Raw genomic sequence first — 72,089 nt, 5'->3', positions numbered from 1 at the left:
TTTCGTTTTGTTGCTTTCTTTGACTGCATTACTAGATAAATGAAACCTCACGTCATGAGAATATGATTGTGTGCGGCCAACTTGTAGGCTTGTTGTACTAAAGTTTAACAGTTATTTCAGCCTGTGCACCGCGGCCGGCCCTTAGGGTTGTAGGCGACTTGCTGTGTCTTTAATACCGACTTGCTTTTTAACATTGATGCGCCTCCGTACAAGCTTGAAGTGTGATCACTGCCGGCCTGCGGTTGTCAGGTTGTAGGCAATTGGCTGTGTACATTCTCCTTGTCACCAATAAAGGTTTTTTCAAAAAAAAAAAAAACCCTACGTTTTCTCACGGGAAAACAACATTTTCATTTTATTTTGGGAAACCGCAAGCCATACATCCGTGCTTGACTTGCATTTGAATTTCAACCAAAGGATATATTGCGCACACATACAGTTTCTGTTTCACCCACCAAGGCTGTTCTCCTTCCACCCATTCTTGCTTCATCCTTCACCCAGCCATGCATCATATTCCTTCCCAGCCACCTCGGGCACCAATCAAACACGTATCATTCTTCTTTGTCAGTCATCATTACTATTAACTTGCTCGTCCTTCCACACTTATTTACACCCTTCTTTCGCTTTTCATTCATCCCATCCATCAAGTTCATCTCAGATCTGATTTGGATTTTCAAAAAAAATTCACCGCTGAGTTGAAGTACATTTAGAGGAGGCTACTACCTGGTTGATAAAAACTTTGTTCTAAATTTGTCTTCTTAACAGTATAGTAACTTAACTGTACAACATATATACTACACCCGTGCAGAGAGCATACTCTGCAGTCTGCAATCTCAATAAGTAAGGAATAGAAGAGCTTACCACTGCCCGCCACTACCGTGGCAACACTCACAGCAGTTTCCTTCGGTACTTGCACCACCTCCTCCCCAGAAGTGTCCTCCTCCACCTCCTCGCTGGCCCCGGCACCAGATGTTCCACCTACAAAGTACATTTAAGAATGTTAGATGTCATAGACATACACCACTCACTAGTATTTTGTCTAGGAATGAAGGAATGTGAATACAGAAACCAATCTAATAATTTGTGACTGTCTACTCTAAAGTAAAAATGTTCTTTTTCCAGGGAAGGGTGTTGTGTTGCTGCACTTTTTGGCACAACTGATAAATGCTTGCTTTTTAACACGCACCGTTTTTCTCATAACAGACAGAAGCTTCACTTCTAAGAACAAGAGCAAGATCAGATCATCATCACTAGGACGGAGTGACCAACGATTCAGCACCAAAAAGAAAAATTAAAGTTCAAACCAGGTGAGGGCTCGGCTCGCCCACAATAAATGTGTGAAATAAATCACTAAGCACTTTTCCATTTTTAATCAACCGTTTATGTTTTATGACAAACTTGATTTTTAATAAATGTTTTTACTTTTAATAAAGCTTTAAAACTTAAATAGACTCTGTCGTTTTTGGTCAAGAGTGACTGAGCAAAAGGTTTTGCAATTTGCAAGCATGAGTCCGTGCCTCTGACACTTCTGGACTCTGACTCCGTACTCTTGTCCTGCGTTGGATAATCATCATTGGGGATCAATCATCGATGAATTCGGGAGCTAAATGACTCTGCCACACTATCTAGTCAGTAAGGAGATTGGGGGTTCTTCAAAGTCTGTTATCACTGAGGTATGTGGAAAGTCTACCTGCGCCTATTATAATTGATAAACAATGCACTATTTAGTGTCCATAGTTCTGTTTGTGCAGATTTGTCCCTGCAACAGTAGTAGTATGGATTGTCCTCCTATCCAAACCAAAAGTAAAGGAGAATCTTATTCTTTCTTGGTGGTCATTCGCATTTTATTGTTGGGAATTGTCAAAGCATAAACATTTTGAAGACTTGAAAAGACATTATGGACAATCCCAGAGGACTGCACTCAGTTCATAGAGCTATTGATGACTAGATTGGGAGGTTCGTTTGACACCTTTTGCCAACTGTGCAATCTTAGTTAGCTACACAGACAGACTAATAAGAATAATCTAGTAATGCCACAGGGAGTCATTGCAGAGGCAGGATAAAAATTTAGATACAGTCTACAAGAAGATCAAAGACGATTTAGAAAAAATCGAATGAGGAACGCTAGGAAAAAATAGGTACTCTTTATTAAAATGAAAACTTACTGAGGCCAGCAAAGGAGCCCTCGCCTGACCGATCCTGGCCTTCTACAGCAGCAGCAGCAACCACCTCCTCCTCTGTCCTCTTGCCCCTGGGGGGGCTGATGTACAACATGAAAGAAAGAAAGACCCATAAACATGGATGATTGTTGTCAACCAAATCAAACATTTCAAAAGAACAATAACAAAATATTTTGGCGAAATAGCAAATAGACAACTATTCCACGGTAATATAGTGACCTATCTCATGTGGTCTACTACGATATTAGTATTGCTTGATTTGCGGACCGTCGACTTGGAAAGTTATGTAACTCACTAAACAAAGTACTAAAAAGGTTTGCCTAGGACTGGCAGGCAGCAGTCCGCAGCACACGAAGTGACATACAAACTCCATCGTGATTGCAGATCAGTGACAACACTAAAAAGTTTCCTACTACATTAACCAGTCATTAAAATACTCAAACTATCAATCCACCACCACTATTTCTTCTTATTGCCAGGTGTACAAAGGAAGGACTGGACTTGAGTCTGTAGGGGCAGATTTACAAGCCCCTTCCGGCTCTTTTGCTCCGTTGTTGCGTGACTTTTGTGACGCAGCGGCAGAACAAAAGAGGCTCCATGGTGCGGCGTATATTAACAACGTGACGCATATGGGAGATGCATCACGTTGTAAAGCCCTGCGCCATCAGGGGGCGTTCCGGCGCAAGGGAGGGCGATCCTGTGCAGGAACGCATCCTAAAAGTGGCTGAGGCAAATCTACAAGATTTCAATCAGTCACTTTTAGAACAATGATGCGTCACTCAAACCCTGCGCCTGCTTGAAGCAGACGTACGGCTTGACGCAGCATTGGGGAGATAGGGCACCCCAGAGCATTGCTGGAGCTGCGCCATCATTGCGACGCAACTCCAGCAATGCGCTGCCTTTATGGCACAGATGCGTAACGCTTCGGTGACGTTTTGGGCCCATGGTGCGCCGCATTGTACATACGGCGCACCATGGGTGGTGGTGGCGTGGTGCACAATTACTGGCGCATCCCTGCTACTTTGCAGGGATGCGCCGGTAATTGCAAATCTGCCCCTTAGTGTCTAGCATTACGCAGTTCTGTAAACTACACTCATACATAATTTCTTAGGCCAATGAAATGAACACAAAATTTGAAAACAAATAAGCATAGTAGCAATGCTACTGAGAAGGAGAGCAGTGCACCTGAAATGCACAGAAGATTTTGAAATATAAATTACCTACAATGTAATCGGCAGCATTATTGCTCTTGATAAAAAACAAAATAATAACACAGAGCAGGAGAAAACAGAGTAGTGATGAAATAGCTACTACTACTCACCAAGCCCGGGGATCTCGACGCCGAGCAGGTCGAGCAAGTCATGTTCCCGGTCCAGGAGATCCGTCCAACGGTGGGTGGCCTGGTTGTAGGTGCGCCGGAGCCAAGAGTGTTTATACATGGCCCGGCACACCTTCTCCCACCGCTTCCGGCGCTCCCGGAGCCCGTAGCCGCTTGCGATCTTGCCACCTGCCGCGATGGTCCTGGGGAGGCGGCGCTGTACAAAGTACACCAGTGCGGCCACCTCCTCTGCACTAAAGATCTCCCGTGGCATCACTAGCTCCCCCATCAAACGCCCGCACGGGAGCCGGGCACGGGGTGCGGGACCCTTCCTCTTCGCGGGCTGCTTTCCGGCTCCCTTTACCATGGTCTGGGCAGAAAGGAAGGTAAATAAGAAATAAGAAATAGAATAGGGAAGAAGAAAAAAAAAGATTTAAAAAAGTAGTTTAAAATTAACCAAAAGTAGCAGAAAACACAAAAATATAGAGCTAGAAAAATAGAGAGATAGATAATAAGTAAAATAGATTAAAAAAAACTTCAAACAAGCAAAGGATGGCAGAGATTGAGAGAGGATACAGAAAGGATGCCCAGAACCATAGCAATGAATGAAAAACAAGATGGCCGTGCCCGTTCACGGCCGCGTGGGTAAGTTCGCACGAGATTTCTCCCGCGATCACACGCGAACTTGTACTAGCGAGCCGCACACTTTGCGAGATTACACATAGCGCCCAGAAACGGAAATACGTCACGCAAACAAGATGGCCGCGCCCATGTACCACCGCTAGCGTAACTTTGCTTTGTTGTGCTACAAGCGGCTCGCGAAAACGCAAAAAACCACGGGAACTAACACGCCACAAAAAACAAATTGCATATTTGCACGAATTCGCGGCTTGCGAATTCGATCTCGCACAAATTTGCGCCCCGCGAATCGCGCGAAATTGCAGAAAAACGATTTTTGCAAACTGAAAGCACTCAGCAGGTGCAAAAGTTCAAGCTCATCATTAGTAACCATTCCCTGTAGTGCTTCCTGAGGGGCCCCTCCAGAGTTCAGTTGCCTACTTGCAACTATTCTATGACCCTGCTCTGACCCTCACAGCAGGCTCAGAGAATAGCTACAAGTATGCCACAAAGGTCCTGTTAAAAAAAATTACACTGCAACAGAAAGCAATTACAGATAAGGAAGCAGGTGCCAGACTGGAAGTTCAAATTCAGTGACACATTAATCAGCCCCTAATTCATTCATGTCAGTTGAGGCAGGGCAGGTGTGCTAACGAATTTTGCAAAACTGAAAGCACTTAGCAGGTGCAAAAGTTCAAGCTCATCATTAATCAGGAAGCACTTACAGCTAAGGAAGAATGTGCCAGCTCAAATTCAGTGACACATTAATCAGCCCCAAATTAATTCATGTCAGTTGAGGCAGGGCAGGTGTGCTTTTCCCCCATAATCTACAGTGATGAATCAGAGGGTGGCAGTGATGAACCAGAGGTGGCATGGGTGAACCAGAGGGTGGCAGTGGTGAAACAGAGGGTGCTGTGATGAACCAGATGTAGAAACAACATGGTCGCGACCGTTGCGACCCGACAAGTAAGTTCGCGTTTGCAAACTGGTAAAAAACCCTCGCGAACTGGCAGAAACCTTTGCGAACACAAAAAAATACGCAAATACGCAAATTCATGAATTGCGAATTCGCAAAATTCGCCCATACTTAGTCCTGGGGCCCGCTGACTCTATGCTCCGGGCACAATGGGCTGCCATTCTGGCTTTTAGGGGTTCTTCTGTGTCTTCTGTGTCTTCTGTCTCCCCTTTGGTGGCTCCCCTCTAGCGGAGTTTTTTGATTCTGCGGCTTGTCTCTCACTCTCCTGTGCCGGCCTGGGATCTTTCCCTGGTTCTCCAGGCCTTGACGGGGGCCCCCTTTTGAGCCTCTGCCCTTGGTGAACCTTAAGTTCCTTTCTGCTAAGGTTCTGTTTCTGGTTGCCATTACTTCTGGGCGGCGGATTGGTGAGCTTCGTGTTCTGATGGCCCCCCCCCTTTTTGCATTTCTGCTCTGACAAGGTCATTCTTCGTCCTAATCAGTTTTTTCTGCCCAAGGTTTTGCCTTCTTTCCACTGTCAGGAGGATATTGTCCTCCCTGTCTTTTTTTCGGACTCCTCCTCCCCGGAGAAGGTGGTTCTCCATTCTTTGGATGTGCTGAGGGCTCTCCACATCTGTTTGGAATGGACCAGTGGTTTTCGGACGGTTGATTCCTTGTTTGTCACCTACAGCCTCTCTGGGAGGGGTCTACGGCCTTCCTTGTCCACCTTGTCTCGTTGGGTTAAGGGTGCTGTTGTGTCAGCTTACGAGTCTGCTCGCTGTCCTCCCCCTTCTTCGGTCCAGGGTAAGTCCACCCGGGGTGTCTCCTCCTCTTGGGCGTTGTTCAGGGGTGCCTCCTTGCGTGACATTTGGAAATGCTGCCACGTGGGCTTTTCCTCGTACTTTTGTTTCTCATTATCGTCTTCAGTTGGGGATGGGGGCCTCGGTTACTTTTGGCGCTCATGTTTTGACTGATGTACATGGTTTATGATTTGTACTGCTTTCTTTTGATCAAAGTGACCTGTTTGCGGCATTCTCTGGTCTTTTTTTGTTGCAATCACTGTGTGCTTGGGTATGGGCTCAGTGTTCAGGAATGGGACGGGAAGACAGGACGAGGAGGTAATGCCTGGTTACTCACCGGTAATATTCATTACTCCGAGTCCTGGTCTTCCCATCCCATTCCTGAGCCCTTCCCTCCCTCCTGGGGTTTGTTTGAGGTGATTGTTTTTTGGTTTCTGGGTTTCTTTGGCATTCTCAGGATGTGGTATGTCGCACTTCCCCTTAAATCCTCACCTGATTAGTGGCACCATGTTGGGGTAAGTGCTGAAAGCTCTGCTAGGTATTAGGTTTATTGGGAGCAGACTAGCTGCTCACTGTTCAGGAATGGGACGGGAAGACCAGGACTCAGAGTAATGAACATTACCATGAGTAACCGGGCATTCCTAGTGACAGATAAAACTGAAGAGATATTTAAGTATTAGGATTACTAACGAAGTAGCCCATTACATATGCTATGTTTTATATTATCGTTGGATAATCAGAAGCTACTAATATCCTGAAATACCTCTCCTTTCAGTTTGATGTCCAAGTTAATTTACTAGAAGTAATGTTGCTTCTCAATCCACATTGTTATCCTAAATTCTATCTTCTTTTCTGAAATTATTTTTAATCATCAACAATTGCAAACCGGAATTTTAAAAAAGGTCGGTCACAGAGGAAGGATTGGTAATTTATTCCATTGGCTTTTTCCGGGGCAGGGACGGGGGGGTGCTGGAGACACTGAAGGTCAGTTTTGAATGTCTACGGACAGTCGCTGTCTCTGTATTCAGCTCCTCGGGGATTATGACTGCAGACACCGCAGGTAATAAGAAGGTAAGAGACAAGAAGGAAGCAGGGGCTGGTTTGAAAATTTTAATGAAGACTAGTTTTGAGAATCCTTCTGTGGCAAGAGTTTGCCGTTCCAGATTATCTAATGGTGGTGGAAAATGAGTTGAATCCAATGTCACGTTGTAGGGCCAGATTTTGTCCTGGGGACAATTAAATCAGTTTGTGATTTACACCCAGAGTTTGAGCTACCCTTTCCGAGAGGTTTTGACAAAATATTTTTGCAATTGAAGAATTTGATCTCTAAGAAAAAGGGAGATGGGACATATTCCAGAAAACGTTAGATTTTCTATCACATTGGGAAACAATAGGTTTGCTCTTCTTTTTAAATTTTTGCGCACCCCTTCTTACACTGATTTCAATGAAATCGTAAATAAGTGACAAAGTCAGGCATTACAACAACTGTGGAAATTGTCAGGTTATGTGAAGGTAGTACTGTACACCACCCAGTAATTTCAACATACGTTTCAGACAGATAAAGTTTGCCAAAATGAAGATACGGAAATGAGCAACAGTAATAAGTTACTGTTGGTTATTCCCTAGAAGAAATGGACCCTGTCTAAATATGGTGAAAATACCAGGAAAGCTTCCAGACTGTAGACCTTGCTGCCAAATTTATCAGCCAAATTCATATCAAAGCCATCGGTCGATACAACAACTTGACACCAGCATTTGCAGGCATCTCAATCGCAAGCTCTGAAATATCCTGTGAAGTGACATGTAGTTTACAAAACACATCTTAGCGAGTGTTAAATAACATAACTACAAAACAGTTGTTGGCACAGATAAAAAGTGTAAGGGGAAGGGACTTTTGAGCTGCTTAGAAATATGGGGAGTGAAGATTGGCCCTAAGCCTTGAAAGGAAGTGGCAGGAGAGGAGGTGAAGAACATTGATAAACAGATTAAAAACCTTGTGGAGTACAACCATTTTGAATATGACAATTCTGCCTGCCATGGACAGAGGGGGCTTAATCCATGCAGGCATGCATGGAGGGCCTTGCCATAGTTTTCTACGATGTCAAAAACACAACTGACCCAAACTCTCTGGTATGTCCCCACCCCCTGAATTCACTTCAATGGAAACTATAGTCGAAATTCCCCAGTAGCAGAGGTTGAATGAAAAATCCCACATTTAGTCCAGTTCACGGTGATGCCAGTCAATCTGCGGAACCTTATAAACCTGCTAATCAAAGGGGGGTTCATTGTTCTCTGTACCCCAAAGGTACAGAATGGTGTCATCTGCATATTGCCACACCACCAGCCGCCTTGCCCTGTAATGTAGTCCACTCTCACAGTGATGGTAGAGGAGTCACATTGGCTCATGGCAATCGCAAACAGGAGAGAAGATGAAGGCAGCCCTGTCTTGTACCCCTGCCTATTTGAACTAAAGGTGAGACCTCACCATTAATGCGCACCCTTGCCACAGTCTGCTAGTATGAAAGTTTAAATCCATTGAAAGAACTGCTTACCGATACCTGTACGCTCCAGAAGCTGGAACATATACTGCCACTACAAAGAGTCAAAAGCCTTGGTGGCATCTAGCAGGACAGCCGCAGCCTTTAACAGAGGGTTCAGAGACTGTGAAAGTGCAAACAGTGTTTGGAGGTTGTGGGCAGTGGAGCGCCCCAATATGGAAATGATAGGGAGCAAGGTGAGAAGTCTATTAGCATTGAGTTTGGCCAGTATTTTATTGGCAATATTTATCATTGACAAGCGCTGATATGAGTCACAGTACTTATAAGTTTCGCCGAGTTTTAAAACAGTGACTAGCAGGGGCTCAGAGAGTGAGGGTGGGAGGACCTGCTGGCCAGATAAAGATCCGTTTTCGGGTGTGGGTGGGGCGACTTCCAGGAGGACTGGGGCATGATCAGAGAGGGTTCACGGCAGGTGGTCCACAGACACTGTTCAGGCTGCAACATCTCTGATGACCAGCCAGTATTCTATCCAAGACCAGGTGTTGTAAGTGGCCGTAATGCATGTCTCATAGGCGCCGACATGTTGCTCTCTCCAGATATCAGCTAGCTTAATTTCGGCCACGAGTGTGCTTAGTAGGCAGGCTTACTGCGGATGAGATCTACTGCAGGGTTTAGATCTATCCAGAGTGGGGTCTAACATCATATTAAAGTTGACCCCCCCCCCCATAGAACCATCATAGAGTTGAGCAAGGTTGCCTTTTCCATATTTCGAGGAGGAAGTCAGGGCAATCAATATTGGAACCATAAACATACAATAACAGTGGGGAGAAGTTACCCTGGACCAAGACTTATCTATTCTCCTTGTCACAGATCATTTTTACTATGTGCCATGGGGTGCCCTTTTCAATCACTACAGCAACTCCTTTAGCATTTGAGGAGGATGTGGACACATGGATTTCTGTAATCCAGGTCGCCCACACTTTTTGCTTCCTTACATCAGTGAGGTGGAATTCTTGAAATATGCCAGTATCTATTCTATTCAAATACTTCACACTTAATTAGGCCTTGTGTGCTCATTGAGGCCACGGATGTCTCAGGATAGATGTTTAAGTGTTACAGTGTGGCCAAAGTCTTAGTCAGTTACAATTGGGATAGCTAGGCTACAAGAAGGGGTCATCCTATTATTGCTACAGCCAAAGGAGTTAAAATGGGTAGCCTGGGGAGAAAAATGCAGAGTGTGCATCTCAGAAACACAAATTGTAGCCCTCATGAAACAATCCCACCTGCCACACACTCCAATGACCCCAACTTTTCAGAAAATCGGAGTACCCCAACCCATTCCCATAATTAGCCAATAGGGCAAAAACAAAAATGTGAAATGTAAAAGGGATTATAGCATTGGAGGACAGACAGCCAAGATTACAGCCCTTCTCCTCTAAGAAAGGGGTGGCTGTTATAATATACCAATGAAAGTACACATATCAATTAAATTAACAGACAATCACAGTTTGTTAGTGCTAAGTTGCAATTCCAGGTGCAAACTGGCAGCCAGACAAACATGAATGTTGTATTGAGTGCTGATTGATTTTATTGGGAAAGCTGCCCCCAATGGGAGAGACTAGATGAACTGGAATATGCATTTATCTCCTAGTCATCTGCTTATCAATCATTCTTGCACCTGCCGCTCCTCATCGTTCTCGCTGAGGGCTTCTATAACCACCCTCATCTTCCCACCTGCATTCCCCCCTTCACTGTTTTGTATACTTATTGTGTCGACCTAAGTCGGACAGGTATGCCCAGATGTGGGTCCGTGCACACTGTGACACTGGAACCAAGCTGATAAGCCCATAACTTGGGCTAAACCAGTCATTCGTTACTTGTGTTCCAATTCAGGGAGGGCCTGCCTTGGCAGTTGGGGCTGTACCTTTTCTATTAGAGCAGGGTCAAGACTGATTTGCACAAAGCTGGTTCCAAACTGAGGTGGCATGGTGTTCAAAATTACGATGGACTGGTGTGTGGCCCAAGTGACTACCAGTGGCTGAGATTAATTAAAGCATTCCATTCATCACTGTTTTTTACACTTATTGTGTCACCCTAAGCGGGATGGGTATGCCCAAATGTGGGCACATCCACACTGTGCCACTTGAACCAAGCTGTACCAACTTGATGAGCCCATAACTGGGGCAAACCCCGGCCTGGGTTGCGTGGGTTCCGATTCAGGGAGGGTCTGGCTTGGCAGTTTGGGCTGACCTGTTCCTACTGGAGCTGGGTCAAGATTGAATTGCATATAGCTGGGTCCAAACTGAGGTGGCATGGTGGCAAAAATAATGATGGATTAGGGTGCAGCCCAAGTGATTACCAATGCCTGAGATTAATTCAAGCTTTCCATCCATCACTGTTTTATATACTTATAGTGTTGTCCTAAGTGGGACAGACCTGCCTAGACATGAGTCCGGTGCACACTGTGTTACGGGAGCCAAAATGTAGACAGCTGATAAGCCCATAACTAGGGCAAAACCGGTCCTGGGTTGCTTGGTTTTCGATTCAAGAAGAGCCTGGCTTGGCAGTGTGGGCCGGACTGTTCCTATTGAAGAAGGATCAGGACTGATTTGCATATAGCTAGGTTTAAACTGATGTGGCATGGTGTGCAAAATAGTGATGTATTGTGATGCGGCCTGGGTGACTACCAGTGGCTGAGATTAATTTGAGCATTCTATCCATCACTGTTTTGTATACATATTGTGTTGCCGTAAGGGGGACCGGTATGCCCAGACGTGGTTTCCGTACATACTGTCAGTAGAGCCAAGCTGTACCTAGCTGAAAAGCCTATAACTAGGGCAAAACCAGTCCTGGGTTGCTTGTGATCCAGTTCAGGCGATGGCCTGGCTTGGCAGTACAGGTTGGGCTGCTCCTATTGGAACAGGGTCAGGACTGATTTGCATTAGCTGGGTCCAAACTGAGGTAGCACCGTCAGCCAAATAACAATGGATGGGGATGCGGCTCCGAGTGATTACCAGTGTCTGAGATTGATTCAAGATTTCCATCCATCACTGTTTTGTATACTTATTGTGCCGCCCTATGGGGGATGGGTATGCCCAGATGTGGATCCTGTGCACACTGTGTCACTAGAACCAAGCTATACCCGGCTGATGAGCACATAAATAGGGCATAAGCTGGGTTGATTGTGTTCTAATTCAGGGACGTCCTGGTTTGGCAGTTCAGGCTGGTACTGTTCTGATTGGAGCAGGATCAAGAGTGACTTGCATATAGCTGGGTCCAAACTGAGGTGGCATGATGTGCAGAATTACGACGGATTGTGATGCGAACCCAAGTGACTACCAGTGGCTGAGATTAAATCAAGCATTCCATTCATCACTGTTTTGTATACTCACCTTCTCACCTAGCAGCATGAACATGCCTGTGGCAGAACTGGTGCCTAACTTTATGTTTATGCTGTTCACACAGCTCAGGTATCATAATTATCTGGCAATTTATCGCACGCAATACAAAAACCTGCATTCAAGAACATAAGCGGAGATGGGCACTTAGATTTAGGGCTTATTGTAGATTTCTATAACGGCCAACACCCTCAGGTGGCCATCTTGCACGGTATTAACCTAGAGATGTATCACGTACCTCAGAATGAGGCCCACAGTCCTTCTGCTGCCATATTCATTTGTACTATTCTGCCAAAGCTCAGTAGATAGCACTTCTCATTCCAGTCTCTATAAATAAGCAACTGATTTCAAAGCATATTTTCCTTACGCCATTACAATATAGACCAGGATATTATAAACCAAACGATATAATAGAGGAAACAACAAACTTAGGGATTCCCTTCTGCAACTGTAATCTGCCTTGCAAAAGGATCATGTCCTTTTCCAGTAACTTCTATAGACTAATGAGCTTGATGTAGAAAACTATGTTGTAGTCACAAAATGTGCTATTGAAAAAACCACAGGGTTTGAAATTGCAAAGGTGTGCCAACAAGAACAAACATTACTCTCTTTGCAAGTTGGAAAAGTATTTCTGACTCATAAAGTAACTTCTGCGAACTCTTCCAAATCCCAAATAGTAGGGGGCATTAAGGTGATGTGCTCTTCCTATTTGCAGTTTGGAATGCTATGTCTCAATGGTTTGCAACCACTGAAGTCTCAAAGCATTGACCAATTGCCGTCCCCTGAGTCCCCTGTGGTAACTGTTTCGAGAAGGGAAAGTTGAAAATGTTGAATAGCTTCCCCTTTAAGCAGTGCATAATTTGTAAAATAATGAGTGCTGTTGCTCGAAGCTATGCTCAGAAGACTGCATCTGACACTATTAAATGTTAATGTGCCGAACACGAAGGCTGCACAGACTTCAATACCCCTCATGCCTCTTTAATCAACTACCAGACACCTCATTCCCTTGTATCTTACTCTTGCAGATTCCACGGGCCTCATTTATGAAAAGTGACGCATCGCTGCGTGAAAACAGCGATGCGTCACTTTTCATTGCGCCCTCCTTGCGACATACAGGATGCGTCATATTTACAGTATGACACATCATGTCGCAAGGAGTTAAAGATACGTCAGTATTTCTGACGTATCTGTAGGCGCAAAAATGACGCTTTGCTGAAGTGTGTCACAAAAGTGACGCAACCCCAGCAATGTGTCCTTTCACATGGGGCAAGCCCCATGTGAAAGGCCTGCGTCAGTCTTACGCCTGCTGCGAGGTAGGCGTAAGATATTAACGCAATGGAGTCCTAGAAGTGACGCAGTGACTTTTAGGACGAGGCTTACTTGCGTGGGAACGCCCCCCTGCATACATTATGCCTGACGCAGGTATAATGTAGCGCAGGGGTTTACAAAGTGACGCATCTGCTTCGATGCGTCACTTTGTTTATTTATTTTTTATTTTTTATTTTAAAGGTTTTATATAGCACTGGCTAGACCCGGAGGTATCAGAACCCTTTACATGAGTATCAGACCATAATTGCAGGTTACATCGTTCCAAAGGTTACACAGTTATTAGAGCCTGGCAACATAGTTACAAGTAAGGTCGAGACAAACAAAAAGGACATATACGTAACAGAAAAAGCAGGCAAAGGGAGAGTTTCCGAGGAGGGGGGTAAGAGCAGGGAAAGTAGACAGAGAATGGAGGCGGGAAAGAGGAGGGGAGGGTGAGAGACACAGCATGGAAAGAGTAGGGGAAGGGTGACGGGAACACAAACCGATAGACGAGTCAAAGCTGCGTCCAAAGTCCAGTAAGCTGTGATCCCAGGGGAAGTGGTATCATATCCCCATCGCTGTTGCAAGAGGCTCCCTATATGCAGTGGACTCTCTCAGAGGGGTCTCTGAGACTCCAAGGCCTACATACTGGATCCTTCCCCAAAAAGGGGAGAGGGAGTGCTTTGGCAAGGGGTGCCATACCATACCTCAACTGTGAGTGGCTTCCTTGGCGCTGTGGACTCTCTCAGCGGGTTCGCTGAGAGTATATAAATGGGATCTTTCCCCAACAAAGGGAGAAGGAGTGCTTAGTCAAAGGGCACAAAAGGACAGGGGGTTAGGCGGTGTAGCAGCCAAGGGGAAAGAAGCAAATGAAGTAGACAAGAAAGAAAGAGTGCTAAATGGGAACAGATAGATAGATAGGAGACCAGGAAAAAGCAGAGTTACAGAAATACGATGAGGGAGGGTGGGTGAGACAGGGATACGGGTAGAAAAACTGTGCCCAAAGTCTAGCTGGGTAGGTGATAGTCAGGGGATGAACCCAAGGCCGATCTCCTCAATAACTAAACAGAGCCGCTCCAGCGGGCGTCCGAGATAGTGCTCAGACTCCGCTGTCAGGATGGAGATCAGGAGTACTCAGAGAATTGTCAGATTTGTGTGTGGGGGGGAGAAACCATGGTCCGAATGAATTCCAGACGCCATCTTGAGGTCAGGCACAGTCCTGGTAGGATTATGTAAGAAAGAGTTCAGCTGGGGGAAACAAAAGTCACAACTGGTGGCCATGTTAGGGTCAGGCACCCATCACCTCAGCTTCGAGTAAATGGTGGCCCAGGGACACATCTCCAGGTGGGTCCGGGGACCGGGATGAGCTCAGCCACGACGTCGAGCCCGACAGAGGGCTCCAAAGCAGGTCCGTTCCGCCCCCTCACACTCCCGGACTAATGTCTCACGAGGGGGGGGTGCCAAACCGTCAGGGGTAACAGTGTAGCCATACCTGCAGCTACGGCTGTCTTCAAATCGGGCCATCCATCCTAACGTATCGGAGAACCCTCCGAGTTCTCGTTCCGTGTCCCGGCAAAGGTCGCTGTTCCAGCAGCAGGCTTTGAACACCTCAAGTGCTCGATCTGGGAGGAGAACGACGAGAAGAGGAGGCAGAGAAAGGCGAAGGCACACCAGGACTCCAGATGATCGTTCCAGCAGGTGAATAAACCTGGTAATCCGAAGCCTTGAAGGGGGTGTCGGCACATCAGATCTACTACGGTCCAAGGAGGCGCTTAAGGGTCTGCGTCTATTCCACCCAATAGGAAATAGGGCTGCCATTTTGTGCAGTTTTTCGGCGGAATTCATACAAAACACACACTTCTTAATATATGGGGGCAAATGCTGATGAACATATGGAAGTCAAGCGCGGTAGAACACAGTGTAGCCAAGATGTGGTGAGAGGCATTCTGAATTTATTTTATAACAGATTTTGAATCTGCTTTCAGTGAGCAGGACACTACAATGAATCCAGCAAATCGCAAATCACATTCCAGGGTTTCCCGCTGTACCTCTCGAACCTGCTGATGAAAGAGGTGTCCTAGCTCTTTGTATCCAAGTGCATGAACGCTGGCCCCCTCACGCAAAATCTCAGTGTGAACGAGGTTGTAGTTGTCTGGACATTGAGAAAACATTTTCTGAAGTTTTTCTGGGGCTCCTTTCACAGCTGCAATGCAGCAAAGATCAGTGGAACCCATCTTCTCATAGGAAGCCAGGACAGACATTCGCTTCAGTGCACTTTCAAAATGGAAACGCTGGTGAATTTTGAGTCCTTGAGTTTTAATGCTTCTGGGGAACACCTTTTCGTCTTTAGTCAAAGACCAACTTGTGGCAGTTAGCACTGCTTTCTCCAAAGGATCGCCGATCAAAGTCCCGTCATCCATCTGCACGAGCGAGTGACAGGTCACTATAACTCGGTGTGTTTCTAGAGGAATGTCCGTCACTGGTGTTACATCTTTCCCATCTTTGATGCCAGCTACTCCTCTGACCACTAGACTTTCACTTGTTAAGGTGCCCGTTTTATCAAAGCAACAGATCTGAATGCTCCCTGCAAAGGGAATCCTGAATGGCTCTGAACAGTACACATACTGTTTTGCCAGGGCAATGAGAGAGGTGTTGACAGCCAAAGACAACCCAATTGGAAGTTCAGGTGGAACAACCGAAGTCAAGATAAGGGTACACTTCAGAAACAACTTGTAACGATTCCGACTGAGGTCCTTGGTGCCTTCAATCCATACATAGGCTGCAGCTGCAATTGCAAACACTAGCAGGAAAAGGATAAATATGAAGGTTTCCAAATTATTAGCTGTAACTCTCTTCACACCGAACAGGATAGTGCGCAGTAGTTTACCCTGAGAAGTATTGAAGCCAGTCCTCAAGATATAGCCCACACACCCATTTTCAAAAGGTTTCAGGCCTGAGCTCGCTATCTGGGGTGGAGTATGCTGCACCACTTTGGTGCCACCAAATATCAAATGCAATTGTAAATAGAACGTGTTAGACCTGTCAGCCCTAGGGTGGTCTTTCCCTATTTTTTTCGCCCTTGCCTCATTTTTCCCACCTTCTTTTTGTTGGCCCTTAGGCCTTTGGGCACCTTTTCATGGCTAATCCATGTTAGGGTGCAGGTGCTCTCTACTCCAAACATGGCTGCCACTGGCCCCTGCTACTGCAGAGTGGTCTTTTAGTGTAGCACCCTAGTTGCCAGGAGCTGGCTGGGTCCCCATACAATGTTGCAATGCCAGCCTCCCATCCCCTGTCCATAGGTAGAGTGGTAAGCTCCTGGAACCTTCCAGAAGAAATGCGGAACTGATTTTTGCCGCCTTAGAGAGTGGTCACCTGACCTGGGCATACTTAAGCAAGGGAGGGAACTTTTTCTAGTCAGTTGGGGCATCACTGACCTGGGGAACCCACGCAGGAGATTTAGGCGGGAGGGCCTAGTCAGGAACTTATGCCACTGGGAGTTAAAGGATTTAGGTGCTGCCTCTTAAGCTGAGTGAGGTATCCTAGACAAGCCCCCTGATCTGGCCCAGCGGTAGGGAACCCCAGGGTCCATCTGCAGTGACTGAGGAAAACTCATCCAGCCTCCAACTCAACCCCCCCCTCAACTTCAAGAAACCAACACCTAAGGGCGCAGAACCATCCAAGCGCCAAGAAGACTATTTGCCTTAGCCAGAGACTGCTGGGGGATTGACCAGGTACTGGACTGTGCTGCCCTGCGCACTCCCTGCCTTCATCTGGGCCCATCTTACCCTACCTGTCTCCCCCTGACTGACTTGCTCTGCTTTCCCTCCTGCCTGCATTATTTGCTGACTGACTTGCCAAGCGCTGTACCCTGTTCCCCTGCCCAGCGCTGTGTCAGAAACTACTGAAATTGCCTCCCTGGCCCTGCCGGCGACCAGCGCTGTGAAGCACCTTCCAAGCGCTGGATTGCCCCTTCAAGCGCTCATCTGCCTCGGCGCCAAGCGCTGTACCTTGCCCCCTGAGGTGCCTGAGGAGACCCCTTCGCCATCGCGGCATCGGCGCCGAACACCAGACACCCCCAAGGCGCTTCTGGCCTGTCACGAGGCTGCCTGCCTGTGCGCTGTGTCCCGCGCCGTCATTCAACCCCCCTCGGCGGCCCCCGTATGCCAGGAGAGGGACGCCGCATCGAGTCCGCCAGGCAGCACTAGGCCTGAAGCCTTCCAGGGCCTGTGTCACGTGACGGGGGAGCGCCACCGCGTCATCGGCCGCGCCCCCCGCCCAAGCCGCGCAGCCATTGGCTGCCGGGAACAAGCCCCTGCTTTGAGGCCCGGCACCCGGGGAAGTTCCGTTTCACCGCGGAGGGGGTGGAGGACCACAGGAGCACCCCTCCGCTTCGCCCGCACATTGCGCCTGACCCTCTGCGGGCGTCCAAGAACCACAAATGCCCCGTGGCCGCCGCGGGCCGAGTGAGACCCCCGGGAGGGTCGGAAACCCTCCCGCCTACTCCAAGACCAGCGCAAGGGCCCGAGGAGGGGCCGAAGCTACCAGGTAATCCCAGGGGAGGAGGGCGGACGGCCGGGAAAGGCCCAGAGTTCGCCCCTTCCCCAGGAAAGGCCTCATTGAGCCCCGGGAGACCATGTGACCGGGCTGGAGCATCATACTGGGGCTGAATGACTGAGCAGGCCCGGGGGAACAGTCTTAGAAGGGATTAATTGGCCCTACCCAGTAGGCCGCTTGGGGTTGGATTAACTCCTCGTTCCACTTGACTGTGCAGGCCTTAACCCCACTTTATGCTACATTAACTGCTCATGCCTGCTTACTTGTTTCAAGCCTGCTGATGAAGTGGTAATATTTCCCTGTACTGAATTTCTTGCAGGGGCGGGCTTCTATGAATCCTGATGGGGTCGTGTTATTATACTGATTGATTTACTCCAGTACTATTTTGATGACAGGATTTCTGGTATTGAACTGTTGATATTTACAAGAGGAAATGTTCATAACTGCTTCTTGAAATGTTAGCCCTTGGTTTATAAAAGTACCCCCTTAGCCTGCTGAAGAGAATAATGCGACAGGCTGTGTTGTTTGATGTTTTACTGCTCTAATTAAATGCTTTACTAAAACTGCTTGAATGAAATGCTTTACCACTTTAAAGGAAATGCATAATGAAATGCTTCCATGAAATGCTTTAAGAAATGCTGAGGAATGAATTGCCCTGACTTTTATCTTATATAAAAGCTTCTGATTTTCAATCACAAATACTGGTTTGGTCTCCATTATTGCGCCCACTTATCGTCTCAGTGGATGAGTGTGTTGAGTAGCTGCTTTACACGTATGCCCATGGTTGCCTTCCTGCTCGAGCCAAACTACCCCCCGGAGAACTGGCGGTCCCAGTTCTTACATTGTTGGCGAGCGGTGGGTTCCAGGACCTGTAGTTACCTAACACCCTCCGGTGGGACAGAGTGCGCTGCAATTAATTGGACACCTGTGGTGCCTACAAGCTAACTCAATTGCCCACCACTGTCTAGCCTGCAAAGTGTGTAGGGACCTGTGTTGACCCAGCATTGTTGCCTACGTCCTAGTATCTTTCTTCCAAGTTACCTGGGTCCCCACCTGACAAAATGGAGTTCCAGCTGGCTGACCTTGATAGGTACACGGTAGTGCAGTTAAGGGAGTTTTGTCAGGGGATGGGGGTGCCGGTGGGGCAGAGAGCTGTGAAAGAAGAGCTCCGCACCGCCTTGAGGGCATGGGTAAGGGCCCACCCAGGGGAGAGAGAGGATGAGGAACAGGAAGAACAGGACACACAAGGGGAGGCGGACACTCAAGAAGACCCAGGCCTGCTCAACATTGATATGTCTGACAATTTAATACCTGGAAGACGTTCCGGGGCAGGGAGTAGTGTGTCTAGGGGGAGTGTGTCGCCGCAGGAGTACAAGGACAGGAGGGAGGAGAGGCGATTGAAGTGGGAGCTGGTCAAGTTAGAGCACCAGAGGGAGAGAGAAAGGGAAGATAAGCAGTTTGCTATGGAGGAAAGGAAGTTGGCGCACGAGCTCCAGCTCAAGGAAATGGAGCTGAGAGCATTACAGTTGGGTGCGCCAGGAAGTCCGAATGGTGGCAGCGTACCAGAGGCTCAGCAGGAGCCCAGATTCTGGTTACCTAAGGAGGTGATAGCGAGCTACACCAAGGAGGATGACATTGCCAGGTCGTTGGAGGCGTATGAAGTGGCCTTGACTGCCCATGGGGTGCCCAAGAAACATTGGGGAGGTGGTTTGTACCGGTATATACCTCCTGACGTCAGGGACACCCTCCTGTATTTAGATAAGGCAGACCAGTTTAGGTATTCCACCATGAAGGAGGCGCTCATTAAACATTTTGGCCTCAACCCCGAAAGGTATCGCCAGAGGTTCCGTGGCAGCCATAAGCTGTCCACGCAGAATTGGGTGGATTTTTTTGAGTATGCCCGTAAGGCTCTGGATGGTTAGGTGCGTGGCAGCGAGGTGCGTGATTTTGAGGGCCTGTACAATCTTTTTTTGAGAGAGCACCTCTTGGATAAGTGTTTTCCGGAGCTGCGCCAACATCTGGTGTACCGCAAGCTTACTGATCCCCGTGAGCTTGCGGAGGAGGCGGATACTTGGGTCAGCACCCGGGTGTCACACAAGGGCCCCTGGGGAGATGGCCCGAAAGGCGGGCAGGGCGCCCCCCAGAAGAAAGAGGGTGGAGATAAAAGAACGGAGTTCTCACGAGGCCCACAAACTAGACAGTTTGGGAAAGGAGTAGGTACCCCACCTCAGAACCGTTCCCCGAAACCCACTTACCCTGACAAGAGTCAGCAGCCAAAAGTGGTCCGATGCTATGAGTGCGGAGAGGTCAGACACTACAAGGGAAATGCCCAGTGTCGCAAACGACCCCCAGCCCCCACTGGTGGCAAGGGTCCCGGGGTGGCTAGTGTAGCACTTGGGATGGAGCTGCCCCTAGATAGGGAAGGGGAGTGGACAGGCCTGACCCTGGTTTTACTTGGGGATAGAGAGATGGTCCTAGTGACGCCCTTACCATCGAATACTGCTAAGTACCAGCAGAGGGTGAAGGTCATTGGGGAGGAGGTGGACGCTCTGAGGGACACAGGAGCCAGCATGACCACCGTAATGAGGCGGCTAGTGTCCCCTGAGCAGGTAGTACCTGATGTGTTCCATCCGGCCGTGTTGGCTGACGGCCGTATGAGCTACTATCCCGTGGCTCAAGTTCTCTTTGAGTGGGGAGGAGTGTCAGGCCCGTTGAGAGTTGCGATCAGCCCTGCCTTGCCTGTGGACTGTCTGCTCGGTAATGACCTAGAACATACCGCCTGGAAGGAAGTGGAGTTTAAGGCCCACACTGAGATGCTGGGATTACTAGGGTGGACTTGCGTAGTCACACGGTCCATGGCTGCCGGGCAAGAAGCTCAACCCGGGTTGGAGCCTGAGACAACGGCCCAACCCAGTGCCGGTCCAAAGGAGAGTGTTGTGGAGGACACGCCCGTGTGATGGATGGGGAGCCCCCGGACGTAACCCCGGAGTCCGTGGAGGTGGATGTCGTTCCCGTGGGGGACTTGCTGACCCTTGCCGAGTGGCATGTGGAAGGAGGGCCTACCCGGGAGGAATTCTGTCGGGCACAGAAGGAGTGCCCCACGCTTGAAGGCATGCGGCGACAGGCCGAAGCCCATCGGCTAATTGAGAGACTGCCAGTTATCCCGTGTATTGGGAGGATGGCCTCCTGTACAGTGAGCCGAAGGTTCCGGTGCATGGATCCTCGAGGGCCTTAGTGGTCCCCCAGTGCTACCGGGCCTTTTTGTTGGATTTGGCGCATGAGATACCATTGGCTGGACACCTGGGCCAGGACAAGACCGTTGCGAGGCTAGTCCCACATTTCTATTGGCCCAGGATGAGAATTGCCTCTGACACCTACTGCAAGACCTGCAAGACTTGCCAGGCAAGTGGCAAGACGGGGACCAAAGTGAAGGCCCCATTGGAACCACTCCCGGTGGTCGGGACCCCTTTCGAGCGGGTCGGCATGGACATCGTTGGGCCATTGGACCCTCCGACCTCTGCGGGATGCCGGTTCATCTTGGTGTTGGTGGACCACGCCACTCGGTACCCGGAGGCCATCCCTCTGAGGACCGTTACTGCACCTGTGGTTGCGCGGACCCTGATGGGGATATTTACCCGAGTGGGATTCCCCAAGGTCGTGGTGTCGGACAGGGGCACAAATTTCATGTTGGCCTACATGCAGGCCATGTGGAAGGAGTGCGGAGTGACCTATCGGTTCTCCACTCCTTACCACCCCCAGACTAACGGGCTCGTAGAGCGCTTCAACAAGACCTTGAAGGGGATGATCCGGAGCCTGCCAGAAGACTTGAGGCGGAAATGGGACATCCTACTCCCTTGCTTGCTGTTCTCGTACCGCGAGGTACCACAGAAGGGAATCGGGTTCAGCCCCTTCAAATTTCTCTATGGCCATCCCGTTAGGGGACCCCTCAGTCTTGTCAAAGAGGGGTGGGAGAAGACTTCGAAGAAGCTCCCCCATGATGTTGTCAGCTACATGCTGGCATTCCGCAGCCAGATGGCCAAGCTGTGGAAGGAAGCCTCAGACAACTTAGAGGCTAGCCAAGCCATCATGAAGGAGTGGTATGACCGCAACGCTCGGACGGTGGAGTTGGACGCTGGACAGAAGGTGTGGGTCATGGAGCCTGGGGAGATTAGTGCCCTCCAGGACCGGTGGACTGGTCCGTACGAGATTGTGGAGCATTGCGGCCAGACCACCGACGTCGTTGACTTGAAGACCCCCCGTCAGCCCCATCGGGTGCTCCACGTCAATCGCCTGAAGCCTCACCATGAGCGATCGGAGCTTGCTCTCCTCATGGTGACGGATGGGAGCGAGGAGGAGGAGAGTGGGCCTCTTCTAGACCTTCTAGCGGCTCAGTAAAAGGATGGTTCAGTGGAGGGAGTTGTCCTCTCCCCATCCTTGACCCCAGGGCAACAGACGGACTGCCGCCAGGTATTGGCGCAGCACGCCTCGTTGTTCTCCCTCACGCCTGGAATTACACATCTGTGTACCCATGATGTGGACACAGGGGACATTCCGCCAGTGAAAACCAAGTCTTACCGGCTGTCCGAGAAAGTGAAGAACAGCATCCAGGGTGAGGTGACCAAAATGCTGGAGCTGGGAGTGATCGACCCCTCCAGCAGCCCGTGGGCTAGTCCGGTCGTGCTGGTGCCGAAAGCGGCCCCACCGGGCACCACACCAGAACTTCGGTTCTGTGTGGACTATCGGGGATTGAACTCTGTCACCAAGACAGATGCTCACCCGATACCACGGGCAGACAAGCTGATTGACCGGCTGGGAGCAGCCAAGTACCTCAGCACCATCGACTTGACATGAGGGTACTGGCAGATCGCCATGGCCGATGGAGCGAAGGAGAAGACAGCGTTCTCCACCCCGAGGGCCACTTCCAATTTCGAGTGATGCCCTTCGGGCTCAAGAATGCTCCGGCCACCTTCCAGCGGTTGGTGAACCAGGTGCTATCTGGCCTGGAGTCCTTCTCAGCGGCGTACCTGGATGACATAGCTGTCTTCAGTAGCACCTGGGAGGACCATCTGCAGCATCTCCAGGAGGTGCTGCGCGCTTTGCAACGTGCTGGCCTCACCATCAAGGCTAGCAAGTGCCAGATTGGACAGGGATATGTTGTGTACCTGGGACACCTGGTGGGCGGGGGTAAGGTTCAACCCCTCCAGGCCAAAATTGAGACCATCATGGCCTGGGAACCCCCAAGACGCAGACTGAGGTCCGAGCTTTCCTCGGCCTCACTGGCTACTACCGCAGATTCATCATGGGACATGGCACCATCGTGCCCCCCTTGACCGAGTTGACGTCCAAAAAGCAGCCACGCAAGGTCATCTGTACGGCTGCTTGCCAGGAGGCATTTGAAACACTGAAGCCCGCGATGTGCACCGCTCCGATGCTGGCCACTCCGGACTTCCAAAAAGAATTCATCGTGCAGACAGACTCCTCAGAACACGGCGTAGGCGCCGTGCTGTCCCAACTCAACGATGATGGCTAAGACCAACCTGTGGCCTTCATCTCCCAAAGACTCCTCCCTCGGGAACAGCGATGGAGTACCATCGAGCGAGCAGCCTTCGCTGTGGTCTGGGCCTTGAAGAAGCTGAGGCCATACCTTTTTGGCTCTCACTTCCTAGTTCAAACCAACCACCGACCCCTTCGCTGGCTCATGCAGATGAGAGGCGAAAATCCCAAGTTGCTAAGGTGGTCCATTTCCCTACAGGGGATGGACTTTAGGGTGGAACATCGGCCTGGAGCTGACCACGCCAATGCTGACGGTCTCTCAAGGTTTTTCCGCATTAGCGACGAGAACTCCCTAGAGGTTGGGTAGTTCTCCCCTCTTTCGGCTGGGGGGGACGCATGTTAGACCTGTCAGCCCTAGGGTGGTCTTTCCCTATTTTTTTCGCCCTTGCCTCATTTTTTCCACCTTCTTTTTGTTGGCCCTTAGGTCTTCGGGCACCTTTTCATGGCTAATCCATGTTAGGGTGCAGGTGCTCTCTACTCCAAACATGGCTGCCACTGGCCCCTGCTACTGCAGAATGGTCTTTTAGTGTAGCACCCTAGTTTGCCAGGAGCTGGCTGGGTCCCCATACAATGTTGCAATGCCAGCCTCCCATCCCCTGTCCATAGGTAGAGTGGGGAAGCTCCTGGAACCTTCCAGAAGAAAGGCGGAACTGATTTTTGTCGCCTTAGAGAGTCGTCACCTGACCTGGGCATACTTAAGCAAGGGATGGAACTTTTTCTAGTCAGTTGGGGCATCACTGACCTGGGGAACCCACGCAGGAGATTTAGGCGGGAGGGCCTAGTCAGGAACTTATGCCACTGGGAGTGACAGGATTTAGGTGCTGCCTCTTAAGCTGAGTGAGGTATCCTAGACAAGCCCCCTGATCTGGCCCAGCGGTAGGGAACCCCAGGGTCCATCTGCAGTGACTGAGGAAAACTCATCCAGCCTCCAACACAACCCCCCCTCAACTTCAAGAAACCAACACCTAAGGGCGCAGAACCATCCAAGCGCCAAGAAGACTATTTGCCTTAGCCAGAGACTGCTGGGGGATCGACCAGGTACTGGACTGTGCTGCCCTGCGCACTCCCTGCCTTCATCGGGGCCCATCTTGCCCTACCTGTCTCCCCCTGACTGACTTGCTCTGCTTTCCCTCCTGCCTGCATTATTTGCTGACTGACTTGCCAAGCGCTGTACCCTGTTCCCCTGCCCAGCGCTGTGTCAGAAACTACTGAAATTGCCTCCCTGGCCCTGCCGGCGACCAGCGCTGTGAAGCACCTCCCAAGCGCTGGATTGCCCCTTCAAGCGCTCATCTGCCTCGGCAGCAAGCGCTGTACCTTGCCCCCTGAGGCACCTGAGGAGACCCCTTCGCCATCGCGGCATCGGCGCCGCACACGTGACACCCACGAGGCGCTTCCGGCCTGTCACGAGGCTGCCTGCCTGTGCGCTGTGTCCCGCGCCGTCATTCAACCCCCCTCGGCGGCCCCCGTATGCCAGGAGAGGGCCGCCGCATTGAGTCCGCCAGGCCGCACTAGGCCTGAATCTTTCCTGTGCCTGTGTCACGTGACGGTAGAGCGCCGCCGCGTCATCGGCCGCGCCCCCCGCCTAAGCCGCGCAGCCATTGGCTGCCGGGAACAAGCCCCTGCCTCGAGGCCCGGCACCCGGGGAAGATCCGTTTCACCGCGGAGGGGGTGGAGGACCACGGGAGCCCCCCTCCGCTTCGCCCGCACATCGCGCCTGACCCTCTGCGGGAGTCCAAGAACCACAACTGCCCGGTGGCCGCCGCGGGCCGAGTGAGACCCCCGGGAGGGTCGGAAACCCTCCCACCTACTCCAAGACCAGCGCAAGGGCCCGAGGAGGGGCCGAAGCTACCAGGTAATCCCAGGGGAGGAGGGCGGAAGGCCGGGAAAGGCCTCGAGTTTGCCTCTCCCCCGGGAAAGGCCCCATTGAGCCCCAAGAGACCGTGTGACCGGGCTGGAGCATCATACTGGGGCTGAATGACTGAGCAGGCCCGGGAGAACAGTCTTAGAAGGGATTAATTGGCCCTGCCCAGTAGGCAGCTTGGGGTTGGATTAACTCCTCGTTCCACTTGACTGTGCAGGCCTTAACCCCACCTTATGCTACATTAACTGCTCATGCCTGCTTACCTGTTTCAAGCCTGCTAATGAAGTGGTAATATTTCCCTGTACTGAATTTCTTGCAGGGGCGGGCTTCTACGAATCCTGATGGGGTTGTGTTATTATACTGATTGATTTACTTCAGTACTATTTTGATGACAGCATTTCTGGTATTGAACTGTTGATATTTACAAGAGGAAATGTTCATAACTGCTTCTTGAAATGTTAGCCCTTGGTTTATAAAAGTACCCCCTTAGCCTGCTGAAGAGAATAATGCGACAGGCTGTGTTGTTTGATGTTTTACTGCTTTAATGAAATGCTTTACTGAAACTGCTTGAATGAAATGCTTTACCACTTTAAAGGAAATGCATAATGAAATGCTTCCATGAAATGCTTTAAGAAATGCTGAGGAATTAATTGCCCTGACTTTAATCTTATATAAAAGCTTCTGATTTTCAATCACAAATACTGGTTTGGTCTCCATTATTGCGCCCACTTATCGTCTCAGTGGATGAGTGTGTTGAGTAGCTGCTTTACACGTATGCCCATGGTTGCCTTCCTGCTTGAGCCAAGCTACCCCCCGGAGAACTGGCGGCCACAGTTCTTACATTGTTGGCAAGCGGTGGGATCCAGGACCTGTAGCTACCTAACACCCTCCAGTGGGACAGAGTGCGCTGCAATTAATTGGACACCTGTGGTGCCTACAAGCTAACTCAATTGCCCACCACTGTCTAGCCTGCAAAGTGTGTAGGGACCTGTGTTGACCCAGCATTGTTGCCTACGTCCTAGTATCTTTCTTCCAAGTTACCTGGGTCCCCACCTGACAAAATGGAGTTCCAGCTGGGTGACCTTGATAGGTACACGGTAGTGCAGTTAAGGGAGTTTTGTCAGGGGATGAGGGTGCCGGTGGGGCAGAGAGCTGTAAAAGAAGAGCTCCGCACTGCCTTGAGGGCATGGGTAAGGGCCCATCCAGGGGAGATAGAGAGGATGAGGAACAGGAGGAACAGGACACACAAGGGGAGGCGGACACTCAAGAAGACCCAGGCCTGCTCAACATTGATAAGTCTGACAATGTATTGCCAGGAAGACGTTCCGGGGCAGGGAGTAGTGTGTCTAGGGGGAGTGTGTCGCCTCAGGAGTACAAGGACAGGAGGGAGGAGAGGCGATTGAAGTGGGAGCTGGCCAAGTTAGAGCACCAGAGGGAGAGAGAAAGGGAAGATAAGCAGTTTGCTATGGAGGAAAGGAAGTTGGCGCACGAGCTCCAGCTCAAGGTAATGGAGTTGAGAGCATTACAGTTGGGTGCGCCAGGAAGTCCGAATGGTGGCAGCGTACCAGAGGCTCAGCAGGAGCCCAGATTCTGGTTACCTAAGGAGGTGATAACGAGCTACACCAAGGGGGATGACATTGCCAGGTGGTTGGAGGCGTATGAAGTGGCCTTGACTGCCCATGGGGTGCCCGAGAAACCTTGGGGAGGTGGTTTGTACCGGTATATACCTCCTGACGTCAGGGACACCCTCATGTATTTAGATAAGGCAGACCAGTTTAGGTATTCCCCCATGAAGGAGGCGCTCATTAAACATTTTGGCCTCAACCCCGAAAGGTATCGCCAGAGGTTCCGTGGCAGCCATAGGCTGTCCACGCAGAATTGGGTGGATTTTTTGGAGTATGCCCGTAAGGCTCTGGATGGTTGGGTGCGTGGCAGCGAGGTGCGTGATTATGAGGGCCTGTAAAATCTTTTTTTGAGAGAGCACCTCTTGGATAAGTGTTTTCCGGAGCTGCGCCAACATCTGGTGGACCGCAAGCTTACTGATCCCCGTGAGCTTGCGGAGGAGGCAGATACTTGGGTCAGCACCCGGGTGTCACACAAGGGCCCCGGGGGAGACGGCCCGAAAGGCGGACAGGCTGCCCCCCAGAAGAAAGAGGGTGGAGATAAAAGAACGGAGTTCTCACGAGGCCCACAAACTAGACAGTTTGGGAAAGGAGTAGGTACCCCACCTCAGAACCGTTCCCCGAAACCCACTTACCCTGACAAGAGTCAGCAGCCAAAAGTGGTCCGGTGCTCTGAGTGCGGAGTGGTCAGACACTACAAGGGAGATGCCCAGTCTCGCAAATGACCCCCAGCCCCCCCTGGTGGCAAGAGTCCCGGGGTGGCTAGAGTAGCACTTGGGATGGAGCTGCCCCTAGATAGGGAAGGGGAGTGGACAGGCCTGACCCTGGTTTCACTTGGGGATAGAGAGATGGTCCCAGTGACGCCCTTACTGCTAAGTACCAGCAGAGGGTGAAGGTCAATGGGGAGGAGGTGGACGCTCTGAGGGACACAGGAGCCAGCATGACCACCATAGTGAGGCGGCTGGTGTCCCCTGAGCAGGTAGTACCTGATGTGTTCCATCCGGCCGTGTTGGCTGACGGCTGTATGAGCTACTATCCCGTGGCTCAAGTTCCCTTTGAGTGGGGAGGAGTGTCAGGCCCATTGAGAGTTGCGATCAGCCCTGCCTTGCCTGTGGACTGTCTGCTCGGTAATGACCTAGAACATACCGCCTGGAAGGAAGTGGAGTTTAAGGCCCACACTGAGATGCTGGAGTTACCAGGGTGGACTTGCGTAGTCACGCGGTCCATGGCTGCCCGGCAAGAAGCTCAACCCGGGTTGGAGCCTGAGACAACGGCCCAACCCAGTGCCGGTCCAAAGGAGAGTGTTGTGGAGGACACCCCCGTGTGATGGATGGGGAGCCCGTGGAGGTAACCCCGGAGTCCGTGGAGGTGGATGTCGTTCCCGTGGGGGACTTGCCGACCCTTGCCGAGTGGCATGTGGAAGGAGGGCCTACCCGGGAGGAATTCTGTCGGGCACAGAAGGAGTGCCCCACGCTTGAAGGCATGCGGCGACAGGCCGAAGCCCAAGCGGCTAATCGAGAGACTGGCAGTTATCACGTGTATTGGGAGGATGGCCTCCTGTACAGTGAGCCGAAGGTTCCGTTGCATGGATTCTCGAGGGCCTTAGTGGTCCCCCAGTGCTACCAGGCCTTTTTCTTGGAATTGGCGCATGAGATACCATTGGCTGGACACCTGGGCCAGGACAAGACCTTTGCGAGGCTAGTCCCACATTTCTATTGGCCCAGGATGAGAATTGCCTCTGACACCTACTGCAAGACCTGCAAGACTTGCCAGGCAAGTGGCAAGACGGGGACCAAAGTGAAGGCCCCATTGGAACCACTCCCGGTGGTCGGGACCCCTTTCGAGCGGGTCGGCATGGACATCGTTGGGCCGTTGGACCCTCCGACCTCTGCGGGACACCGGTTCATCTTGGTGTTGGTGGACCACGCCACTCGGTACCCGGAGGCCATCCCTCTGAGGACCGTTACTGCACCTGTGGTGGCGCGGACCCTGATGGGGATATTTACCCGAGTGGGATTCCCCAAGGTCGTGGTGTCGGACAGGGGCACAAATTTCATGTCGGCCTACATGCAGGCCATGTGGAAGGAGTGCGGAGTGACCTATCGGTTCTCCACTCCTTACCACCCCAGACTAACGGGCTCGTAGAGCGCTTCAACAAGACCTTGAAGGGGATGATCCGGAGCCTGCAAGAAGACTGGAGGCGGAAATGGGACATCCTCCTCCCTTGCTTGCTGTTCTCGTACCGAAGGTACCACAGAAGGGAGTCGGGTTGAGCTCCTTCGAATTGCTCTATGGCCATCCCGTTAGGGGACCCCTCAGTCTTGTCAAAGAGGGGTGGGAGAAGACTTCGAAGAAGCTTCCCCGTGATGTTGTCAGCTACATTCTGCATTCCGCAGCCAGATGGCCAAGCTGTGGAAGGAAGCCTCAGACAACTTAGAGGCTAGCCAAGCCGTCATGAAGGAGTGGTATGACCGCAACGCTCGGACGGTGGAGTTGGACGCTGGACAGAAGGTGTGAGTCATGGAGCCTGGGGAGCTTAGTTCCCTCCAGGACCGGTGGACTGGTCCGTACGAGATTGTGGAGCATCGAGGCCAGACCACCTACGTCGTTGACTTGGAGACCCCCCGTCAGCCCCATCGGGTGCTCCACGTCAACCGCCTGAAGCCTCACCATGAGCGATTGGAGCTTGCTCTCCTCATGGTGACAGATGGGAGCGAGGAGGAGGAGAGTGAGCCTCTTCCAGACCTTCTAGCGGCTCAGGAAAAGGATGGTTCAGTGGAGGGAGTTGTCCTCTCCCCATCCTTGACCCCAGGGCAACAGAGGGACTGCCACCAGGTATTGGCGCAGCACGCCTCGTTGTTCTCCCTCACGCCTGGAATTACACATCTGTGTACCCATGATGTGGACACAGGGGACAGTCCGCCAGTGAAGACCAAGTCTTACCGGATATCAGAGAAAGTGAAGAACAGCATCCAGAGTGAGGTGACCAAAATGCTGGAGCTGGGAGTGATCGAACCCTCCAGCAGCCCGTGGGCTAGTCCGGTCGTGCTGGTGTCGAAAGCGGCCCCACCGGGCACCACACCAGAACTTCGGTTCTGTGTGGACTATCGGGGATTGAACTCTGTTACCAAGACAGATACTCACCCGATACCACGGGCAGACGAGCTGATTGACCGGCTGGGAGCAGCCAAGTACCTCAGCACCATCGACTTGACATCAGGGTACTGGCAGATCGCCATGGCCGATGGAGCGAAGGAGAAGACAGCATTCTCCACCCCCGAGGGCCACTTCCAATTTCGAGTGATGCCCTTCGGGCTCAAGAATGCTCCGGCCACCTTCCAGCGGTTGATGAACCAGGTGCTATCTGGCCTGGAGTCCTTCTAAGCGGCGTACCTGGATGACATAGCTGTCTTCAGTAGCACCTGGGAGGACCATCTGTAGCATCTCCAGGAGGTGCTGCGGGCTTTGCAACGTGCTGGCCTCACCATCAAGGCTAGCAAGTGCTAGATTGGACAAAGATCTGTCGTGTACCTGGGACACCTGGTGGGCGGGGGTAAGGTGCAACCCCTCCAGGCCAAAATTGAGACCATCATGGCCTGGGAGCCCCCCCAAGACGCAGACTGAGGTCCGAGTTTTCCTCTGCCTCACTGGCTACTACCGCAGATTCGTAATGGGATATGGCACCATCGTGGCCCCCTTGACCGAGTTGACGTCCAAAAAGCAGCCACGCAAGGTCATCTGGACGGCTGCTTGCCAGGAGGCATTTGAAACACTGAAGCGCGCGATGTGCACCGCTCTGGTGCTGGCCACTCCGGACTTCCAAAAAGAATTCATCGTGCAGACAGATGCCTCAGAGCACGGCGTAGGCACCGTGCTGTCACAACTCAACGATGATGGCTAAGACCAACCTGTGGCCATCATCTCCCGAAGACTCCTCCCTCGGGAACAGCGATGGAGTACCATCGAGCGAGAAGCCTTCGCTGTGGTCTGGGTCTTGAAGAAGCTGAGGCCATACCTTTTTGGCTCTCACTTCCTAGTTCAAACCGACCACCGACCCCTTCGCTGGCTCATGCAGATAAGAGGCGAAAATCCCAAGTTGCTAGGGTGGTCCATTTCCCTACAGGGGATGGACTTTAGGTTGGAACATCGGCCCAGAGCTGACCACGCCAATGCTGACGGTCTCTCAAGGTTTTTCCGCCTTAGCGACGAGAACTCCCTAGAGGTTGGGTAGTTCTCCCCTCTTTCGGCTGGGGGGGACGCATGTTAGACCTGTCAGCCCTAGGGTGGTCTTTCCCTATTTTTTTCGCCCTTGCCTCATTTTTCCCACCTTCTTTTTGTTGGCCCTTAGGTCTTCGGGCACCTTTTCATGGCTAATCCATCTTAGGGTGCAGGTGCTCTCTACTCCAAACATGGCTGCCACTGGCCCCTGCTACTGCAGCGTGGTCTTTTAGTGTAGAACCCTAGTTGCCAGGAGCTGGCTCCCCATACAATGTTGCAATGCCAGCCTCCCATCCCCTGTCCATAGGTAGAGTGGGGAAGCTCCTGGAACCTTCCAGAAGAAAGGCGGAACTGATTTTTGCCGCCTTAGAGAGTGGTCACCTGACCTGGGCATACTTAAGCAAGGGAGGGAACTTTTTCTAGTCAGTTGGGGCATCACTGACCTGGGGAACCCACGCAGGAGATTTAGGCGGGAGGGCCTAGCCAGGAACTTATGCCACTGGGAGTTACAGGATTTAGGCGCTGCCTCTTAAGCTGAGTGAGGTATCCTAGACAAGCCCCCTGATCTGACACAGCGGTAAGGAACCCCAGGGTCCATCTGCCTCCAACTCAACCCCCCCTCAACTTCAAGAAACCAACACCTAAGGGCGCAGAACCATCCAAGCGCCAAGAAGACTATTTGCCTTAGACAGAGACTGCTGGGGGATCGACCAGGTACTGGACTGTGCTGCCCTGCGCACTCCCTGCCTTCATCTGGGCCCATCTTGCCCTACCTGTCTCCCCCTGACTGACTTGCTCTGCTTTCCCTCCTGCCTGCATTATTTGCTGACTGACTTGCCAAGCGCTGTACCCTGTTCCCCTGCCCAGCGCTGTGTCAGAAACTACTGAAATTGCCTCCCTGGCCCTGCCGGCAACCAGCGCTGTGAAGCACCTCCCAAGAGCTGGATTGCCCCTTCAAGCGCTCATCTGCCTCGGCGCCAAGCGCTGTACCTTGCCCCCTGGGGCGCCTGAGGAGACCCCTTCGCCATTGCAGCATCGGCGCCGCACACGCGACACCCCCGAGGCGCTTCCGGCCTGTCACGAGGCTGCCTGCCTGTGCGCTGTGTCCCGCACCGTCATTCAACCTCCCTCGGCGGCCCCCGTATGCCAGGAGAGGGCCGCCGCATCGAGTCCGCCAGGCCGCATTAGGCCTGAAGCCTTCCTGGGCCGGTGTCACGTGACGAGGGAGCGCCGCCGCGTCATCGGCCGCGCCCCCCCCCTAAGCCGCGCAGCCATTGGCTACCGGGAACAAGCCCCTGCCTCGAGGCCCGGCACCCGGGGAAGTTCCGTTTCACCGCGGAGGGGGTGGAGGACCACGGGAGCCCCCCTCTGCTTCGCCCGCACATCGCGCCTGACCCTCTGCGGGCATCCAAGAACCACAACTGCCCCGTGGCTGCCGCGGGCCAAGTGAGACCCCCGGGAGGGTCGGAAACCCTCCCGCCTACTCCAAGACCAGCGCAAGGGCCCGAGGCGGGGCCGAAGCTACCAGGTAATCCCAGGGGAGGAGGGCGAAAGGCCGGGAAAGGCCCGGAGTTCGCCCCTCCCCCGGGAAAGGTCCCATTGAGCCCCGAGAGACCGTGTGACCGGGCTGGAGCATCATACTGGGGCTGAATGACTGAGCAGGCCCGGGGAACAGTCTTAGAAGGGATTAATTGGCCATGCCCAGTAGGCCGCTTGGGGTTGGATTAACTCCTTGTTCCACTTGACTGTGCAGGCCTTAACCCCACCTTATGCTACATTAACTACTCATGCCTGCTTACCTGTTTCAAGCCTGCTAATGAAGTGGTAATATTTCCCTGTACTGAATTTCTTGCAGGGCAGGCTTCTACGAATCCTGATGGGGTTGTGTTATTATACTGATTGATTTACTCCAGTACTATTTTGATGACAGGATTTCTGGTATTGAACTGTTGATATTTACAAGAGGAAATGTTCATAACTGCTTCTTGAAATGTTAGCCCTTGGTTTATAAAAGTACCCCCATAGCCTGCTGAAGAGAATAATGCGACAGGCTGTGTTGTTTGATGTTTTACTGCTTTAATGAAATGCTTCACTGAAACTGCTTGAATGAAATGCTTTACCTCTTTAAAGGAAATGCATAATGAAATGCTTCCATGAAATGCTTTAAGAAATGCTGAGGAATTAATTGCCCTGACTTTAATCTTATATAAAAGCTTCTGATTTTCAATCACAAATACTGGTGTGGTCTCCATTATTGCGCCCACTTATTGTCTCAGTGGATGAGTGTGTTGAGTAGCTGCTTTACACGTATGCCCATGGTTGCCTTCCTGCTCGAGCCAATCTACCCCCCGGAGAACTGGCGGTCCCAGTTCTTACAGAACGTAACAGGAGGCATGTCTTACGCTGCCGTAGCATTACAAAAAGTGACGCAGCGCAAAACCGACGCATGAACTCATAAGTAAGGCCCCACGCATTTTTTCTGAATTTCTCTTCCTCTTCTTTTACTCTCTGTGAGTTTTCCCGGTCTTGCTTTTGTGAAATGTCTGATCAGGAAAAAAAAGTGCTGGTTCCCAAAACTGTGCCATTAGCCCCACCGGCAACCACTGGCTCAAATTAACCACTGCCTTTAAGAAACATATTGGATGCTTGCTACCCCAATGTCTTCCCGCTGTACATCAGACCCAGTATATCCACAACTGTAGGACTTATGTATACTTGAAGTTCCTCGATGGTCTTAGACTGAGGCCCTGATTTATATTTTGGCTGACGAGTTAACTCTGTCAGGGCAATGGAGTAAATTGCTCCGATCCCCTGGGAGAATCCCGCCTCCAAATTTAGAAATGTCCACCAAGCAGGCAAAATTTTTTAAAGCATTGGCGGGAACTGTCACAGCTGTTCCTGTCAATGCGATTTAAAATTGATGCACGAGTCTGTAATCACAGAGGTGCTGTCCATCAAACTAATATTTTTTTAATTTTTAAAAAGAATATCTTGAAGCAGAAGCAAAGCTTCTCATGGCGAGGGGTAAAATTACATGTTTTTCCTGCACCTTGCTTGTAGGGTTTTCCTGGCCGTGGCAAGAAGTATAAAACAGCTATATATCAGCCCATCTAAATAAGGAGGGTGAACATATAGTCATATTCTCCAACGGCCCTTACTCTGTCTGGCCATCTGAGAAGTTTCGCCACAGTAGAGACAGAGTAGTAGTCTCCATCGTTCAAACTACGGTCTGCCCACTTTTAAATTTGGCAAGTAGACCAATATGCGGTAAGGATACTCTGTTGACGTTGCAATGGAATATCCTTACTGCCAACTTATAAATCAGGTCCAAAGTCCATTTGTATTAGCACAAACCCTTGAGGCAATTTTTGACATACTTAACATATACATAATATGCGTACATTATTATTTATTATACAAAAGGACAATGGTATGATGGTTCTAAGACAGCCGATGGGTGTTTTGATGGACATCAGGACAAGTTTTGCAGTTGAAACACAGGGCACGCCTGTTAATATCCCTGGCACTACTGTTGCTACTCTGATATGAGTGATAATAAGGCAGTCAAAGAACATAAACTAAAGGGGGTGCTCTATGTCTGATCTCTGTATGCTCAGCTTCTTGATCTTACAGCGACCTTACAGCAAGTAGGAAAGCTGTTGAGGGGCCTTGGGTGAGTCAAAGAGAAAACCAGATGATGTAATTAGGGGTCAAAGGTTGCATGATCACTTCCCATGCCCCTGCGGATATGTTGAGTCGATGTGGAGCTTGCCTGGCAACAAGATGGCCGCCTTCTGAGGAGGCTCTGCTGGCTGGAACGACTATCTGATAATTATCTGAGGCTGGAGGAGATATCAGAGCAAATACAATGCAGCATTGCTTTCTAGATGTTTTGCTGATCACATCGCTGCCACTCGGGGGTGGTTTTATGCAGGGGAAAACGAGTTACGGCTTCTGTCATGTTGCTGCCAGCACCCTGTCAAGGCGGCTGGTGGCCGCCGTTGGAGATGCTGGTGCTGTGAAGTGGTGGCCAATTACTCCGCCTCGGCCTGTGAACCCCTTGAGGAGGAAATGACTGCTGTGCTGAGCTAAGGATCTGGTGATGAGTTAACCTGTGCAGCCCATTGGTCCCCACCAAGCTGCGCATGGTGGTCTGGAAGGGAGGGCTCTCTTCTGCTGCGGCGATCTTTCTTAAAACCATATCTGGTCCGCTGTGTGTGTCGAGGCACTCCAACCTGCTATTCCCCTGTGTGGCCAGACTTTGTCTCTCTCTGCTTGCCCCCCTTAATTTCTCTGGGGCCCCTTGGAGTCAGCAGGGCCACCACAGGGCTTGTGACTTGGCCGTGTAGAGGGCCGGGTGAGTGGTGGCTGGGCCTGCCTTCCCCTGCCCTCTCTGGACTTCCCAGCTCCATTTCCTGGGCCAGGGCTGTGCAAAGTGTGGTGGTTCTGCCTGAAACTCCTGCTATCAGAGCCCAGAGCTGCTGCAGGCCTGCTCGTGCCTCCTGGGGTCTGAAGGGGCACGCTGTGCCTGCCTTACATTGGATTTAGGGACCCTCCGGATGCTCTGTCCCCCTTGGACAGGGCTGCTAGAATTGTTGGATGACCTTTTGCTGTAGCCACGTTACAGTCCAAGAACCCTTGCTGGTGGATGCGATGCTGTGGAGTTGTGGGCTTGATATAGTGGGAGACCACTGGGGGTGTGGACCCTTTACACTATACAGGCAAAGCCCAGCAGACTGTGTATTATTCTGGTGTGTTGTATTGCTCCTCATCTAAGCTCAGGGCCTTTTGGGCTGCCCCTGGTCTGCTCATACTCCCCGTACTCGGCTCCCCAGGATGAGGTGGGAGCCTCCAGTGACTACGCTGTGAGACTGAGCCCTACCGATCTAGGCAAGTAGCTTCAGCCCTCTTTACCCAGTTCATCTGAGAATTGCTGCAGACAGAAACACACTGCTTACACTTATCTTTCATGTAGTTTCCCCCGTGAGTTCTAACTGTGCCCACATCTGGGATTGCCCGGCTGTGCAATTGCCCAATAGAGGAGGAGGACTGTCTGCTACGCCTCGTATCTCCTGCTCTGGCCATACACCCTCACACATCCCTGGAGAGGACAGCAAAACTACTAGTGATATGGGGAAGGCTAACAATAAGCAACCCCTGATGCTTTTTGAGCTGTGCAGGACGACGTGCACTGGGGAGTCCTGTCAGGAGAAGCCTAGGTTATGCTCCCAGACTGAGGGAGGCTCGGCCTCAGAATCAGAAGTTCCCTCTGTGTTTCTGGATCTCAAGCAAAGCCTGCATACTATTGATTTCAAGAATGACATGCTGGCAGACTGTTAAGACCGTCTGAAAGAAAAAGTGGTCCGAAACGAAGAGCAGTTAGACCAACTTGAACAGCGCAACTCTGAGGTTGGGGATTCACACTCCTCGACAAGGTAACGCCTGCTCCAGATGGAAAACGTTTTTTAAGTAATTCAGAATAAGAATGATGATTTGGAGGCATGGTGGGGGTGCAACAACTTGAGCATTCTTGGCATTCCTGAGTCGACCACCATGGGTTGCATGGAGGATTTCATAGAAAACATACTACGCTCCCTTTTTGGCAAATCCGTAACCCCCCACGGTGATCATTGAGAGGGTACACCGATCACTGGGACCGTTTCCTCCCCCTGGAACACCTGACTGCCCAATATTAGCGTGACTCCTGAACTATCAGGATAGAGACACTACCCCTCGCCTTGCATGAGAATACCGGGCACTCCATTTCCAAGACAGTGAGATCTCTTTTTTCCCAGATTTCATTATGGCTGTCCAGACCGCCAGACAAGCCTTTATTCCTGTGCAACAAATTCTCCCAAAAATGGATGCTAAATGCTCCCTGCTTTATCCTGCCCAACTCCACCTACTCCACTCTGGCAAAACTCAATTTTTTCACTGATCCGAAAGCGCCTGCCAAGTTTGCCAGAGAACTGCAGTTGGCAGAGGCCCCTCCACCACCTTCACTTGAGGCCTCGAGCCACGGTCAGCTCAGCGACAATGACTACGAGTATCAGATCCAACTGGCCCAAGAGATGAGACTCTGGTACTAACCAGGCCCAGATGGCTTTCTCGTGGATTACGCGGGCAACATGGAACTTATGCTCTACAGTTCTATACATGAGGACGCAAAGAGAATAACTGTTATCTCTGCTTTAATATGCTCGCCTCTGGCTCCCTTCTTATGGCCACCCGGTGCTTTCTGTGCTGGGAGAGTGCTAGGTCTTGCTGCAGCATTTTAGGCTAGTTGTAGTCGACTCATTTGTTTTTCCAAGACGGTTAGAGACTGTTTAAATAGTCCAGCCTGGGAAGTACAAGAAGGGTTATTAATGTTATTCTGTGGCTATCAGGAAAGGAAGAATTTTTCTTATCATTTTTATGACATAGTGAACTGTGGATTTGACAGATGATTTTTGCGTGCTCATATTAAGGTTGTTATCAATGATGATTCCCAAATTCTTCACTTTAGTGACGGGGCGAGGAGGTAAGTGCATAACATGGTACCTCCAAGTTGCATCTTCTTATGAGCCGGGCCAATTTCGCTACATAAAAGGTAAAAAGGATGGGGCAAAGAGACGACCCCCGCAGGACTCCAGAAGGCATTGAGAAAAGTAGGGAGATTAATTTCCCTAACGCTACTGTTTGAGATCTGTCACTGAGAAAGGAGGAGAAAAGCTCAAGCACAACCCCCTTAACTCCTATTTCCTTTAGAAAGCTGATAAGGATGGTACGATCAACAGTATAGAAAACAGCAGATAGGTCCAGTAAAATCAGAACCGCCGAACCTCCACCATCAACTGCCTTCCTCACTTCCTTGACAAGGGATGTTTCTGTACTATGCCCTGGTCAGAAGTCATACTAAGAGGTGTCACTGAGCTGATTGCCAAAAATGTATTTAGATAACTCCAGATTCATTATCTTCTCACAGATTTTAGCACACAGAGGTAGATGTGCAATAGGACAATAATTGACCGTGTCGTTAACCTTAAAATTGGGCTTTTTTAAAAGTGGAAGGATAGAAGCCTATTTCAAGGCTGAGGGGAAGGTCCCAGTAGCGAACATGATATTAAAAATTGAGACAGATTCCTCATGATAATGTCAGGGACCATCTTCAAGATCTTTGTCAGGCAGGGGTCTTACACGGAACCTGATTTGGATTGCAAAAGTAGGGCACTCACTTGTTTTGGTGAAGTGGCAGAAAAGCAGGTAAGTGAGCAGTCGCCTAACGTGTTCCCACTAAGGGTTTCCGGAGGAAAAGGGTCCCCTTGTCAAAGTCTTTGAAAATCACATTGACTTTCTCTTTGAAGGTGGTAACGAGGTCATCACAAAAGGATCGATCATCAGAGGGATTGGTCTTATTTGAGATGGCCGTAAGTCTCTGAACAACTTGGAAAAGTTATTTCAATGAATTGGAGGCCCTGTCGATTGCCTGGGCAAAGTAGCTACTCTTTACCTTCTTGATGAGATCCTTGTAAGAGGTTAATGCCTTCTTGAATACCAGTCTCATCTGGTCATCATACTTTTTTTTCTAAATCCTTTCCTGCCTTCTACAGGCTTGTTTTTCAAGCCTCAAGGCTTCTGAGAACCAAGGAGCCATAGATTCCTTCCTGAAAGAGCACTGGTGTTTGGTAGGAAACAGCTCCCTTAAGGTGACCGACAACCAGTTAGTATAACATAATGCAGCAGACTCAGCCTTGGTGAGTGGGAGAGGGGGTAGTGCTCAACTAAGGACTGTTCTAATATGACTGGGTCTAATTTGCACCAGTCTTTATAGCTAGTGGTGACTGGTCTGTTCTGCAGATGCAGCCGATCAGTGAGGCTTTCAGTAGAGAACCTGATAACTGAATGATCCATCCAGATCACAGGAAAGATGCTTAGGATTTTTAGAGACGGATCATTAGAGAAGAGGCCGTCTAATGTATGTCCAGCTGAGTGCGTAGGCTCCTTGACTAACTGTTCAAGTCCTATAGATTCTGAAATATCTAGGAGATTGGATGTATGCTTATCATCTGGAGCCTCCAGGTAGAAGTTAAAGTCTCCTGGAATGGTGAAATATTTTGAGAGGAGACTGCTCTCTGCTAAAACTGGAAATGTTTGGTAGAACATATTGTTATTGCTTCCATGGATAAAGAAGAATCCCAGAGAGAAGGACTTGGCTGTCCCTTGCAATCTTAAACTGGACTAACTCTAGGGCTTCAATTCTCATGTCCATATATCAATCAATCTATATCAAGAAATTTGTAAAGCGCGCTACTCACCCAGAGGGTCTCAAGGCGCTTGGGGGAGGGGGGTCCGCTACTGCTCAAACAGCCAGGTCTTGAGTTACTTCCTGAAGGAGAGGTGGTCTTGGGTACGACGGAGGTGGATGGGGAGGGAGTTCCAAGTCTTGGCTGCCAGGTAGGAGAAGGATCTTCCTCCCATGGTGGCTCTTCGGATGCGTTGAACCGCGGCGAGGGCGAGGTTGGTCGATCGCAGTTGGCGGGTGGGAGTGTAGAAGGTCAGGCGGTTGTTGAGGTACCTGGAGCCCAGGTCATGGAGGGCCTTGTGTGCGTGGGTAAGGAGACGGAACGTGATTCTCTTGCTGACGGGGAGCCAGTGCAGGTCTCTCAGGTGTCCGGAGATGTGGCTGTGTCGGGGGATGTCCAGGATGAGTCGTGCGGAGGCGTTCTGGATGCGTTGGAGTCTTTTCTGCAGTTTGGTTGTGGTTCCGGTGTAGAGGGTGTTTCAGTAGTCCAGTCGACTGGTGACGAGTGCTTGGGTGACCGTCTTTCTGGTTTCGGTGGGGATCCATCTGAAAATCTTTTGGACCATGCGTAGGATGTTGAAACACGATGATGAGACGGCGTTGACTTGTCTGGTCATCGAGAGGGAGGAGTCCAGGATGAAGCCCAGGTTGCGTGCATGGTCCGTTGGTTTGAGTGCGCTGCCTAGGGCCGGGGGCCACCAGGAGTCGTCCCAGGCAGAGGGTGATGATCCAAGGATGAGGACTTCTGTCTTTTCTGAGTTCAGTTTCAGGCGGTTGTTCTTCATCCACTCGGCTACTTTCATCCCTTCGTGTAGGTTGGTTCTGGCGGTGGAAGGGTCGTTGGTGAGGGAGAGGATCAGCTGGGTGTCGTCGGCGTAGGAGATGATGTTGAGGTTGTGTTGGCGTGCGATGGCTGCGAGGGGGCTCATGTAGATGTTGAAGAGGGTGGGGCTGAGTGATGATCCTTGTGGTACGCCGCAGATGACTTCGGTGGCCTTGGATCTGAATGGGGGAGGCGGACTCTCTGGGTTCTTCCGGCGAGGAACGAGATGATCCACTCCAGTGCCTTCCCTTGGATTCCGATGTTGCTGAGGCGTTGTACTAGGGTGCGGTGGCAGACAGTATCGAACGCTGCGGAGAGGTCCAGGAGGATGAGGGCCGCTGTTTCCCCATTGTCGAGCAGGGTTCGGATGTCGTCAGTGGCTGCGATGATGGCGGTCTCGGTGCTGTGGTTGGCTCGGAAGCTGGACTGTGAGTGGTCGAGGGATCCGTTTGTCTCGAGGAAGGCGGCAAGCTGACTGTTGACGGTCTTCTCGATGACTTTGGTGGGGAACGGGAGAAGCGAGATGGGGCGGTAGTTCTTGAGGTCGGTGGGGTCTGCTGAGGGTTTCTTCAGGAGGGCGCTGAGTTCGGCATGCTTCCAGCTTTCCGAGAAGGTGGCGGTGTTGAAGGAGCAGTTGATGATGTCCCGGAGTTGGGGTGCGATGACGGAGTCGGCCTTGTTGAAGACGTAGTGGGGGCATGGGTCGGTTGGCGATCCGGAGTGGATGGTGTTCATCGTGCGGATGGTGTCTTCGGTGTTGACAGGGGTCCAGGCGCGGAGGGTGGTGGTGGGGGGCGTTGGTTCTGTGGTTGGGTACGTCATCTGTTCACCGAAGCTGTTGTGTATGTCGGCGATCTTGCTGTGGAAGAACGAGGCGAGAGAGTCGCAGAGGTCTTGTGAGGGAGTGATGTCGTTGTTACCGGCGCTGGGGTTGGAGAGCTCTTTGACAATGCTGAAGAGTTCCTTGCTGTTGTGTGCGTTGTTGTCTAGTCGGTCCTTGAATGCTGACTTCTTGGTAGTGTGGATCAGCTGGTGGTGTTTGTGGGTGGCGTGCTTGAGGGCGGTCATGTTGTCTGTGGTCGGGTTTTTTCGCCAGGCTTTCTCGAGGGTACGGCAGTTCTTCTTGGAGTTCTTGAGGTCGTCGTTGAACCAGGAGGCTTTCTTGTTTCCGGGCCTGCTGGGATGGTTTTTCAGGGGTGCGAGGTCGTCAGCGCAGTTGGTGATCCACTGTGTGAGGTTGTTGGCTGCTTGGTTGGGGTCTGTTGATCTGGTGGGAGGGTTCTGGTTCAGTGATGTGGTGAGTTGGTCGGTGGTGATCTTGTTCCAGTTTCTGCGGGGAACCTGTTGTGGGTGGTGGTGAGACGTGGTCTTTCTGAAGCTGAAGTGGACACAGCTGTGGTCTGTCCAGTGTAGTCCGGTGGAGTGGTAGAAGGAGATGTACTTGCTGGAGGAGAAGATTGGGTCGAGCGTGTGTCCGGCGTAGTGGGTGGGGGTGTTCACCAGTTACTTGAGTCCAAGGTTGGCGAGGTTGTCCAGCAGGGTGGTGGTGTTGTTGTTGTTGTTGTTCTCCAGGTGGAAATTGAGGTCCCCTAGGAGAATGTAGTCAGCGGAGGGAAGGGCGTGTGGGCTGATGAAGTCTGCGATGTCTTCGCTGAATTGTGTGCGGGGTCCTGGGGGTCGGTAGATGAGGGTGCCTCTGAGTGTGGTCTTGGGGTCGGTGTTTATCTGGAAGTGAAGGTGTTCGGCGGTTGTGAGGGTGTCATCGGAGCTGGTCGTGATGCGGATGGTGTTCTTGTGGACGATGGCGATGCCTCCTGTCTGGTTGACGCGGTCCCTTCGGGTGATCTTGTATCCGTCGGGGATGGATATGGCGATGTCGGGCGCTGAGGAGGCGTTCATCCAGGTTTCCATGAGGAAGGCGACGTCCGGAGATGTGGTGTCGAGCAGGTTCCATAGTTCCACGGCGTGTCTGTGGACGGAGCGGGTGTTGAGCAGGATGCACTTCAGGTGGTTGTTGTTGGTGCTCGGCTTGGCAGGGGTGGGAGCAGTGCAGGTCCGGATGCAGGAGAACTTGCAGGATCGGCAGGTGAAGGGTCCGTGGGTGCGTCCTGGGGCGGTTCGGTGGCAGCCGGGGAGTCGGCCGGTGTTGAGTGCGCTGAGGGTGGCGGTGTCGTACGTCCGGGGGGTGGGATGGCATCTGCGGGGGCCAGGGGGTCTGGCGCTGGGCGCGGTCCAGGCGCGGACGGGCGTAGACGGGCTTGCCTTTGGCAAGCCTTCGGCGTACCATTGGCGCGCCCGCTGCGCGTACGTGCGGACTCTGCCATAATGGAGACTGGGGGGGCGGAGCGAGGGAGGAGCAGCTGCAAGGTGGGAGCGGGGTGGTGAGTGGGGAGGGGAGCGGTGATGCTGGAGGGAGCGGGGGTGGGGCCGCGGGGGAGCAGCGGCAGAAAACGGCGGTGGAGGCACAGAACGATCAGGGGCACAACGATGCAAACGATAACAAAACAAATACAGGCACAATACTGGGGGCAGGGGGCAGAAACAATACTGGCGCAACACTGGGAGCGAGAGCAGGGGCACAGGGGAACAGGGGTACAACAGTTGACGATGAAAATGAACAATTACAGGCACAATTCAGGGGGCGATGTAAATGAACAATTACAGGCACAATTCAGGGGGCAGATACAAACTTGGCGGCGGCAAGCGGGTCCCGGGCACACTCGGGGTGGGCCACGCGGAGGGAGGAGCGACCGGCTCTGACCAGGTCAGGTCAGGTCACAGCTCCCCGCCTCGCGGACACCACCTTTTGTGTTCAGTGGGAGGGAGGAGCAGCTGGGAGGCGGGAGCAGGGTGGCGAGTGGGGAGGGGAGTGGTGATGCTGGAGGGAGCGGGGGTGGGGCCGCGGGGGAGCAGCGGCAGAAAACGGCGGTGGAGGCACAGAACGATCAGGGGCACAATGATGCACACGATAACAAAACAAATACAGGCACAATACAGGGGGCAGGGGGCAGAAACAATACTGGCGCAACACTGGGAGCGAGAGCAGGGGCACAGGGGAACAGGGGTACAACAGTTGACGATGAAAATGAATAATTACAGGCACAATTCAGGGGGCGATGTAAATGAACAATTACAGGCACAATTCAGGGGGCAGATACAAACTTGGCAGCGGCAAGCGGGTCCCGGGCACACTCGGGGTGGGCCACACGGCGGGAGGAGGGACCGGCTCTGACCAGGTCAGGTCAGGTCACCCATATAGCAGAGAGTACATTGCGATAGATAAGTGCCAACCCGCCGCCCCTTTTAGCATGTCCATCTTGCCTAAAGAGAGCGTAACCCCTAGGGACAGCAGTCACGAAACCGGGGCTGCAAGCACTATCTCTCCAAGTCTCTGTAATAAACAGACAGTCCAATCCTGCTGTTTCAATCAGCTCTGCGATTTCAATTTTATGTTTTAGAAGAGACCAGGCATTGACGAAAGCCCAATTACGTCTCTTAGATTTGTACAAAATATCAGCTTTTTCTGTGGGACCTGTGGAAGTGATTGGGTCCCCTGCTGTCCTCATGGTGGGATATATATATATTGACAGTTGCATGCTTTGCAGATAAGCGGCAAATGCCATGATAACAGCCTTGGGTTATTCTTTACTGCGGGTCGGAGATCCAGAAGATCCCTAGCTGAATAAGTCACCTTCTGTGGGTGTCCTATGCTCCAAGAGCCGGAGGCCCTGGCCCTGGGCCCGGTCCAGGGGCGCCGGATGCATACAGGCCTGCCTTGGGCACGCCTTCGGCGCACCAGAGGCCCACCTGCTGCACATGTCCGCTGCGCATCCGGCTCAGCATCTTAATTTTACTGTACTGATTACGTGTTTGTTTCGTTTCCATTTTTTGTGTGATTCGCCGCTCAGCCCAGCATTACTCCCCACTCTACGCTGTTAGCACCTGACCCTATGGCACTATCCATTGCACTACATATGCCTCCTGATGGCTTCAGTTAAATGCTTGATCTGTACTATTAGAAAAGTAAGGCAAGACTAGTCTTCTCCTACTTGCAGTGCCACAACATTGACATATGCCTGTTGCAGGAGTTACATCTGACGGACGTGACGCTGTCACACTAGAGGGCGAATTGGGTGGGTGATGCAAGGGAGGTGGCCATGATCATCAGCAGAGGATTGCAATGGCACATGTGATCCACACTTTGCAACCTGCAGGGACCATATGGTATGTTGGCTGGGATTTTACAGTGCCGCCCACCGATACTGGTCTCGTTGAACAGCCCCAACATGGATCGTACACTGGCATTTTTGGCAGAGATTTGGAGGCTAGTGGGCACCACGGGACCGTCTACAATACTGTGGGGCGGGGACTACAATTTGGGACTGGATTCCACTGCAGACAGACTCAGCGTCACATGCTGACCACATCCACAAGCTGCAGCTCAATTACACACAATTATAGCTGACAATACTCTAATGGATGTTTGGCGCACTCATCACTTACAAAGCACATGCATCACCTACACACACAACACTTGTGAATGGACTTCTGGCTTGCTACCAGAGATGTGGGTTCTTGGACCCTCGATGTCAGACACCTTCCTTGGACACTGTCTGACCATGCCCATATGCTTCTGGAGATGCGCTCACCTAACTCTGTCCTGTGTGCTTTTTCTCGGAGGCTCCCTTCTGTCACTTTGTGGGTCAGGTGTTCCATCACGAGGTTAAGGAAGAAATTGTTGAATACTTTACCCTGAACTCGCAGTCTGTGGACTTCCCGTTTACTCTTTGGGAGTCCTTCAAGAAGTATGAGGAGGAAGCCCTCCAAGAGACTTATTATTTGAGCAAGTAAACTTGGACCAGGTACTATGGGAGAGAGAAAGGGCAGGCAAGACCTTAGCAGACCTTAGCAGGGCTGTTGCATAAACCTTGAACAAGTGAATATGTGGTTGACCTGTTAGACGACCACCAAAATATCTAGGTTGGAAATGAGGCTATTCAACGCACCATAGTTGATTTCAATATCAATTCTATTCTGCTTCCCAACATTCTCTGCCCCTGATTTGACCTCCTCCTTGGATTCAGTGCAGCTCTTCTGGCTAGAGGAGGGTTACAGCCTTTTCTTGACTGAACTCTTCATGGTAGAAGAGACCGCCCAAGTCAATGAAGGCTGCCTGGAGAGAAGGCCCCTGGCCTTGATGGCCTTTACGGCTGCCTTTTATAAGGAATTTGTGCCTTTGCTGGCCATTTTCTTAACATGCATGAGGAGTCTGTGCGAATGAGGGTCTTCCCCCTCCCTGCCAAAGTCCCTTGTTTTAGCCATACTCAAGCCTGCCTAGGTCCCAAAGCAATGTGAGTCCTAAAGACCCCTCTCAATTATAAATATCGACAATAAGATTCTGCCAAAACTCATTGCCTTGTGAGTTTTACCTCTTCTTTCTCATATGATCTGCTCGGACCAATCCGACTTTGTGCCTGGATGATCCATGGCCACCAATCTATGTATTTTTTCACCCTCCATCCTATATCAGATCTGAGGTTTTCAACTTGCTCTAGTTGCCTTTTCTTTTCTATCTACTTGAGCATATTGGTATGGGTCGCAAATTCATTCACTCAATCTGACTGCTTAACACCCTGCCTGTTGCACAGCTGTAGATTAATGGTACAACTTCACCCCCTTCGAGTTGCTTGTGGCATGTGTCAGGGGTGCCTACTGTCCTCTATTCTCTTTGCTGTTGTAATAGAGCTGCTTGCGGCCCGATTGTGACAACACATTTCTCATCGTGGACTAGCCTTCCAACCTAGGCATGTACTTGTTCCCATGTACCCAGATGGTTTTACCCTAAACATCCGGAGCCCACAGAAACTCTAGACCCGCTCTTTAGGGAGTTTATTCGGTTTGGCGGTGTAGCAGGCATCACTATCAATTGGGTGAAGTTCAATTTATTCCTGCTCACCTTTGCTTCTAATTTACCTCTGACATGGGCCACTGATTCTGTTACCTAGGGATATGGCTCAACCGGAACACTGAAGAACTGTGACGTGACAACTATGGCAGACTGATATTGTAGCTTGAGAATCAGGTGGCAGTATAGTTGAAGCTACAGCTGACCTTCACTGGTAGACTGTCCACTGCCAAAATGATTATACTCCCTAACTTCCTTTATCTCTTTATCAATCTAACCCTTGCTCTTCTGACCTGCTTCAGCCAACATCTCCTCTCCCACCTTGTTCATTGGTTTGGGCTGGCAGGTGCCTGGTATGGATCATTATAGCCAGGAACACTTTGCACGTTTTTTGGCTTATCCTATCCAATTTAAGCTTCTTACTGCTCCCGAGGCATACCATGTAGCTTCGTGCCCACTTAAGACTGTGTTCTATGTCCCTCCTCACAGAGTGCAATGACAAGTTGACACTGTGGCGTGCACAGTTTGGGCGTGGAATGAATTGCAAAAGAGAGCGCACTTGAATCACCTGCTTGCCCCATCCGTGCCAATTCTGGGACACACATGGCTCCCGGTGACATCCGAGACTGGAATGCTGGTGCACCTATGCCGCCTATAGCTCACCTCCTTTGGGACAGTATACCCTGATAACACCTTTATTGCCTTTCAAAAGATATTTCAGGACACCTCAGTGCCATTTCTGGTCGCTATGACCTATTATCCCTTCTGAGCACCCATGCACAACCTCATGACACTTTTTCAGCCCCTCCCCTTGTGTTCACAGTGCTTGAAGAGATGCTAATCCCTCACCATGCAGACTGATCATGCGCATCTACGCTGGCATGCCTTGGACTGCGCTGATCCGAGTTGCCTCTGCCTGATTGGTCAGAGGATATTAATGTAGCAGTCAACAAGGAACTGTGGTTTTTCGACTGCACTCAATCTAAGGCTCTGTCTTCGAATTAAAGGCTGCATTTGATCCACTTTAAGTTGTTACACAGAATCTATCACACACTGGTGCAACTACAATGACTGGGCCTGGTATAGGACACTCGCTTTCTGCACTGCGCTGCGTTACACCACGCGCAACCTTCCTGCACTTGGTGTGGGAATGCCCCGAGGTCCATGACTTCTGGACGGCAGTATTCAGGGATGTCACTAGCATTACTGGCCAAGCTCCAGACTGTAGGACACTTGTCGCCCTACTGAGCTACATCACGGAGATTACCCCAGAGGCCCGCAGACTGGCAGCAATGCTGTTGTTGCTGGCGAAGCGCTTGATTGCAATGCACTGGGGAAAAGGAAAAGCTCCTCCAGGGAGCAGCTGGTTGCATGATGCTGCAATATGCCAGGATCTACTAGATGTGTATTGGGAGTAATGTCCACCCGCTCCTGCCCTAAGGATGTTTGGAACCCCTTCCCTTGACAAATTATCTTGGATTGCTTGATGATCCGCTGTAGCAACGGTCGGATCCGGATGCCCTCCCCAGTCTGCACCAATATTCACACGCTTTTCTCCTACTGCTGTCTTGCCTGTAAGCCTGGCTAGCCTGGAGGAAATTGGACTCAGAGGACCAGCCCTTAAGTGGATGACGAGCTTCCTCCCCCTCCAGCTCTCAGACTATTAAGTTAGGTCCATTTCGGACAAAGACTATGGAATTGACCAAGGGAGTACCTCAGGCCTCATGTTTGAGCCCTACCTTGTTCAACATATATGTCGCTCCACTGGCTAACCTCCTTAGGACCTGCGGCTTTACTCCCATTTCATACGCTGACGACACTCAGCTTCTCTTCTCATTTAATAAATCCACTTTCTCTGTTCAGTCTACATTCTCTTCTGGAATGATAGCCATTTCCAATTGGATGAGAAGTCATTTTCTACAATTCAGCGTAGGGAAGACTGAGATTATGCTCTACGGAGAGGCACCCTTGCTGTGGACACCCGATTGGTGGCCGGCGGACCTTGGTGCTCCTCCTGCTCCCAAGACCCTTGTTAATAATCTGGGAATCCGCCTAGATCAGGCACTGACCATGAAGGAGCATGCAGTTTATACTGCTGGCTCCTGCTTCCATGTGCTGGGTCTGTTACAGCGAGATTTTCATTTTCTTCCAGAATCCACACTTAAAACCCTATCTCAGACAATGGTATTAAGCTGCTTAGACTACTGCAACTCTCTCCTGGTCTCAGCCGATGAGTCCTTGTTATGCAGATTGCAGGTGGTTCAGAACACCACTTCGCGACTTGTCTTGAATGCCCCCCCCGAAATCTGCCTCCCTTCCTCTCCTCCTACAGCTTCATTGGCTCCTGGTGAGTACGCGGATTAAGTTAAAACATGCTGCACCATTCACAAGGCCTTGTATAACAACTGCCCCTCCTATCTAGCTGGGAAATGTAATCACTATGTCCCTTACAGAACTCTTCGTTCGGGAACAAAATCTCTTCTCTTGGTCCCCGGGGTCAGGAAATCAAGGTTGGGTGGGAACGTTTTTCCTACCTTGCTCCTCTTTATTGGAACCAGCTCCCCATCCATCTGAGACATAGTTCTGACTATCTCCAATTTAGAAAGCTTATCAAGACCGTTCTGTTCTAAAGCTGCTCCGTCAGCCTTCCTGTAGCATTGTCACAGCGCTGAGATACCCCTTTGGGGGTGATTCAGGCGCTCTACAAAACCTATAAATAAATAAATGCCTGACTAGTGCCTTAAATCATTAGAACTAGCAGGTGCACTGAATCCAGATCCCTCATATGGCGAGATGTGGACTTTACTGAGTGGCGATGTTATTGGTTACTCCTGATCTATCCCCTACCTCCCTATTTTCTCCTTTTCCTACCTTCCTCCCCTAAATTATTTCCCTGGCACCTATTGCATTTTTGAACATTGATGGTCATCGAAGTGTCTGACTATGTAATACACTGTCGCCCTCTTTGCCTAGATGTAATAGGCTACACAACAAGGGACAAGGCACTTAATATATGCTTACCTAAAACACAGCCCCTAAAAGGGAACAACCGCAGATCCATTAAATGGCCTCGGATTACGGACAATAAAGAGATAATGACTACTATTTAAAAAACATTTGCAGATGTAGTAGGCCCTTGTGTAGAAATAATTAGAACTTCAGTAATTGCAATGCATAAAGTCTTGGTTACAAAGTTAGAACCCTTTTTCACTGAAGATGCTAGAAAGAAACCTAAGCATAATTGCAAGACAAATACAAAAATCAATCCTTGGTACACCCCGGACTGCAGGAAAGCTAAAAAATGCCTACTTGAATGTCTAAAACGGGGAAATGCAGACTTAATAAGGAGAGCTAGGGACAGCCATAGGAAAATACTGGGAGGAATATTGTTTGGACGGATATCCTTCAGGCTTCAAAATCCAACGACACAACAGAATTTTGGAAAATAATTGCGCTCGGGGCACGGATCAAGTAGCGCATACAGAGCATTATCTGGACTATGCTGTCTGGACCGAGCCCTTTAGTAACCTATATTCAGGTTTTCAGTCTTCCACCATAGACTACCTTCGCCTGCAAATGGTGACGGAGATGGTGATTATTTTTACCCTAAAAGAAACCTCATATGCAATAGATACTATCAAACAGGGAAAAGCTCCAGGTCTAAACAGACTTCCTGGAGATCTGTTCAAACATGGTAAAAAGGTATGGGTCCCAAATGTTAACCAGATTAGCAATGCCATAGCTTCAGGTGTTCCAATACCGACTTCATGGAGAGGGGCCGCAATTGTTCCTTTTCACAAAAAAGGTAATAAACAGAAACCCGAGAACGACAGGCCAATTAGCCTAATAGATGTACTGCAAAATATTTATGCAAGACAACTTTTAAATAAGCTTAATGAATGGATAGACACTAACAACATAGCGTTCCCGTACCAGGCAGGATTCAGAGCTCGTACAAGTACGGTAGATCAAGTCTTTAGACTCTTATGTATTAATTTGAAATATACCTGGGTAAAGGGAGGCTATATCTACATAGAATTTGTAGATCTAAAGGCGATCTTCGACCTAGTACCCAAATGCCCTTTGTGGAACTCATTGGAAAAACAAAAAGTGCCTGCAAACCTGTTGGACAAGTTGGTAAGGCTACATCGCGACAATTATACCAGAGTCAGCTGGGGCACAAATGGCGAGCTTATCGAACCGATCCCAATAAATAGAGGAGTGAGAGAGGGATGTGTGCTCGCACCCACCCTGTTCTCGCTCTATATGAATGATGTGGTCTATTATTTTTAAAAAAAACGACCTTCCAAAGCGGAGCAGGAAGTTGATTCCAGCATTATTAATTGCAGAGGACACTATTCTGATTTCGCAGACACCGAAGATCTTGCAAAATCTAGTGGACGACTTAAATATGTATTGCAACGAAAAAGGCTTAGAAATAAACATCGGGAAAACCAAGAATATGGATATAAATCCCCACAAGGACTTTAGAATGTTTTTTAGGGTAAACAATCAAAAGTTAGAGCAGGTCCCAGTCTTTACCTATTTAGGCATATTACTTGACTCAAGGCTAACATGGAAACCGCAGATAAACCACTCAGCATTAGTGCTCGCACAGGGGTCAGAGGTTGTCCTTAAAAATGCCAGTTTATCCTCAAGTAAACCTTTGACACCAGCGCTAGAGGTCTATAAATGCAAATCGCAGGCAACAGCACTATATGGATCATAAGTCTGGGGCACTGGCGACATTAAGCAAATAACAAGTGAGGAAAACAATATATTGAGGAAACTAATGGGTTTACCTTTGGCAACTCCACTTACCCTAATATTTCATGACGTAAACATAAAATGTATAGGGAAAATTTCAACACTGCGACCATTGCTTTATTGGATTCAGCTATGGATTACGCCAGAATTAGCGGTGTATAGAGAAGGCATTAAAGAAGCCATTGATAGGTGCCTAACTTTGCCTTGGCTTAGACTGGTCAAGAAATGGATCACAGAACTAGGTCTTTGCTCATATTGAACCGAGCCACATACGTTATTACCAAGTTCTAGGAATATATTGAAACAAACCTACTGAACATATATTTTGAATGTACTCCAATGCAACCCTAATCATACTAGATTAACAACACAATTTCTTAATGTTAAACCCAACCCATCCTTTGGAGAATTTCTTGACAATATACAGCCTCATTTGGCGAGAATCCTGTACTTGAAATTAAGGTACAACATTCTTGAGATCAAAAGCTACACTGCAAACTGGGGAACACAGGGAGAACGAACCTGCACGCTATGCACTATAGGATTTATTGAAAACACCGCACATATCCTCTTCTTTTGCACAATATATGCCACGGCAAGGAGGAATTGGATCCGCCCGTTGTGCAATAAGTTGGTATTCAGAAAGCACCAATATGCTCTAAGGGTGCTGAAATTTATATAACACAGTATATGTAATATTTGGCACATTTAAATACCTGCTTGCAGTAGGTATTAGACGAAACAAGTTGGGGTTAAAGTTGTGATTTTGTAATGAATAATGCGTTCCTTTGTCTGAAATTTTCACTTTGAAATATATTACTTCCATTTGTAATTATATTTCATTGTAATGAGTAACTCTCAGACAACCTGCAGACCACATGTCCCACAATACATCAGGGTGGGATAAGACTTTGCTCATTGGATAATGTCAGTCCCCTTTCCATGACGAGCCGCCACAACCAATGGACATCAACTTACCTGTTTAAATTCATTGACAGAATGGAGGGTGTTGTCTTTTCGCAAGCTGATGAAGGCATCCACGCCGAAACGCGTCCTTGCAATAAAGAATCTTTTTCAAAAGGGCTTCCCCAGAGTGCAGTGTGTTTATTTCTTGGAAACCGGAGCGTGAATATTTTGTGTGGACCCACTTCCACACTGGCTGCACCCGTCCTTAAGAGTGCTCACTGCAGAGATGGAACTGGGAGCGTGATGTTTATGGCAGTGGCACCACCAGCAGAGAAATGACGCACAACCGGCAATCAAGTCGACAGCCATCATTGCTGAGGGACTAACGGCCATACGACCAACTCCCATGGAAGTGCCGAGTCAATCTGAAGGTGGACGACGAGGGGGCCCCTGGAGAGGATTCGAACAACAGCGCTCTCTCAATTGTGGCATTGTGTGAGTCTCCTGCGCTGGTCTGCATAATAAGGAACAGGGCAATTGTGCCTGAGCATTTAATGGACGGTTCTTTGAGCAGTGCCTGTATGTTACAGGATGCATATCATCGTAATGAGTAACTCTCAGACAACCTGCAGACCACATGTCCCACAATACATCAGGGTGGGATAAGACTTTGCTCATTGGATTATGTCAGTCCCCTTTCCATGACGAGCCGCCACAACCAATGGACATCAACGTACCTGTTTAAATTCATTGACAGAATGGAGGGCGTTGTCTTTTCGCAAGCTGGTGAAGGCATCCACGCCGAAATGCGTCCTTGCAATAAAGAATCTTTTTCAAAAGGGGTTCCCGAGAGTGCAGTGTGTTTCTTTCTTGGAAACCGGAGCGTGAATATTTTGTGTGGACCCACTTCCACACTGGCTGCACCCGTCCTTAAGAGTGCTCACTGCAGAGGTGGAACTGGGAGCGTGATATATATATATATATATATATATATATATATATATATATATATATATATATATATATATATATATATATATGCCAAATCACTCCATCCACACCAACGAACTCCCAGTTGCTCGGAGTCTACCGGCGATGCAAGAAAGAGGAGCCGACCCAAATTGCAAGTGAGCAGTTAGTATTTTATTCTTCGTGAAGCTCGCCCTGCCAGCATATATATATATATATATATTACCTACTGGCGTTAGCCAGTAGGTATATATAGTTAGGATTGTTTTCCATAGGGAAATCGCAACATTTTATTGGGAATAACTTTTGCGCCGGTTGAGGAATCTTCCTGACATTTTCCTTAACTTTGCCTCGCGGTGCTCCGCTCCTTCCCTGGAAGTTTGGGGGGGATTCGTCAAGCGGGGGCCGAGATAAAAGGGGGGTCCCAAAACGTGTTTTCCCCATGTTAATTTCCATAGGGAGGTTGGACTCACTTTTAGCCCGAACGGCTGAATGGTTTTCCACCAAACTTGGCAAAATTGTAGGGACTGATAGCCTGATGTGCCTTTGCTATGTCTCAAGATATGTGCTCCAGTGTTTTTTACGAAAATTAACTTTGAAAAAATATATATTGGGCTACATTGGGCTATATATATGTTAGAGCCCAAATGTAGCCCAATGTAGCCCAAAGATGGCCACCAGAGACAAAAAAAACAAATGTAGCCCAAATATCAGCCAGATGTAGCCCAACTATAGCCCAATGACAGAATGTCCCAGAGTGTTCTAAAGAACAACTAGAGCGCTAACAGTCTTACTTATGACAAAAGTATGGCACACCTGAAGTCATCTTGATTGGAATAAAGTGTTAACACTTAAAACATTTAATTTGCAAAGGAACAAAATGAGGGGGTTCATTTTGCCATAGAAATTATGATTAGTGCTGAAGAAAGAAGAATTAGGGCACATTTTGAGTGACTTCTCAAATCCTCTTATATTTCATTAAAAGAATTCTGATATGCAGTCTCCCAAGATGGCCACCAGAGACAAAAGAGCCCAAATGTAGCCCAAATATCAGCCAGATGTAGCCCAACTATAGCCCAATGACAGAATGTCCCAGAGTGTTCTAAAGAACAACTAGAACGCTAACAGTCTTACTTATGACAAAAGTATGGCACACCTGAAGTCATCTTGATTGGAATAAAGTGGTAACACTTAATACATTTAATTTGAAAAGGAACAAAATGAGGGGTTTCATTTTGCCATAGAAATTTTATATATATATATATATATATATATATATATATATTCAATGAAAAAACCATAGGTTACACACCAGTTATAGTTAGGAATTAGCATTTAAAAAACCTTTGAAATTCACTGGGAAAAAACATAGGTTTCACACCAGTTATAGTTAGCTGGAAATTTTACTCGCATAAAACCATTGAAATTCCCACGTTATAATTAGTTGGACTCACTATAACTTGCACGTCTGCAATGCACTGCTGATGACGTCACATATTACATCACTCATGCATATATTTAAATATTTAAACATTACTCGCTCATATATGTATTCACTAAGATACACTTAATAAGCCAGTTAACCAATCAATTTTTTTTTTTAAAACACTGAAAAAACCATAGGTTTCAGGCCTTATATAGTTAGGAATTAGCATTTAAAAAACCTTTGAAATTCACTGAAAAAATCATAGGTTTCAGGCCTTATATAGTTAGGAATCAGCATTTAAAAAACCTTTGAAATTCACTGAAAAAAACATAGGTTTCAGGCCTTATATAGTTAGGAATTAGCATTTAAAAAAACCTTTGAAATTCACTAAAAAAACCATAGGTTTCAGGAGTTATATAGTTAGGAATTAGTTTTTAAAAAACCTTTGAAATTCACTCAAAAAACTATAAGTTTTAGTGGTGTTATAGTTAGCTGGACATTTTACTCATACAAAACCAATGAAATTGCTCCTATATAGTTAGTTGTACTAACTATATTTCGCGCACCCGCAATCCACTGCTGATGATGTCACATATTAGATCATTCATGACATGGTCAGTGACATCACTGATGACATCTCAAATGACATCACTGATGACATCACTGATGACATCATCCACGTGACAATCACATACACCTTTTCATACACTATTACAATTTTTCATCACTGTTTGTTAAATACAGAGTATCATATTTAAATCCATTGTCACAGCAATACAAGTATCTAAAAATCCACTCAGTGATTCATAGATGTATATACACATCTAATCACTTACCTATGGATTCACTCATACATGCTGTCAATGAACAATAGAACACTATCAAAAATACTTATACATCTATATCGACATTAAACAACAGCACGCATCCTATTCACATATGAAGTCATCCTACTCACTTATGCAAACAATGGATCATACTTACATATTTACTTAGCAAAACACTTATACAAACACCACTTCTTCTATTCATTTAGATAGTAAGTCATACTTAGTGAATTATAAAATCATTATTACAAGTATACAGTTATCATCCATACAGTCACTCACACAATCATTGTGTCTTATGTATACTTATTTATATACAACAACTGACACATACACTGCCTTTTATTTTTCTAGTTAGTTGGACCTGTACCTTTGAGAAATATATTTGCTCATCACCACACCCATAAAGAGATTCCCTCACCCAAACTGTTAGAACATGTAGTTTTTACTTCATATATCTACTGAATCAACTATTCACACATCTTTGGACAGTCACACACCCCCCACCGAACCCCACACACTTTCACACTCCCATACAAATACTCAGTTAACTAATCAATAACTAATATAGACTTTCACATAGCTAGGAACCAACTGTAGAATCAGTTTACACAACAACTGACAAAGTGATACAGATATTCACACAGTTTAGTCACTATCCACTATATTTAGTGAGACATTATAAATTGGTCAAATAAACAGTCAATTACACTGCTACTAAATCCTCCATCCAAATATTTATTTATATATATCCACTCATTCTTCAATGTAAATTGCTATATATATAATGCATATTTAAATAACGAAGCAAACCACATTCACTGGATGATGTCATCAGTGATGTCATCAGTGATGTCATTTGAGATGTCATCAGTGATGTCACTGACCATGTCATGAATGATCTAATATGTGACATCATCAGCAGTGGATTGCGGGTGCGCGAAATATAGTTAGTACAACTAACTATATAGGAGCAATTTCATTGGTTTTGTATGAGTAAAATGTCCAGCTAACTATAACACCACTAAAACTTATAGTTTTTTGAGTGAATTTCAAAGGTTTTTTAAAAACGAATTCCTAACTATATAAGGCCTGAAACCTATGATTTTTTCAGTGAATATATATATATATATAAAAATGGGGTTATATTGCGAAATTCAGTGAACTATATACACCATCACTATCTTGAATTTTGCACAGAAATTGAAGATAATTTTACTATTGATGAAATGCTCGATGGATTTCTAGACTCTATTGATTGTTAAGGTGTCCACTCTAAAAGGCTGGAATATCCAGGGTCGAAATTCAAATTGAAATGCTTATATATGTTTACAGTACAGCTGAATACGGACAGTTGAATGTCTTGTTTTTATTGTGAAACTTTTTATGGCCTTTGGCTGAAATAAAGTATTTATATATGTAATGCACCTGCATACAAAATGCAGCCTGTATTGTTGTTGCTGTATGATACAAAACTCAATAGAAAACCTTTTTTTTTTTAAAAGCGTGCAATATTTAGAAAGGGCGATTTCTGTCTTAGAACCACTGCGTCATTTTTAACTTTTTTTACAGCGTGGTCATAATAGCAGCAATTGAAAGTCTAGAGTGGAGTTTAAATTTACGACCAGTAGGGTAATGTGGTGGGGTACTAGTCATCGACTGAAGAATGCACTGGAGTGTGGGTGTAGTTCCAGGGGTCATTGTAGCCCTGAGTATGTTTATGTTAATGTAACTATCTTGGATGTTAACCTATAAAGTCTTAAAACGATCCTATTATAATAAAGCCAGCCAGTTAGTGTGTGATATAGAAGCAATTATAAAGGTTTTATGTTCTGGAATTTATATATTGATAGTTTAACAATTAGTACCAGAAGATTGATAATGGGGTAATCAGATATTTTGAACAGTGTATTATGTATGGCTAGAAATCCCCAAAAGCCTATTGAATTCGTAGCTTGGAACAACTATGAACCTGCTGTCATTCAAACAAGGATCATGAAAAAAATAAGCTATAAAGTAATGGAGGATGAAACCGGAATTCAGGGCATCAGGATCAAGAAAATAATAAGCTACAGCTGGAGAGCAACTTCAAAAAGCATCTGATTTGTGGTGACATTTAACAGGGTGGCTCTAGGCTCAGGTCACAGATATCTGTATCTCATTACACTGATAGGGCTGACTCTAAACAGGGGAATGTGTGGGGGAGCCAATAACCTGTCATTATATCAGAGAAAGGCAACATAAAACAAATACCTATTCATAGGTACTTGTTTCACCCTCTCGTCAATTTCAGGTCAGTTTCAGGCTTCATAATCTACCTGCTGGTGTTTGATTGACCCAGGTAGATTTATGTATACTCTATTTTTATTATTATTATTATTATTATTATTATTATTATTGTTGTTGTTGTTGTTATTATTATTATTATTGCTGTTGTTTTAATTATTATTACGCACATTATTATAATTGCAACATAGAACCATTTCATTATACAACTGCCCATATTCCATAAATCTTGAATCTACTGTTAGGGAGTGATTTAGAGTTTGGAAGATGGGGACTGTGTCACAAACGTGATGGAAGGCCCATCCCCCTATTTGCAAGTGCATTTTATCCTAAGGCACTTCTAATATGGTGGAAGGATTATGGGTCATGTTTGTAACAATGTACTCGTCCACCAAACTTTAAATCAGTCCACTAGTCTGTGATAACCCATAGAAGTTAAAAGTGAAAAAATTCTAAATAGGGTTGTTTTCCATCAAAAGTTTCAGAATGACACCATAGACAACTCTAACAGAGCACCATCAGTGGGAAGTAGCAGATGAGAGCCCACCCTGCCCATACGTTCCCAAGCAGGGCTTCAGAAGGATGAAGAAGACTGTACTTCCTTACTGTGGTGTCAGAGCAGTGAACGTCTGCTTATTGTTTTCTCTCCTCTCATGTCAGGGCTGTGAATAAATTGAATTTTTAGTCCAGAAGTCACAATAAATGCTCCAAACAGCAGTTATACAGAACATTATGCACAGTTTACAATAGTGAATGCACAAATATGGTTCAGTTGCACTTTCCATTGAAAAGGCATTTTTTTGTTGCTTAAGAACTTTGGGGGCATATTTACAATGTCTAGCCCATCTCTGCAAATCAGCTTGGATGCGCCAGAATAGATGCAACACGCAATTCTCCCCTTGCAACACCACAGATGCACCGCATTTACAATATGGTGCACCGTGGTGAAAGGATAGGCATATGCGTGTCGCATCTTGTGGCGGCCCCTGTGCATTGCTGGAGTTGTGTCACAAGTGCGACGCAACTCCAGCAATGCACAGGGGCCGCCCATACTTAACGTGGTGCGTTACTCCTTAGACAAGAGTTTGACGCAGAAGCATTGTAAAACTGACTCAGTGAAATCAGTTTTACAAGGCTTTCCTGCGACAGAGTGCCCACCCTGCGATGCAACACCCACATGAAACCTGATGCAGGTTTCATGTGGTGCAGTGCTTTACGTGACTCATCTGCCAAAATGCGTCACATTGTAAACATGTCACAACGTGGCGCATGGTTTACGCCGCCTCTGCGTCACAGAAGTGACGCAACGGTGGCGCAAATATGTTGCAAGGGGCTTGTAAATCTGCCCCATGGTGCTTTTTGATGAATACGCATGGCATGTGGACCTTGCTTGATGTAGCCAGCTCAGGTTTGGCATGCGAAGTTTTGTGGCAATCAGAACAGGAAAGAGAAAGTTATGGGTGGCAAAAAAGAAGCATTTTCCATTAATGCTTTAAAAATGTTACTCTCTCACAGAAAAAAACACAGAATTACCCGGTTTGTCAGAAAGCAGAATTTTTTTTAGGAAGCATATTTTTTTATCAAGCCGTTTTTATTTAGTTTTAACAGAGTCAAATAACATCCTTTATCAAGCATGAATGAGAGATAGATGCCTTGCTAATCATTCCATGCATCTTATTTCCAATTCTCAATCAATGCATCTTTAGTTTGAAATTACCACCCTCTCCTAAAACAAACATGTAGGAAAGTCTCCCTTTTCGTATGGTCACACTTCACTTTTTGCCCCAAATGCTGATGGTTATGACTCTGAGCCTCCTTCCCAGACCCCAGTGACTGTGCTCTTTCCTAAAAATGTTATGTTCGACTTGGTAATCCCAAATTGCCAAAAGCTTTATTATCATATAAGTCCCTAGTATATGGTACCAGACGTACCCACGGCATTGGTAGGAAAGGAGTCCCAAGGACTCCAGCATGAGTTTGTGCCACCCTGGGTGACACGTGCAACCTACTGACATCAGGCCTGCCATTGTAGACTGCAGAAGCAGTGCAATCTGCTCGAACTCAACTTTGCCCTCACCGTATAAACAATAATGGGGAAATTGAGTTTCAGCAAATGTTATCATTTGCACATCACCAAGTAAAGTTCTGATTTGTTTTAATCCTATTAAAATGTGTTTCCATCAAACATCAGAATTTCAAAAAGTACTTCCCAACTACTGAAATATATTTTGAAATATTTGTATGGTTCATATACAAAATATTTATATGTATTTTTAGAAGGAAAACTGACATCTTATAGCCTTTCATTGCACAGCCAGAAGTCCCTAAAAATAGCTCACCCTGATAGCATCTTTTTCGCCAAGGCAGGTGGGTGAGTAGATTTCTCGAGGCCTGAAAACAGTGGGGCTCATTTACAAGCCCCTTGCTCCGCCAGTTCGTTACTTTTTCCCCATATTAAAAGTGACGAACCAGCAGTGCAAGGGGGTTGTAAATAAGTGCCACTATGCTTAAACTGACATTTTCACCTAACTATAACATCCTTTTAATCTTTGGTTTCTTCAGGGCATTTCTAACGTTTTCCTTTAATGGAAATAAAAGATAATATACCATCCCTGATGATAACATCATTTTAAACTTTGCTTTTTCAGTGAAATTCGTTTTTTCTAACATAAACTAAGATGTCCATTACCATGCATTGCTTGGGGTTTGACGCAGGGTCTGGCCCCTGTTGACACCCAACCCGCTTCTGACCATGGCCTTTGTGTTGTACCGTGTGGGGTTGATCCCCACCACGGGGATGATGTCATTTGAGATGTCAGTTGTGATGTCATAAATGTTGTCATAGAACATGTCATGAGTGTTGTAATGTGTGAAACCAAAAGCGGTGCATGGCAGGGGTGCACGTTATAATTAGCTGTGCTAACTATAACTAGTGAATTTCTGTGGCTTTCAATTCAAGTTTAAAAAGGTAATATTGTCATGGACATATATTCACCTAACTATAACTTTACTTTAACCTTTTGCTTTTGGTCAGTGAATTTGTTTTTACCATACCTGAAGCCAACCACCTGTTGCACATGGCCTTTGGCCCTGCACTGTGGCGGTTGGCCACAGGGCCTTCTGTTTTTGAAAGGCGAGAGAGGCCACATTGCCCTCTTACCTGAGCATTTTTGCAGCCCTGGGGACCCCATCTCCAGGTCCTTTTCATTTTAAAGGAGAGGGGTGCAATCCTGAGCCTTATTAGGCGATGGGGACCCCATCCTCCAGGGCCTACTTTTTAAAGGGGAGAGGGGCCGTGTGCCACCCCCAAGCCTCATTAGACTTTGAGGATCGCATCTTTCTGAGCCTTATGTTCCTAAAGGGGAGGGGCACTAAGTGGCCTCCTCCCTGACCCTATACCCCAGAGCCTTTTTTTATTTATAAAACACCCTTGTAACCCCATCTCCCAGGACCGTGTTCTTTTTAAGGAGAGACATCAGGGCACGTCCTCTACCTGAGCTTTTTAAAGGCCTAGGTGACCCTATCCCCCAGGGTCATATCACTTTTTTTTTTATTCTTTTTTATTAATGCACACAAAATAAATCATAAAACACATACAAAAAATACATTGGGTTCCATCTCAAAGCACAGGACGAAGAAAGACGCCCTCCTGATCAATTCAAGTACATCAAATAATAATAACATATGGGATCAGGGATCCTCCGACAATGCCGGATCTTCCATTGCCTCTGGGGGAGTGCATATATCACCCCTATACAGATTCCAGGGCCCCCAATTTTGCCCCATTTCTTGGGTCTCCTTCTGGCCACATACACTGCCCACTCTCTGAACATACACCAGTCCAAGTCTTCCAGCCATTTTCGGATCGTAGGCGGTTGAATCTCCCCCCACATTTGAGCGATATTATGCTTAGCAACCCTGCATGCCAACGTGGCCCACACCTTTCCATGGGTAGAGAGGTCAGTTGACTCCCAAACATTCAGAAGACACCGCCGCGCCTCCAACTCAAAACTCACTCCCCACACCTCCCGCACCTGGGCGTGAACAGCGGACCAGTACTCCCGAATAAGAGCACAGTCCCATAGCATATGGAAAAACGTACCAGTCTCGCCACATCCTCTCTTGCACACACCGCTCTCAGCCAAACCCATTTGTACCATTCGTGGGCCAGTCACATAACTACGATGGATGATCTTTAGCTGAACCAGCCGGAGTCTCATTTGAATAGCAACGACCCTAGGAGAGGCCACGGCCTCCCTCCAGTCTTCATCATCTAGGAGCAATCCATCAGCAGTCCATCGGTCTCTGAGAAACATGAGGGGATCCTCCGTATGGTTTACCAGTTTTTTATAAATCAGGGAGATCGTTTTTGTTGGAAGATGACCGTCCAACACTCGATCCTCCAACGGGGACGCCTCCGGGAGCGTCGCTTCCCGGGGAACACCGGCCAGCCGCGCATGTCTAATCTGGAGGTAGCGAAACCTCTCGTTCCCATGCAGTTAATACCGTTCCTGCAACGTTCAAACGGGAGGATTCCATCCTTACCCCAGAGATCACCTACTTGGGAAATCCCAATGAGGTCCCATTTGTCAAAACCCTTAGACTTCCATAAACTTCCCAAACGTTCAGAATTCCAGAGGGGTGTGGCCAACGTAATCTTCCCCTACCACTTAAGGGAGCAATTGGCCTCATGCCAGACCTGTACAGCAACCGCAGTTGGCCCCACCAAGGGAAAACACCCACGCCTAGCACACACGGCCCTAGTAAACTCCTCCCCGGGAACCTGACCGCGGTCCATAGCATAGCCAGGATCCAGCGGCGAACCGTAGATGGCATGATTAACCGCCGCCAGCTGTGACGCCCAGTAATACTTGCGGATGTTGGGCAGACCAATCCCCCCGTCTTACCACGGCAGCATCAATTTCGCAAATGCAATTCGGGGTCTACCATCCCAAAGAAGCTGTCTCTGGAGAGACTCAACCTCCCTGAAATATGACGAGGGAACCAGATCCAATGAGTTCTGAAGTGCGTATAGAAAACGAGGCAGAGCCATCATCTTAAACAGGACTGCAAAGCCGAGAAGGGAGAGAGGAAGCAATTTCCATCTGGACATATCGCGTCGGAGCCGGACCAGGGGCGGCAACAAGTTATTGGAGTACCTACTCTGGAGATCCAAGGATAGAAAGACGCCAGGATATTTGAACCTCACCGTTTCCAGTCTGACCGGACAACCCGGGGGAACCTCCGGGGGATCTCCACTTAAGACAAAAAGGACCGACTTCGCCCAGTTAACGGCGAAGCCGGAATACCCACCAAACACCTCCAGGACATCCAAAAAAGCTATGAGCGAAGGTCGAGGGGAGGTCAGATACAACAAGATGTCGTCCGCATAAAGCGATATCTTACCCTCCCACTCGGGTGTCCACCGGAACCCCCTAATCGACCTGTCCCAGCGGACCCAGGCTGCCAAAGGCGCGAGCGCCAATGCAAATAACAGCGGGGAAAGAGGACATCCCTGCCTGGTGCCCCTCCCCAAAGCAAAGTCAGCCGATCAATGGTTATTGACGACTACTCGAGCCAATGGACCAGAATATAAAAGTCGGACCCAGGACACGAACTCCGGGCCAAAACCCATCTTCTCCAGGACAGCAAAAAGATAAGGCCATTCCACTCTGTCGAATGCCATAGTGGCATCCAGAGATAGTAAAACCGTTGGCTCGTAAATATGAGATGCGCCTCCCAGGACCCCATATAGCCTGCGTAGATTGAGAGCCGTATTCCGGCGAGGCATAAAACCTGACTGGTCCGGATGAATCAGCGTCGTAATGACCTTTACAAGTGGGGTCGCCAATAATTTTGCCAAGACTTTTGGCTCAGCATTTAACAATGAGATCGGCCAATACGAAGAACACTCCGTCGTCAGCTTGCCTTCCTTGTGCAGGACTATGATATTCGCCACACGTTGATCGTACAGGAGCTGACCCCTCTCCCTACTCTCCACAAACATACCACTGACGAAGGGAGCCAACTTATTTGCATTTACTTTATAGAGTTCAACGGGGAGCCCATTAGGACCGGAAGCCTTACCAGAACAAACCCCTCTAATAGCCTGCGCCACTTTGTCGTTTGTGAGGGTAGAGTCAAGGAACACCCTGTCCTCCTCCGAAAGAGCGGGCATCGGAATGTCCCGAATCATGTCTGCGTTTTCGGACTCCGAATAGTTACATTCGGCCGCATACACCTTCCTATAGTAGGCAGCAAACGCATCCACAATCTCCTGTGGACTCGTGATTTTATCGGAACCAGTGGGCTGCAGCACCGGAACCAACCGTGATGCCCAGTCCCCTTTCTCCAACCAGGCAATCAGCTTCCCGGCCTTGTCCCCGTGCTCATACACCCTACTCTGGGTATCTGCCAGCTGCGACCTTGCGCTATCTTGGGCCAGACTCCGATATTCATCCTTGAGGAGACGCAGGCGATGCAGACCTTCCAGGGTGGAGGCAAGCGACATCTCCCGTTCCAGAAGAAGCAACTCGGATTTCACCCTATCAATCGCAGCGGGCCCCTCCTTTTTCTTTCCAGAAATATACGAGAGCAGTTCCCCTCTCAGGACAGTTTTATACGCTTCCCATAGGGAGCATTTGGAGTCCACCGAATCTACGTTCTCTTGAAAATATCTATCAGCCACACGCACTATCTCCTTCTTAGCCGCTGGGTCTCGGAACCGCCAAGCACTAATAGGAGCGACCCTGGCCACATCACACCCGCCAAGGTCTAAACTGATCCAAACAGGTGAATGATTAAAGCCAAGTGCAGCACCTCCCGGATACACGCAGCCTGAGCCGCAGGCACCAGTACATAATCTATTCTGGAGAGGGATTTGTGCGCCTTCGAGACATGAGTGTATTGAGAATCACTGGGGTTTTTAAGCCTCCATCCATCAATCAGTCCAACAGTCTCCACAAAATCAGCCAACCACTTCCGGGACGACAACAACTCACGAGCCGGACACCTATCAACCTGCCCATCCATAACTGCATTAAAATCACCACCAACAATCAACAACCCAACAGGCAACGTCAAAAAAATCTTACACAGATCCTGAAAGGTATCAGCCTGAGGGCCGGAGGAACATTAACAGACAAAAAGGTTACAGTTCTCCTCTCCCACAGCCCCGAAATGCCAACATATCTACCCCTATTATCGGTCCAGGTGGACTGTATGGCCAGAGGGAAGGTGTTCTAAACCAAAATCCCGACCCCTCGCGACCCAGTTGTAAAGGCAGCGTGCGCAACAAACTTATAGCCCCCCCTGTGGAGCGCCATGCACCGCCTTCCCATAAGATTGGGTTTCCTGCAATAACACCACATCTGGGGAGTGCCTCTGAATCAACTGGCCAACCATACCCCTCTTGATCTTATCCCCCAACCCATTCACATTCCAACTCCAGGCGGAGATCCCAACCACCCCTCCAAACCTATCCCTAAACCCTAAAAATAACCCTATACCCCAAAACCCAAACCTAGCCCTGAACCCTATAAATACCCCTGTACCTCAAAACCAAAACCTACCCCTGAACCCTAAAAATACCCCTGTACCCCAAAACCCGAACCTGGCCCTGAACCCTAAAAATACCCCTGTACCCCAAAACCCACACCTACCCCTGAACCCTAAAATACCCCTGTACCCCAAAACCCAAACCTAGCCCTGAACCCTTAAAATACCCCTGTACCCCAAAACCCAAACTTACCCCTGAACCCTAAAAATACCCCTGTACCCCAAAACCCAAACCTAGCCCTGAGCTATAAAAATAACCATGTACCCCAAAACCCAAACCTACCCCTGAACCCTTAAAATACCCCTGTACCCCAAAACCCAAACCTACCCCTGAACCCTTAGTATACCCCTATACCCCAAAACCCAAACCTAGCCCTGAACCCTAAAAATACCCCTGTACCCCAAAACCCATACCTATCCCTAAACCCTAAAACTACCCATGTACCCCATAACCCAAAACTATATCTGAACCCTTAAAATACCCAAACACCCCAAAACATATACCTCCGTACCCTAAAACATATCCCCCAATACCCATACTTTCCTTATCCAATCATTAAAAAAACCATGTTTTTACCATTCAATAAATGTATGGTGGTAAAAGCATATAAAATGTAATGCCATGCGTTATAATGGCATTGCGGAGTCATGGTACTTTCGTAATGAAAGTATGCGGAGTGATGGTATGCGGAAAGAAAGTTGCGGAATAATGGGTGTTTACCCTCCCCCGGTAAGTACATTGGTGGCACGGCGGCCCACATCTCCAGCAACAAATCTTCATATTTTTTCACCACTGACTTGAAAAATGCACAGGTCTCTCTCATTGATGGCCAGCACCGACATACACTTTTAGACACACCTCCCGCCACAAGTTCTAGAATTGCATACTTTAGAGCTGGGGAGCTACGTTCAAATCTCCGCATCCGCTCAACATCCTGTGATTCCAGGCAAATCGCTTTGTCGCCCCGTGCCTACCACAAATGAATGTGTTCTTCTGTAATGTAAATTGTGCTCATGCCATGTTGTCGAGTTCGCGCTATATAATATTGCAAGGAAAAATAAAGTAGGGAAACTCAAATTCACACACTACTGAATGAGCACTCTTAAGTGCATCAGCAGTGCACTGTGAATCGGAGCGTTTCACAGGCCTGTCACAGATAAGAAATGCTATCAAAACGGAATTCTACAAAACAATATACTACTGGCCGGCAGCAATTCATACCCGGGCAACGTCGGGATGGGCTGCTAGTTATATATATAATCAGACATCCGCACTGACTTCTTCCAAATTCATTTCTCCTCTGGGTTAATTTCTTTCCTGCTACCCTCTAAACTTACCTCGTCATTAATACAATCATTCAAAATTTACAAACATTCCACAGAACTTCCAATGTTCTCCTCTGACCTGTTCGCCCTCTCTTCACAATCTTGTATACTGTGATTCCAAATCACTATCAAAATCTCTGCACGCATCAGAGCATTCATTATTATAAACACGTTTTTCATCAAGTATGCCAATTCTCTTCACATTCCAAATCTTTCCATTGCTTAGTTTCGCAGCATTCTTCAAAACCTTTATTACTTACGTAAGGTATAAACAACTGACTCTCCCATTTTTTTACTTTCCAAGGTTTTTTACTTCAAACAAAATTCCTTTAGTGGTGTTAGAACCACCAACTTACCCTTTCTTGCAGTCATACTTATAATTATAACTTTTGTGGGTGTCCTCTGTAGCATCCCGCCATCCCAGGTACTCACCAAAAATGGCACCATACACAGAGAGTAGTTTTTACACGTCTTTATTCTGCTGCGTGTAAGTCAGAACTCAACATTCTAAGCCTTGCTTCAACTCATCTCTCCAACGCTTAGGTCACAGGCCTACGGTGTACAGTGGGAACCAAAAGAGTTCCAGCATTCTTTTATTTACAAGACACTACATCCTCATCCTTTCAAAGCTTCATATCCATGTTAATAGTGGTAGACTCCACCAACCATGAAGAGTTTATTTGGGTCCTGTGAATTGTACCCCTCATAATTTTGAAAGGGTAACATCCAGTTGTGTCATTTACTCTGGTTCTATACACCCATACCATCTTGTATATTTGTAGCTCCCTCTCATCATTGTTGCTTCCAGCAATCTGGATGGCCCCTCAAATCACCCGATTAAACCTCACAATCATTCCATTACCGCTGTGTTTGTAAAGAGATGTATTGTGGTGTTTAATACCAACCCCTTTGAAGTAAGCTTATGCTTTACCTTACACAAATTGTACACCATTGTCCATAATAATTTGGACGTATAGCCCTTTCTCCATAAATACTTTGGCGAGAAAGAAGAAAATAGTCTCAGTATCGATTTTGTCCACTATCTTAACTGTAGGCCACCTTGAAAAGATATCAATTACTCCAGTTACATACCTACGGTACCCATAATATCCACAGCAATAGTCTCCCAAGGATTCTTGGGCATACATGATTCACTCATGTTAGACCTCAAAGTTTTTAATGATTTATCAGCATTTGAGCGTATTATGGAACTCCTGACTAATTTTTCCACAAAAATATCCAAACCCCACCACCAGAATCCTTTATTAACTGACTGTTTAATATTAACAATACTACCATGTCTTCATGACACTGCATAGTGATTGAGTGCCTTAACTTGCTTGAGAGAATCGCTCTAGGACCTCTCCAAGTTATTCCACTCACATAGAATAGTTCCTCTCTAACCTCCCAAAAACACTGTAAATCTGATTTTTGTGCGCCTTTAGTGGGCCAACCATAGATCAAATACCTCAAAACATCTTGCAGCATCTCATCTTTTACTTATTCTTCCAACCACACTTCTTTATTTATGGAAGGAATACCTTCATCATGTCCTAGAGCTATTTATATCCATCCGAATCCACACTCAAATCCTCTCTAAATTGTAACAGCATCCTAGATAAAAACAAATCTGCAGGTACATTGTCTTTACCAGTTTAGAGATTATATTATACAAAAAATCTTGAAGTCTTATTGACATTCTGGCTATACATGCTGAAACTTTGATCATTCCCTCAGTGGTAAGTAACCCGACCAGGGTTTTGTGGTCACTCCTTAACTTGCATTGTTTACCCCTCACAAAAGATCTGAAGTGTATATGCTATAGTTGACTCACCACCCGATTCACATTTTGACATAAGACTGTGCCTAACCCTTTAGAGCTAGCACCTGTGGTGATCACGCTTGTAAGATAGGGTTCAGAACCACTCCATGCGGAGACTTTAGCAATTTATGTCTTGACATCATTAGGTTCCCTCTGAGATTCCTTGCAGCAATCAAACTTACTCTTGTTTTATAAGTAACTGTTGAATGTAAAATGTTCAGCATGAAAAAATTTGAATATATTTGGAATAGAAATCTGTGAGACCTAAAAAGATCTTTCATCATCCTAGCTTAGGAGAGCAGGTGTTAATTATATCACATCTACCAGCAAAGTTTTCAGTCTCACACAATCCTTGTCTAAGACATGCCCTAAATAAGTCACTGACCTTACTGCAAACTTGCGTTTGGAATATTCCACAGTCTAACTCCTTGCATTCAAAACCTCCAACACTGTCTCCAAGATGTAATCATGTTCTTCTTTGTCCTTTCCATGTAATATCTTCTGGAAGCACAGGATATTGGGTACTTTTTCAAACAGTTGATGCATCAGCCATTGAAACATAGCAGCGGCCGATGCGAGCCTGAAAAGCTTTCTCTTATACTGGTAGCCTCCCATAGGAGTTACAAATGCTGTGTAACTCGTGCAGCCTTATTGCAGAGACATCTGGTGCCAAGCTGCGGAGAGATCTATAGTGGAAAAAAAGGTAGCATTCTTCACAAGTGCCAACATCTCTGATATCCTTGGCAGAGGAAACTGATCTAGCAGGATAATATTATTTAAAGGGCGTAGATCAATACATATCCTACTTTTTTCATTGGCACGCCTGGCCACTACAATTGGGGAAATCCATTCAGACGACTACACTTCATTTCAAACTAAAATAGGGATATTTATAGCCTTATGTATCTTAGGACATGCATCCTTCTTTCATATAATTTCGTATTCAATCTCAGTTAAATTACCAATGTTTCCATTAAACACTTTAGGAAATGTATCTAGCATGGTCCCACCCATGCTCTCTCCTTCATCTATGATCATCACTGGTTCTGAACGTTAGGATTCAGCATCATGTCACCTTCCCCTTGATCGAATTAACCCAACACCCAGGGTCCCTTTATTGTAACAGTTAAGCTTACCAATACTTTCCCGATTTTTTTTATCTGAAAAACAGTGTACGATAACACAGCATCTCTATTCTCTTCCCTAAATACCCTCCAGGATTGATGTCAGGTTCTTCCACTATACACAAAGAGAGGCTGGACTGAGCGCTGAAACTTTTCTGACACTCACCCCCAGTCACAGATCTGGGTTGAATGCATCATCGTTCTTTAGCTCATTTTTCCACCCCAGTTCATACACAGCTGTATTCAAATCAGTCTTGACCCTGTGCCTCATGGGAACAGTCCAGCCCGAACTGCCAAGCCATGTCTTCCCTGGACCGGAAACAAGCTTCCTAGGACCGGTTTCTGGCTAACAGCCATCATAAGCCAGGCTAGCTTGGATCCAGTGGCAAAGTGAGCAAGGGACCCACGTCTGGGCATTCCCAACCAGCTTAGGGCGAACAAAGCAAACACAAGGAGATGATGGACGGTGCGCTGAAACTTTTCAGACACTCACCCCCAGTCACAGATCTGGGTTGAATACATCATCGTTTTTAGCTCACTTTGCCACCCCAGTTCAGGTTCTTCCAGTATACCACCTAATCTGTCTGCAAATGTGGAATTCCGTGCAATTTCATTAACAATGGTATACGATGAACCCGCTTCTGCATACACTTGTATTCCAACCATTCCAATCATCATGTCATCATCATCGTCATGTATAACTTAGTTTTGATCACAAGGATCTTAAAAAGTACTCAGCACAAAACGAGATTAGAACAATATAAAAGTAAAAATATACACGCCATTCTAAAAAGAGCACAAGGCTACCATAAAATACAATATAAAAAATAAAAACGATAGCCAATTCATACAATACATTTCGATCGCTGAATCTATAGTGCATGCCAATAATTGGCAAAGCCCAAAACTATTACCCTGTGTGTGTCAGTGAGCAAAGTTCTCATCACCTCAAGGTAATGGCCAGGACCAACCAGTCTACACAATTGGATAAACCACTTGCCCCTCAAAGATTTATAGTGGGGACAAAAAAATAAAGGGTGCACAATGGATTCTGAACAGGTTTTGCAAGATGGGCATAAATCATTAGTGGAGATATTACGACTCCACTTGTTACAAAACAATTTGGTGGGTAGGGTATTATAGCGAAATTGTATAAATAATTTACGTGCCAAGGGGGGGAGCAATTTCATCAATAGTGACCTTATAACTTGGAACAGATGTAAAATGGATAAAATCCTTGGTCAATGTACCCCCCAATTTTGCCATCTTTACCTCTGCTACTGTTTTCCCATAAATCACTTTGTTCCTGGCCTTTGGTATTGGAGACAGATTTTAGGGTTAAACCAATATGCCCCCAACCCAAGCTTCCTAAGAAGATCTCTCAAGTGGCTAAAGCATGGAATAGATGTTACATGAGGAATTTTCAAGAGGCCAAACATCATGTCACAAGGGTTCTTTCTTTATCATTACATTGTCAATATTCAAAAGCTTACATTCATCCTCCTTTAAATTTAAAACACGTGTTTTCTTTCTGTTTGTCATACAATAGAATTTCCTGCTCACTTAAATCCTTTCCATCCACACATTTGACCATAATTTTTTTCTTTGTACAAACTTTCAAAAACTGACCAATCACCCCAAAATTGGAACATTTTTGTTTGAGGGTTGGGCATGTTTTGCTATATGCAAGATGCGACTTACTGTCACAGTATAAACACCTTAAGTTATCCATGTTTCCTTCAGATTGCCTATTATCCAATTTTTGAATTCCTACTTTTTTTGTGAAGACTTGCTTGCAATCTTACATACTCATCATGTTTTCCACTCACATTCGCTTGCACCACTTTCGTACTTATGCTTGACAACTCAGCGTTCCTGATAATAGACAGAAGATTTTGAAATTCTGCACCCCCATCAATGTTGGCTGTATAATTTAAAAAATAGGCTTTCCATCCAGCCCACTTCATGCAAGGTGTGCCTACAGCAGGCTGTTAGAAGCGGCTGTCTCTAGTTGGCAGAGGTATACACTTCTGACAAATAGGGACACACCTTTTCTAGTCAGGGCAAGGGGATCACACACTTAGATAAACCCTGCTCACCCCCTTGGTAGCTTGGCAAAGCAGACAGGCTTATCTCAGAGGCAGTGCGTTAAGCATTTATGACCACATACAGTAATAAAGTGAATACACTACAAATGGACACGACACAGTAGTATTATAAAAATAAGGATTTTTATATAAGGCTTAGCACAAGACCAAATAACGACAAAAATATACCACAGTCTTAATAAATACTCTTGGAAGGCAAAATAATAATTCAAGCACGGTTTCTTCTTAGCACAAAGTCTTTAGTATCAAAAGCAACTCTTCTTCTTTAAAACACAGTTCTTGGCAACAATGTAACCCACACGGGAGTCACACGACGTCGAGGCAAAGATAATCCAAAGGTTCGGCGTCGACCGCGAGGAGCGCTACGTCGAGCCCGGAGTCGCACAGACCCCCACAACACAGTACCTTGGAAAAGTGAAGCACTCGATGATCAGCGGCGTCGAGATGTCCGGCGTCGCGTCTTCGGCGTCGATCGGGCCTCGGAGTCGGGGCGATCTGCAGCGGCGTCGACCGAAGTCAGGCAGGAGCAGCGCTCACGAGATGAAGCAGGACACGGCGTCGTCGATGTCGATGTTGCCAGAGTGAGCAGCGCTCACGGCGTCGAGAGGGCTCGAAGTCGATGCGAACATCAGCAGCGGTGCAGACACGAGGTCACTTGGAGCTGGAGCCGAACTCACTACTCACTGGCGTTGTTGCTGGCGTCGATCAAGCCCGGCGGCCGGCGTCGAGGAAGCGGGACACTGGAGCCGTTACTCACGATGTCGAGCTGGATTCGGCGGCGTCCGTCGGCGTCGAGATTGCTGGATTCTTTCAGAGGTGCTGGATTCACAAGTTCCAGCAAATAGCACTTTAAGCAGATGAAGTCCTTTAGCCCTGTGACTTCAACAGGAGACTGGCACTCTTCCAGCCCTTGGAGATTTTCTTAGCAACGATTGAGAGTACACACACAGTTCCTCTCTCCTGGTTCCTTGGCAAAAATAAAGAAGCAATGCAGGATTCCCCCAACAAACAGCACTCTGGCAGAAGGGGTAGGCAGTCCTTAGATCAGCAGGCTTCTTGTCCTTGGTTCAGGTTTCCTTGTCAGA

At 48.2% G+C, this 72,089-nt stretch overlaps 1 pseudogene; it reads right to left on the bottom strand.

The window, feature by feature from the left end:
* Nucleotides 1-14,910: 14,910 nt before the first annotated feature.
* Nucleotides 14,911-63,578, bottom strand: LOC144752483 (endoplasmic reticulum transmembrane helix translocase pseudogene; annotated as a pseudogene).
* Nucleotides 63,579-72,089: the final 8,511 nt, after the last annotated feature.

This window comes from Lissotriton helveticus, chromosome 5_1 (genome assembly GCF_964261635.1).
Source record: "Lissotriton helveticus chromosome 5_1, aLisHel1.1, whole genome shotgun sequence".
Classification (NCBI taxonomy): Eukaryota; Metazoa; Chordata; class Amphibia; order Caudata; family Salamandridae; genus Lissotriton; species Lissotriton helveticus.
The sequence above is the reverse complement of the archived record's forward strand: the minus strand, read 5'-3'. Positions and strand labels throughout refer to the sequence as shown.